This window comes from Periplaneta americana, chromosome 11 (genome assembly GCF_040183065.1).
Source record: "Periplaneta americana isolate PAMFEO1 chromosome 11, P.americana_PAMFEO1_priV1, whole genome shotgun sequence".
Classification (NCBI taxonomy): domain Eukaryota; kingdom Metazoa; phylum Arthropoda; class Insecta; order Blattodea; family Blattidae; genus Periplaneta; species Periplaneta americana.
The window spans coordinates 155,505,932-155,578,020 of NC_091127.1; the positions used below are offsets into that span (position 1 = coordinate 155,505,932).

The 72,089-nt window shown below is 35.5% G+C and overlaps 2 protein-coding genes and 1 pseudogene across 3 annotated transcripts; 2 read left to right on the forward strand and 1 right to left on the reverse strand.

Annotated features, from left to right (window-relative positions):
- Nucleotides 1-4,985: 4,985 nt before the first annotated feature.
- LOC138709466 (complex I assembly factor ACAD9, mitochondrial pseudogene) lies at nt 4,986-12,337 on the forward strand (annotated as a pseudogene).
- Nucleotides 12,338-17,497: 5,160 nt separating this feature from the next.
- On the forward strand, nt 17,498-35,651 carry EndoG (Endonuclease G). Of its 2 annotated transcripts, XM_069840250.1 has the most exons (6): nt 17,498-17,884; nt 22,378-22,571; nt 22,966-23,202; nt 29,438-29,618; nt 34,986-35,101; nt 35,409-35,651. In XM_069840250.1, the coding sequence occupies exons 1-5, from the start codon at nt 17,561-17,563 to the stop codon at nt 35,088-35,090; spliced, it is 1,041 nt and encodes a 346-aa protein (XP_069696351.1). In that variant the 5' UTR covers nt 17,498-17,560; the 3' UTR covers nt 35,091-35,101; nt 35,409-35,651. The 2 variants fall into 2 exon arrangements, with proteins under 2 accessions (XP_069696351.1, XP_069696350.1); XM_069840249.1 differs by lacking the exon at nt 35,409-35,651 and having other exon boundaries at nt 34,986-35,292.
- Nucleotides 35,652-40,610: 4,959 nt separating this feature from the next.
- On the reverse strand, nt 40,611-49,546 carry LOC138708560 (hemolymph lipopolysaccharide-binding protein-like). Its single transcript, XM_069838676.1, has 4 exons — nt 49,538-49,546; nt 48,893-48,998; nt 44,493-44,771; nt 40,611-40,867 (listed from the first exon to the last, which is right to left on the reverse strand). The coding sequence occupies exons 1-4, from the start codon at nt 49,544-49,546 to the stop codon at nt 40,698-40,700; spliced, it is 564 nt and encodes a 187-aa protein (XP_069694777.1). The 3' UTR covers nt 40,611-40,697.
- Nucleotides 49,547-72,089: the final 22,543 nt, after the last annotated feature.

Consider the following 72,089-nt stretch of genomic DNA (forward strand, 5'->3'; position numbering starts at 1 on the left):
TTCTTTCCTTCCTTCCTGCCTGTCTATCTACTTACCTAAGGCCTGATTCACACAGAGATAGTTTATAGGAGTCAAGCGCTTCAAGCCTCTAAACTTGATGCTATATTATTTTGTGATCACACTGAGGCACTAAACTTGAAACCATGTTCCACACGTAAAACAACGCGCACTGAATGTTGTATGCTTGGAAGTACATTGTTTGATTTTTTTTTTTTTTTTTAATCTCTTCTACATTAATGTTTTGGAAACCATGTTCTTATGTTTCGTTCTGCAATAATTCCCTCATGTTTTATTATTATTATTATTATTATTATTATTATTATTATTATTGAAGTATTTCTTTTACCATATATTCCACGAAAGCTCATACATATCATGCACTTCTAAAAATGTTACAATAAGGTTACAATATTTATTTTTATTGATGTTATAATAGAGTCTATATAGCCTATTTATTTTTATTTATTTATTTATTTATTGTGACTCATAGGAAAGCACACAGGCTAGATGTCCATCAAAGCACCTTCTTCACTTAAATATACATGAAAAATTTGTTATGATATATGGAAGAGACGTAGCACTGCCATCGTGATTGCCATCATGATCTAGATCACGATGGCAGTGGATGTAGCCTAAAGATTCAGTATTGGCAAAAAATCAGAAATTTAATAAATCGATAATAAATTGCAGGGCCAAAACAAGGCAAAAGTTATGATATTTTTCTCGATCTTGAGATATTAAATACCAAATTTCTTCTATATGCCTATTTATATTTGTAGGGATTTAAAATTGAGTTGGTCTGAGTATTTCAGCAGAATCAATATTATTTTTGTTCACAATTTTCTGAAAAATATCGAGTAAGTCATTCTTCTGTCATGGAGCATAATCAAACCAAAAATTAATCTCAATAATCTAGTTGGGAACTGGAATGGGCAAGATATTTTTCATATCTTATAATATATAAACCAAAGGAATTTATTCTGTAGCAACTCAAAGGAAATGAACAACTTGCTTCTAATCATAGCTGATCATAAATTAGGGCTAACCTAAAAACAGGTGGTTGCTTGAAAAATTTCGAATTACAAATCCCAAAGAACATTTCCCTAGTAATTCGTCTTGGACTTCTCGCGTGTTATGTTGGTAATTAGTAAAAGAGTGGGCTACAACAGAGCATTAAAATATAGCCTACAGTTAAGTACCAGACGATTTTTATTTTGAAGGTATATGTGGCTGCAAACTAAAACCACGTATTTTTATCACTATATACTTCTTACAGTCAATTCTACAAAAACTAAATTTTGTAGGAGAAGCATTTATTCAACTGAGATTATCTCTCTTTAAGTAAAGATGAGGCATTTATAAATGCTTACCATGTCCGATAGACACATACCACAAGACTGGGAGTTTATATAAAAGGTCTTAGATGGCAAGATCTGTCAGCTTATCGAAGAAACTAAAAATCAACAGGAATAGGGCATGGCCTCTTTTCCAGTGGACCACTCAATTTACTGAGGAAATTGATTTACTCGTACTTTTCAGTAAAGAAAATTTATTCAGAAGCCAAATTTATAAAAAAAAATTATTTATATAATTCATGTCATAGCATATTGTTTGATTTTTCCCTAGAATAACACCATTTTTTCCTTGTTTTGGTTCTGCAACTTGTTACAGATGTATTAAATTCCTGATTTTTTGTCAATACTGAATCATTATAGGCTACGTCTCTCTTTTATGTTTCCATTTCTTTTATTTCTATTGCTAATGAGTTGCATATACCTATTTTATAATTGCCGCTCATGTGAACCATTATCATCAATACATTATCATTCCTTATAATTATTTGTTTATTTGTCTATATTTATTTGTGCTAAGTTTATTTGTTTGTGCATGTGTGAGTGTATGTGTGAGTGTGTATATTATCAAACCTGACGATGTCATATCCAGGCCTTGTACACTGGTTTCTGACATAAATATTATTATTATTATTATTATTATTATTATTATTATTATTATTATTATTATTATTATTATTATACCGGTATTATATATATATCCTATTGTAACATTTTTAGAAGTGCATGAGAGGTACCAACATACGGCACAAGAAATATTTCAATAAAAACAACTTATTTAAAAACTGGACTTAAGGATCAAGGTAAAAAAAAAAATCTTAAAACAGTGTACCTCCAGGCATACAACATTCAGCGCGATTTTTTACGTGTGGAACAAGGTTTCAAGTTCAGGGACAATTATGGCGTCAAGTTTAGAGGCTTCCAAGTACTTGATTCCTGTGAACTGCAGAGGCGGCTCCTCAGGGCAGGCAGGGTAGGCTAAGCCTACCTCAACACATTTAGAAAAACCTAAAAGTGGATATTTATTAACTACCCCAACACATTTGGAAAACCTTATATAATTATATACTCTTGTCTAGGTGCTTAGAAATTCTTCAATTAACTATGAATGGGATTTTTTGAGGGTTAGTTGGACGTTGCTTACTACTGGCAGTTCGATTTATGCGGCAAGAATACACTGGACAGATCACGATGCGTCAGAAGGTAGGCAGAAGCGAAGTTAGCCGACCTTCCACGTAACTTCAAAGCTGGCCCTGGAGTAAGCATTAAAAGAGATCGCTATTCTAAATGCTTTCTTAGCGCATGCGTTCTATGCTTAAGCCAGCGCGCTAGAATTCTGCCTGCCCTAACGAGAACCCACGAGCATTATCGAACACCTACGATTTGCGAAATTTCTGTTTGAAAGTTTCACGAGTTGGAACGTAGATTGTTACGAGTAGTATAACAGTTTTTAAACAGTGTGTTTTAAAAGATGTTTTTTTTAACAGTGTATTTTAGAAAATGTGATTTTTGCAAGTACGTACTGTATATTAATGTTACGTATATTTGGTGATTTATAGTTAATGTAAGTGATAACAATAATATTATATTATGACTGATATAATAAGTAAACTGTTACGTTGTCCGTTTTCGCGTCGTAATGACATTGAAAAGAGAAGTATTTTGGAAATGGACGACCCACTCCTGCATTAAGCTCTATTGTTCATAAAGTCAGTGCTAAAGGTGCAAGAAAATTTAATCCTTCATGGTATGAAACACTATGAAATGGAAATATAAAAATTGGAGATTTATCTTTCGAAAAGATGGAAAAATTCAAATATCTTGGAGCAACAGTAACAAATATAAATGACACTCGGGAGGAAATTAAACACAGAATAAATATGGGAAATGCCTGTTATTATTCGATTGAGAAGCTTTTGTCATCCAGTTTGCTGTCAAAAAATCTGAAAGTTAGAATTTATAAAACAGCTATATTACCGGTTGTTCTGTATGGTTGTGAAACTTGGACTCTCACTTTGAGAGAGGAACATAGGTTAAGGGTGTTTGAGAATAAGGTTCTTAGGAAAATATTTGGGGCTAAGAAGGATGAAGTTACAGGAGAATGGAGAAAGTTACACAACACAGAACTGCATGCATTGTATTCTTCACCTGACATAATTAGGAACATTAAATCCAGACGTTTGAGATGGGCAAGGCATGTAGCACGTATGGGCGAATCCAGAAATGCATATAGAGTGTTAGTTGGGAGGCCGGAGGAAAAAAGACATTTGGGGAGGTAGAGACGTAGATGGGAGGATAATATTAAAATGGATTTGAGGGAGGTGGGATATGATGATAGAGACTGGATTAACCTTGCACAGTGTAGGGACCGATGGCGGGCTTATGTGAGGGCGGCAATGAACCTGCGGATTCTTTAAAAGCCATTTGTAAGTAAGTAAGTATGGTATGAAACACATAAATGGCTAACAGGAAGTGAAGTTAAAACTAAGCTGTAGGTGGTCACGTTTGTTATTGTAATCTAAAGAAGGTACTTGGAATCAGATCATATTTGTAACTCGGTAAGTCTAAAGAGACTTGAAAAGAATTTGAATCCAATTTCGGAAATGTCGTCTGAACAACAAGGGTTGCAAGACAACAGTATAACAATAAACTAGAAAAAACCGACAAATTATGAGACGGCTCATTGATGTAACAGTATTGTTATGTAAGCAAGAGTTAAGTTTTCGGGGGGCATGATGAAAGCGAGCTGTCATTGAATCGCGGGAATTACATAAAAATGTTCTGTAAATTTTGCCTACCCTGAACATTTGACTACGAGCCGCCACTGGTGAACTGTCCTCGTTTGAATCAGGCCTATCTATCTACATTCCTATCTACAACGCTCTGGCCAGTGGTTTATTCGTAGTACCTAGTCAATTCAATGAAGTCAATTTCTTGCATTTTTTTTTTTTTTTTTGCAGAACTATTCTCCTTCCAATATTAACGAGACAACAAGAGGATCTAATATGAGGAACAACGAGGCGTACTGTTACGAACAGGGTTGACAATGTAATTTACTTGTTAAGTTTTTTTTACACAATGTAGCCTACTATTAATTTATGTGATGTAAAAAACTGATTTTCTGTCATATTAATTGTCTAATATAAGAATTACTTTAGTTATATTTTGAACATTAATTTTATTATATATTTCATCAGGAAATCATTAATTCATTACCGTATTATTTAACATTGTGGAAGAATTAATGTACATATCTCTGTTAAACAATGAAAACATTGCTGGTTCATATTTTGTACTAATACATAATTTGGTATATTGTGGTGGAAGCTACAGTCTAGTGGTTAGGGATCGGAGACTTTGGGTTTTCTTTTGTCCATTCTTTATTAGCATTGCATCCGTTGTACCATGCTATTGGTTCGTCTTGTGAGCCAGCTAGATCTAGCGTTTTTCAGTGTTAGTTTAGCGGGTAAAGTTTATGAAATTTACATTGCTCATATAGGGATTTAGCTATCTTTTTTAACACCCACAGCGATAAAATAATCTTATTTTACATTGACAATATAGCAATTTAGCGGATTTTGTTCTGTATCTTAGCGAGTTTTTAAGAATCGAGTTGGCAACACTGCTTATGGCCGTTACTTGTGATGAAATGTGATGGAAGCAAGTGGAAGTGATGGTTGTGTTTGGTTATGTCTGAAGGATAAGACGGGAAAGATTGTGTTTAGTGATTAGTAGTATTATGTGATGAAATGAATTTTAACGCTACAATGGTTGTGCGTATAGCGTTAGGTATAACAATAAAACAAACTGTAAAGCCCCAATTTTCGTGGTTCGTAGTAAGAAATTGTAGTCACTCGACATTACACGAAACTTCTATAGCCGAAAGAACTAGTTCAGAACCTAGAAAAGCTATTAGTAAAGAGAAACGCAGCCCATTTGCGAAGAATTTGTTCCTCGGAAAGTTCGATCACGATGTGTTGACATATCCAGAAGTACTCGATGCAGAAAAAGTGGAACAGTTAGAAAGCAGAGTAGAACCTTTAATTAAATTCTTCAATGAAGATGTTAACTCTAAAGAAATTGATATGACTGGAGAAATATCGAAAGATATTTTGGATCAACTGAAAGGCTTTGGGCTCTTTGGACATTCGGTACCAGAAGAATATGGCGGTTTGGGTTTAAATGCCACAGAATGTGCGAGAATAGATGAAATCACTGGATTAGATATGTCTATTGCAGTTACATTAGCAGCTCATCAAGCAATAGGATCGAAGGGACTGGTCATTGCTGGTAATGAAGAACAGAAGCGTCGTTATTTGCCACGTCTTGCAAGAGGGGAATTCATTGCAGCTTTTTGCCTTACAGAATCAGAAAGTGGTTCTGATGCTTCCTCCATTCAATCAAGAGCATTCTTATCAGACGATAAAAAGACATGGATACTTAATGGTAAGAAAACGTGGATTACTAATGGTGGGATAGCTGACCTATTTACTGTTTTTGCCAAAACTGAGATAAGTGATCATATTGGTCAGAAACGAGATGTAGTAACTGCTTTCCTAGTTGAGCGAAACTTCATTGGTGTTACCAGTGGGAAAGCTGTAGATAAGTTAGGAGTTAAAGGAACTAATACATGCGAGGTAAGCTTTAATAATACTCCAGTTCCAGTTGAAAATGTCCTTGGCGAAATTGGTGAAGGATATAAAATTGCTATGGATATTCTCAACAGTGGACGCTTCAGTATGAGCAGCAGTTCTGTTGGTCTTCTGAAGAAACTGATCGGTCTGACTGCAGAACACGCTGTCAGTCGACAGCTGTATGGAAAAGAACTATCAGAATTCGACTTGGTTCAAGAAAAATTTGCAAAGGTGACGTGTGCAACATACGCAGTTGAGAGCATGATTTACCTTACCACTGGCATGCTAGATACTTACAAAGATCCTGATTGTGCTATGGAGTTTGCAATAGTGAAAGTATTCAGCTCGGAAAACTGTTGGAAAGGTATAAACGAATGTCTGCAGTTACTTGGTGTGACGGGATACATAACAGGACATCCATATGAACGCATGCTGAGAGATTCTCGAATGACAATGATTTTTGAAGGGACAAATGAATTACTTAGATTATTCATTTCTTTGTTGGGTATTCAGCATGCTGGATTAGAATTGAGAGACACTGTAAAAAAAATGCGAAATCCCCTAATGAATCCGGGTTTTATTTTGTATAAGGCTTGGCAGCAGAGACGGCAAGCCAATGACTCACTTAAGTTGAATCTAGGTCTAGATGGATACCTTCATCCTTCTTTACAGACTGCTGCAAAATTGTTGGAATACTGTGTGCTGCGATTACAGTATGGAGTAGAAATTGTATTGTCACGACATGGTGAAGAAATAGTAGAAAATCAGATGGCGCTCAAGAGACTTGCAGATGTGGTTATTGATATTTATGCCATAACAGCTGTTTTGGCAAGATCCTCCCGATCATATTGTATTGGGCTACCTCATGCTGATCAAGAGATAAATATGGCAGTTACATTTTGTCAAGATGCCCATCTCAGAATTAGAAACAATATTACTGCTATCGAAAAAGGTCCAATTATCAATAATGATAACAACTATAAAAGGATTGCAAAGCAGGTATTTAAAAGCCATGGGTACTTTGCAGCACATCCTCTGTCACGAAATTATTAGTCAACTGTAAAGAAAGAAAGGTATAGGCCTATGTATGTGGTGTGCTGTGTGGAATTTTAAAACTTCTGACATATACGTCATCATTACTACACACTGTTGATGGAAATAGAGCCAGCAATCCCAAAGAAGCAGGTTAGATTTAGGAACGGCAGCTCTACAATGCAGACTGTTAGAAACCTGACAAACTGCATTGAACATACTGCTCTGAGACCCTAAAGGCAAGTTTCATGCCATCTTAATCTATTATAGTAAAGTTCTTGACCTACTGAATAAGAAGAAACTCGTGGCTAAAATAGAAAACCACCAGATGAGGGAACGAAGTCATCAACTTTATCATCAACCTTCTCGCATACAACACAGTTGGAAATAAATGAGTAACAACCTCAAGAAAAATCACGCAGACCAATGGTATTCTACAAGGGGACCCAATGAGGCTACTTCTATTCACCTAGTTACAGTGAACATCGTCAAATATTGGAAAATCTAGTCTAAAGTCTCGTACATATATGCAGATGATATGGTCCTTGGATCTCAAGCAAGCAAGAAGCACCAGAAGCCCTAAAAGGGTTACAGAAAATGGATGAATGGAAATGATTTCAAAATTGTACACATGTTAGGTATTCTTGATCGCCTGAGAGAAAAAAATTAACTAGAAGAGAAAGACCTGAAAATTATGAATACGTACATATAAATACCACAGAATCACCCTGCAAACAACCTGTACATCTTTCAGAATCCACGTAAAAGAAAAATCAGGAGCTGCAATTAGAGGGATCTATGAAATAGAACACATCATATGGCTATCTCTTAAAACAGCAGATATGCTATTCCAGGTCAAGATAATGAGATTGAATTACCGGTAATCTGGGAAAGGCTCACTCTTTTAGCTAGGTTTAAACAGGACGTGATTTATAGGCGTGATCCATGCTTTTCAACAACACGACTCATGTAAAGGCAGAGTCTTGGACATTGACATGACATCATCAGCTGCACGATCGTGTCATGATGAGATCAAACCCAATATTTGATTTTGTTTTTATTTTTAGTTGTGTAGCTAGTTGTGAGATAAATTGTCACAGATAACGCTGAAGTTCAGTGACATTAATACCTTGTATTTCTTTTAAAATTGTATGAAATGGAGTCTGTTTTGTATCATCCAACTTTAGAACAATACCAAAATCAAGATCTGAGGGCAGCAGCCAAGAGAATAAATGATTCTTCATATGTACCTGGATTTGGACCTGAAGAAGTAATTGTAAAGTTAAAAAATTTTTGAAGTTCTTACTGCCAGGAACTGAGGAAAATAGTGTACCGTATTTGTTTCCAGAGAATTATGAAGTGAACTGTTTCGAAATATGCCTACATCCAATCCCCTTCCCTCGGTTCCAGCATCAAAATATTGAAAGCAGTAATCATGTCAACTAAAGCCAGTAATATGATATTGAAATTACAATAATCTGAGTCACTTTCATGGGGGAGCTCATATGACACTATGCTTGCCGTTGAGGACTTCAGTGCATCCTGAAAATTTCCAATGCATCCTAAATCCATATTCAAAGTTTTTCCAGTCCTCGTGTGTCGCTAGCGTTGTTAATGAAGCAAACCAATACTCCTGAAAGAAGTGTTCATCAAGAAGAGGGAAATGCAGAATTAGAAATGGGTGAAGTTTGTGAGGAGACACTCTCGTCAACACCCCAACATCCAACATTAACATCCATATCTTCTAGGAGAAGATGTAGGAAAAAGGAAGACAGTTCCCGAAACCCAGAAGGCGGAGCATGAGAGAGAAGAAAGACTGGGCAAATCGCAATATAGCGAACGTAGAAGCTCCGCCCACGACCCATTCCACTTTTCCCCTACTAGCTCACCAGGCATGCTACGTGATAGGCGAGTGTTGTGTCGAATGCACATTTCATGTGGGTGTGGATAACTTCCCCTACTGGCGTTCGCTATATTGCGATTTATCCGAAAGACTATGCAAGAGATCTGTGAAATAAACATTATGACAAGCATCAGTGAAACTGCAAGACGTTTCGACACAAGCCACAGCAACGAAGGACTGATATTATGATCATTTCAGGACATACATTGCCTTGATGTTGTGATAATTTGACCTCTACATGCTACATCACTGCAACAACAAATTACAAGAATAAACACAAACAGAATGTGCATACCAAATGTAAACCAACCCGGACTTTCAACACCATCAGTGAAGTATGTCAGTCCACTTCAACAGTAGCTGTCAGTGTAGAACGCTGACAAATCTACAACAACCTACAGTGAAGAAGATAAAAGTACATCACACAGTGTTTTTTCGTTCAGAGAAGATTACACTTGGCTAACCAATCCATTGAACTGATAATTTCACTAACTTCACTAAAGTCTGTAGAACTTAAGAACATGATTACTGGCTGAAGGTATTGTAAATTTGAGTATTTAATATATTCAGTGCCTTGTATTTCTAATTTAATATTATGAGTAGACTTCATGCAATTTCATGTTTTTATTGATTTGGTATGTTGAAAAAATAAAGGTGGATCTTTGTCGATAGTGGTTTTTACGTTCGAATGAAGCCAACTTTATTTTGCATAAATGCATAATTCGTGGGTTTTTCCTTTTAAATGCATATATATATATATATATATATATATATATATATATATATATATATATATATATATATATATATATTATTTTGCATATTTAAATGCATATATTAACATCCTTTCTTGTTTTGTCAGATTTATTATATAATTTCAAAATTTCTCTGCAATAAAAATAAGGATAATTTTCAAGAACTATCAAAATTATGTGAGAAATAAAATCAATAATCATTTAATTGCTGTTGAGGACATGAAATTGCTGCAACGACAATGGATACTTCTCCCTAGTGTATAAGCTGAATCGTTTTCCACTGTAACAAGATGTATAAATAGGCCTACTAGCCATGTAAGTGTAATGTTTCAGGAGCCAGGGCGAAAATATTCGTTGCCTACATGTCATTCAGACTTTTACACTGATTTCGTGGATCCAAAAACAAATGTAGACCTATTTAGGCACCTGCAACAACAAAGTCACATATTGTTGAGGTCATGAAATTGTGACGACAATGCTGCTAATGTGCTAAACATCTGCGACAAAGAAGTCACATGGAGTGTAAATTTTCATTCATTTCATTTTACTGCACAACCAAGCGAATCGATCTGCTTACAAGTCTAACCACTGACATACCAAAACAAAAAAGTAGCAGAAAAGACAATTTTATTGAAGAAATGGGTTTCTGAATGCATAATTACGGAAAAGGCAAAGAAAGTTAAAAAAATAGTTGGAAAGTTAGAGTTAAAAATGTACCAATTCAAATATGTATGGAAAATGAGTAATTGATACATTTATAGAAAAAATAGATTTAATAAAAGTGATGATGGCTTAATGACAATTATTACTTTAAAGTATTTTAATTTATATTATATCATTAAACAAATAAACCTCAAAAGTGTATTTTTTTACTGCATATATTTCAAGTTTTAGCACATATTTCATCAGTTTTTACTGCATAGCTACATGCATATTTTCAGGTTTTTTAGTGCATAAAGTTCTGCTGTCTAATTATGAGTAGTGCCCTCAAAGGATTGGTTTAGATATTGAGAAATCACTTGTATGGGAGTGATAATGGAAATTTCAAGTTATCTTAACCGATGGCTGTTGATTGGTTTAGATATCAATGCCAATAAATCTGTACTATTATTTTTCTCGTGGTATATGGCATTCAAATCATTCTAACCTATCTGATGATATTTTTTCCCCCCTTTCTTAACTGTAAATGAGCACAAATGCTACTTGGGTGTAAATTTTTCTGACATTTTGTATATTCGATTCCCTAACCGTTTCAAATGTATATCATTTTACCTTTTAGGTGTGTTTCCAAATTATATCTAATATGCTTTGTCAAATCTGGCTTCATAAGGGAAGCTAAATTTATATTTTATATATAACTTTTATTTAGTAATTTGTATTTCATTTATGACTTTCTCTATTTTTGTTTGGTCATTTATTTCTTTTGAGAACATATTATAATATTGATAATTTTTTCCATTTCACAACGAAAATATGGACATTCTTGTAATCTTAGTGCACATTTCCAGATGCATTTGAAATTTTGTTTTTTCATATGTAGAACATCCCTCCTTTTTACTAATGTTAGTACTCTTAATTTACCCAGAGTTTGAGAACATGTTTTTTGCATTTTACTTCTTTTATTAATGTGCAATTTTGACTCATTTATATAATTCATCAAATTAACTGCAAGTGAAATTAGATCATTAGTATTGCCTTCAAATGTGATAGATTAGAAATATATATTTTATAGACTTTATTTAATATAAAAGGTATGGTGACAGTCAATTTTTTTAATTTACGAATTGTGCACCATCAACTGAGCTTACATGTAGGATTGTTATACTGTGTCAGTAAATGTATAAAATAAAATTAAAAAAATATCATGAATATTAAAGCATACTAATAATAATGTGAATTTAACTGATTTATTAAAACAATGATTTTGCAAAAAAAAAAGGAAAAAAAAACCAACTCCCTTTCTTAGTCGTACAACATTCAGTACCAGAAATAGAAATTTAATTCTGTAACTTTAAAATAATATAAACATAACGTAGGCATTGACTGTTAAAGATTTATAATAGGCCTATATTATATAACAAAATTACTAAACCAAAAACAGTACAAAATTATATCACTCATAACTAGAGACAGAATTTTCATACACTATCAAAGCTTAAAATATGTTTGCATTCATGCACTATTAAATGATAAAATATGCACAATGAAGGAAGAAAACACTAAAAATATGCACTATCGAAATTGAAACTTAGGCCTTATTTTATTTTCAAATGGCACAATGTAAGTCTTACTACTTATAGTCTTTCCAAAGAATTGTAACAAGTTTATATAAAACATGCATTTGCATGGAAACTCTGTCTTTACTCATAATACAAAATTACATTAGTCTATTAATAAAATTCTTACTGGGCATTTTTTTTTCTGATGAATGAATTTCCATAAGATATTTCTTAATCTTCTTCAAGAAAATGTCTTCAAAGTATCAACCTTCAATTGTGTTTTCTCCAATGTCAATGTTTTGTTAATTTTGGCAAAAAGTTTATCTACAGGACCATTTGTCCCAGACTGGGATAAGTCAAACTACAAATTTTCAGACCAATAGTTTTTTTATTGTGGAAAGGAGAAAATATCTTGACCACCAATAAACCTTCTGTCTTAGCAGCTGTCGTTGTTGGTTATCTTGCAACTGAACACTCCTATTATCTTTGTGTTAAAACAATATTTCTTAATTGACATAAAGATTGTTAATTAAATTGTTACCATAATGGATGTATTTTGTAGGACCAAAAATTATAATCTTCATATAGATTCTTCGAGCAACAGTGCATATTACTGTACAAATTACTGTGGAATCCTGGCCCCAAGTCACTCAACTAAGTGCGCTCCTTATATAATGGCAGTTGACTTAATATAAAATGTCAACATACATGTTCAACTTGGAGTCAGGCCACAAAGGGAAAAACACTGGAGGAGAGGGGTTCGATCTGGTGCTGTGGAGCGAACTTCGGCGTAGCTCAATGGTGAGAGCACTTGGTACAAAGAACCAAGGACCTGGGTTTGATCCCCGGCACCAGAGCGAATTTTTCTCCTCTAATATTAATTAATATTTCATAAGATAGGCTATTACAATACAGGTCTAGAATTGCATTTTCTAACAAAACTGGACCAAAGGGCATCCCAACAAGAACTGATGGGACTCTGGGACAGAAGGTCCAAAAACAGGATGCGTGGTCACATTATGTGAAGGTCAGTCATGGCTACTTACTGATTTAGAAAATGAGAGTGGATCTAAGACCAGAGATCCTATTGAAAGTTGTTGTTGTTGTTGTTGTCTAGTGCCTTGTATTTGGCAATGAAGCCATTAGCAGTCGTGCTTTCCAATACTTTTGAACTGTAGTTTCTTCTGATCTTAATGCTTCACAGGTCTTCAAGTGGTCTTCATTCATTTCTGCTGGATCGTTACACAGGACACATATTGGTGAAGCTGAGATACCTATTCTGTAGAGATGACTTGCTAGACAATCATGATTTGTCAATAGCCTGAAGGCTGCAACTGCTGTTTTCCTTGGTCTCTGGGGGATTATATCTGGGTTGGAAAGTAGTGTAATCCATTTTTTGTCTTTAGCGTTTGATTCTATTTCTTGTAGGTATGAATGAGAAAATTTTATAGTGATCAAGCGTTTTATTGAGGAATATGAGAAATTAAATTTAGACTTTTGTTTTATTGTTGTGCCTTTCTTGGCAAATGTGTCTGCGGTTTCATTCCCCATGACTCCACAGTGTGCTGGAATCCATTGGAGACGGACAATCTTATTAACTTTTTGGAGTAATTGTTTAAATAAGTTGGTATAATGTGCTGTAAGCGAAATAATAAAAAAAAAAGACTGTGCAAGATTAGACTTAAACAGTTTGAGATAGGAAACCATACACTGGTAATGGGCAGTTACTATGATTTCCTATCTCAAACTGTTTGTTTAGGTCTGTTCTTGCACATCACACCATGTATTCAAGCTGTTTTGTGAAGTTGAGCGTGTAAAAAACATTTCAGACAATATGAGTCTCATCCTAAACTTGAACCGTACATTATAACAAAAACTTCAATCTTTGAATACAATTCTTTGTGAAATCTATTTAAAAAAATGTTGAATTAGTTCATAAGACTTCCAAAGCATTATACATTCAAATGAAGTTCGAGAATTGAAAAAGCAAACAAAAGCAGAACTGCTTCATCAAAAAGTGCAGTTTGTTTGTCTGTTTAACCATTATATAATACGCTTATCTGTATTTGAATATACGAGAATATGGAGCACAATCTTAACATGGCATAAATTACCGAACATTGAGGTTTACATACAGAGTGTTCAATTTAAGAGAGGACCCACCATAGACAGCTACAGCATGTCCCTCCATTTCAGTGCATTTGTTCACAACAATTGATCATTGCTTGGTTACCAATTATTATATAGGAATTATATCACTTACTACAAACAAAATAATAAATATACCGTTTCATACAAATGTTATGTACTCTTATATGTGTGGTCCTTTTTAAATTATTGAACACATTGTATGGTTTTTGATGTTACTTTTCAGAGCAAAAGGCACGAAACATTTGATTTATTTCAATTATTTGTTTTACAATGTAGTTTTCTGCTTGCATAGTTACTTTATTTGTGAATAGGCCTATATCTTTAATAAAAAGTAATGTTTGCATGACAGTATTTTGAAGAAATTTTATTTTTCATAAGTTTCCTGAAGACCTAATAATTCAGCAGCTAGCACATTCTGTGGGATAAATGAGTTTATTTTAATTTAAATACCGTAATTTAGGAATTTGTATGATAAGTCTTTCTTGTGTTAAATTTTAATGTACCTTGTTAACATGTTTCGACCTATTTTGGGTCATCTTCAGATCTGGTCGTTGTTGGTGTTGGCGCCTCTTGTTTCCTGTGTGGGTGCGTTCGTAGTGTAGAGAAACTCAACATACTAGAACAATATGAAATATACAGACACACGAAAACACACCCCAACGATATTCTCAACACACAATTCAATTTCAAAACACATACTCTTTGACCCAAAATAGGTCGAAACATGTTAACAAGGTACGTTAAAATTTAACACAAGAAAGACTTATCATACCAGTACATATTCCGAAGTGAAACAGAGTTAAAAGTTGTGTAATCAAGATGTGCTGTAATTTAATTTACTTTATATGATTTAACAACATTGCCAACCAATGCTATTAATACCTGCCTTAAAACAACTCAATCAATTACTAAAGTTAATCACTATATATCTAAACTCCTTGTGGGTCATTTAGAAATAATCTATGAATTTTATAGCGCCTATAAATATGTGCATTTCAGGGTTAATCATTTATTTTCTATTAAGGAAGATTTACAACGGCGTTTTTTCGATTTAACTTTTACACGGAGTTTAACCACTGAATTAAGTGCTTAAAAATATTACAAATTTAATAAAAATAGTCGCCCACAGTATTATTTTGTCTTCATTATTATTGATTACTATGAACAAATTACGAACTGCACATCAATTGTTGGTAACATGTTGGGTCATCCTGCCTCAGCCCGTGATAGAGGAAGGTTCAGTTTAGTGGATGAGTAGGGTTTTGCCATTCTGATTTACTAGGTACTTTATGAGCTAGCAGATGGGACCAGAAGTGTGCTGGAGGGGGGTCGCTTGAGCCCTTTGTTAAATAATTATATTTGTTCCAAGTCCTTCCTTAAAATAGCTCGCAATGATAATTCAATAAAATAAACACACTTTTCTAACTCAACCTTCTGCTATTCTGTATTCTGCTAAAGTGATCAATTAAGGGGACACTCAACTATATTTTGGAACTTTTTTCCCATTTGACCAATCTTTTTCAAATTTGGAGAAAAAGTTTAATATACACATGGAAAGTAACATGCAAAATCGCAGATCATTAGATCCAATACTTTTCAAAATAAAAAAATATTTCAATTTTTAATCAATCATTAATTGAAATATCACTTTTAATTATCATTTTTTATTTTTTGGCTTTGTACATTTGACTGTGACTTCTCAATGAATAGGGGAAGAATTCTGCGTATTGATTTAGTTCTGTCACGTAAATTAGTGTAGAAATTTAATTTTTCATTTCTATGACACTTTTTCTGTAATTTTTAAGTTGAGTGTCCCCTTAAAAGTGTAGGAAATTAGCAGCTTATGCACTGCTTGTTAGAGGCTTTTTATAATTACGTTTTCCGAGATGTCGTGGAGGATAACTGAATAGGATACCGGTAACTTTGCTATTAGCTATAGCTAAAGTAAAAAAAAATCGCGAATTCTGTCACAGTTATTAGTGTAGAAGCTGAAAGAGGCTTTAGTGTAATTACTGACTTCGCCACTTTGAAATAAGTAAGCTTATGGACTCCCACTTATCCAGTTTAATGGCTGTTACAATTATCAGCAAACCTATGAAAGAATGGGACATGGTCTGTTTGTGCTATCCTGACTGAGCAATCAATCCTTCACCAAGCAGCTGAGCTGAAACCATCGGTGAACGAAGTGGCAGTTTGGAACTGATTTTGAGGATAAAAATTTATTATTACTACTGTAGTCTATGATTGTGAAGCAACCATAGTTTCCCCCTTCCTCTGTGCAGTATCTCTCCCCTCTGGCCGGGCTCCATCTTTTTTTTTTGGGGGGGGGGAGGGCTTGCGAATCCTCTTAAATTATTGTCAGCACTCTCCTGGATGATGGGACCAAAAATCAAAAAGTGACTAAGCATGGCTTACTTATACCGTAGCATGATCTTTCTGTGGACCCTTCATATATTTAACTCAATTTTAAATAGGCCTATGTAAAAATTATAATAGAAGATGAAATGAAAGAAAAGATTTAGTTTTAAAGGAAAAAAATCAATAAATCCCTAGAAACAATGATTTCAGGGTAAAAATGATCTCTATATTCTCCGATGATACTCAAATTTCCTAAAGTACCGGTAGGGCGCTCCACCTTTTTTTTTTGGGGGGGGGGGTTGCGAATCCTCTGTTAAATTATTGTCAGCACTCTCCTGGATGATGGGACCAAAAATCAAAAAGTGACTAATCATGGCTTACTTATAGCATGATTTTTCTGTGGACCCTTCATATATTTAACTCAATTTTAAATAGACCTATGTAAAAATTATAATAGATATAATACAGAACTGAAAACTCAATATAAATCTCCAGATATTGTTGCTGAAATCAAAGCCCGTAGGTTGGAATGGTTAGGACATGTAATCAGGATGAATGATCAGAGAATACCAAAAAAGATTCTAAACACAAAACCAGAAGGCAGGCGCAATATTGGCAGACAGAAACTAAGATGGTTGGATGGAGTGGAGGAAGATTTAAGGACTCGAGCGTGAGAAGATGGAGGCAGAAGGCACTGGTTGGACAGGAATGGACCAAGATCCTAAGGGAGGCCAAGGCTAGACTACAAGGGCCGTAGTGCCGAAGAAGAAGAAGAAGAAGAAAAATTATAATAGAAGGTGAAATGAAAGAAAAGATTTAGTTTTAAAGGAAAAAATCAATAAATCCCTAGAAACAATGATTTCAGGATAAAAAATGATCTCTATATTCTCAGATGATACTCAAATTTCCTTGAAGTACCGGTAGGGACAAATTCCTGGTTAGCAGCTTAGTCAATACAGCGGTTTTACCGCTAGATATGGCGTTTTTCAGTGTTTATTTAGCGAACAAAAATTTATGAAATTTATAGCAATTTAGCGGCTTCCATAGCTGGTTTTTAAGAATCGAGTTGGCTATGCTGCTCGTTGGATGTTGGCAACAGTGTTGTTAACACGTGCGAAACGTGCGGCGAATGGTGTTTGTTAAATAGTGAAATCAAATGGCTTGGAATTGGAAATGCAGTGTACAAATTATTACATTGACCGGTGTTGGAGTTGGGGGCTGGTTTACTGGAGTTATAACGGAAAGATGGAAACGGAGCCATACCAAATGTGAATGTGAATGTGACAGTGATACGCAAGCTAATCGACGAGATGTAACACGCGGAATAAAACGAATGCCTGGTCTTCCCATTTTTGGAACAGTTTCGGCAGCTTCTCTTCCTCAAACCAAACTTTTAACATTAGACGATGAATTAGGGTCTGCTAAACCAGATCCTGGGAGCCCAGATCACGCTTCAAATAAAGCCAACAGAATATCTCAGGTTAAGTGTTATTTCGGTAAATCATATTTTTTTTTATTATTGATACTGTTTGCCTAGGCCCTAGTTCAGGTGAAACGAGCGTTGAGCGACTTGCGCCGATTTTGGAATAGACACCGACGCACTTGAACTGCCAACACAGAAAACAAAAAATCACACTCAATCGCTTTCACCTGCATCTTGACGGGATAATAAAAGCCTAAACTAAACTAACCTAACCTAACCGCGTCGGTGTCTATTCCAAAATCGGCGAAAGTCGCTCAACGCTCAATTAACCCTATTTTTCATTTAAAGGACGGGTTCTCACCAAATGGACTCAAATTTCATCAAAATATAAAAAAAAAAAGGTGAATGTAGAGTATCCAACGCCCACTGAACGAATATTTCACTTTTATCACTGCCAGTGTTGCGCTATAATCGTATATGCAAGGTAGGCTATAACAAAAACCTAAACTAACCAAACCTAACCTGTCAAAGAAGCAACAAGTTATACTAAATATGTGTAAAATTGGCCTGTGTCTCTATAGTGGGTGGGACATAAGTAACATTGACCAAAAAAAAAAAAAAAAAAAGACTCCTAGGGAAAATTTCAGTCTAAGGATTCCTCACTGATACTCCATCGGCAAATCAGTGCAATCAAGAAGGAGTGCAGTAAAAATTTATAATAGCCTCCCTATGGATATAAAAAATGAAACGCAAAACATAAGATTAGGCCTACTTAGGGCCAAATTAAAGAAGTACCTGTTTTCTCACGCCTTCTATTCTGTAGGTAAATTTATTACATTCAACAACACTGCAGTCGATCTGGTTGGCGAGTTGGTATAGCGCTGGCCTTCTATGCCCAAAGTTGCGGGTTCGATCCCGGGTCAGGTCGATGGCATTTAAGTGTGCTTAAATGCGACATGCTCATGTCAGTAGATTTACTGGCATGTAAAAGAACTCCAGTGGGACAAAATTCCAGCACATCCGGCGACGCTGATATAACCTCTGCAGTTGCGAGTGTCGTTAAATAAAACATAACACTTAACAACACTGCATTAATATTTTTTTCTTGTATTAAGTATCGATACTAACCCCTTATGTACCATTGCGGTGGCTGAATGGTCAGACCTTCAGACTCACAGGCGGCCCGGGTTCGATTCCTGGTTAGGTCTGGGATTTTTTTCTTTGAAAAAATCCATAGTGATACTTGTGGCTGACAAGGTCGCAGTTGAAGTTTTTCCCGGGATTCTCCCGTTTTCCCTCAAATTAGGCATTTACATCATTCCATCACCAATTTCTCCATTTCATTATCATTCCGTAGCATTCCCTGAATGCTAGCTGGTGACGCATGGAGGGGCTTGGCCTAGGGATGAGTGGGGTTGCCTGCTCGAAACCTGGACCAGAGAACCTTAGTGTGGTCAGCCGGTGTGGGTTTGGGAATGCGTCACCAGAAGGCTAGCGCAATAGATCTGAACAAGGTCGCATTGCTGGGCCATAGTGCCCCCTCCATTAAATTCAATTCAAATTCAAAACACCTTGTGTTGTACTAGTATTATTGTTAAACTCTTTTGTATATATTTCAACTAGAATGTGACTAGAGATGGCCGATATTTCACAAACCGATATTTTGTCACAGATAAACCTGTGACTGATGACGCGAAATATATGTGACAAAATATCGCTATCGAAATCTGCTCCATATTCAGTAACTTACTCTGTGACTGATATTTTCTCCTCTACGTCGTAGGTTTGCGCGTGCGCATGATACAATAACAGCAATCTGGCGGTAGTTTCTCCATCTTATTATAAATGATGTAGTTATTACACGATTTAAATAATAACACCATTGGTTACCAGTACTTAATCTTGTGTAAAATCCTGTCTGAACAACTGTTTTGTTTTGTAATTATTTTCCAATATTTTTCCGAATACTTATGTTTCATTAATTTTTATTCTATGGCTCAATATTATAATGTTAATGCACGACTTAAAATAATTTATCCATTATATTATATACAATAAAAAGAATCAATTTTTAAAACGATTAGGATAATAATCATATAGGCCTAACCTCAATTTCTCCATACCCAACTACATTTAAAAATGATCAACTGTTTCAATATCTATAATATAACCTCTTGGTACATGAGGTTAACTTTTGACATGTTACTGTTCAGTTAGGTAAGTATTTATTTGTTAATGGTACATGTACATAATTTCTTTGTTGGATTTTCCCATATAAATCACTGATGAGTGGTGTGTATAGAGAAATCGTATTCATATTTCACTGCTCTTCAATATTTCCTGCTAATTTTTATTGGTATGACAAAATATCGATGTAATTCATGCTACGTATCCATATAAAATATCGGTGTGACAAAATCACCGATAAAAGTCACAGATATTTAATTGTCACAGTCACAGTTGTCACAGATACTTGGAAATATCGTTTAAGCTCATCTCTAACTGTGACTATGAATTATGACTCTGTAAGATTAAATTTTCTTGACATGTTCTATATTCTAACTGTAACACGATGTACGAATACCGTGGAATGTAAATAAATACAATACAGTGCAATACAGCAATTGTTTGAAATTGGTTGGTTTGTCAGCTGACATTCCTAGCACTTTGCAGTGGGCTGAAATCAAGGATGTAATTATATAGCCTATAATTAATTATTCCTGGTTATTCAGATTTTATGAAAATAAGATAAAACCTTCTTACATTGTATATTAAAAGTATTTATTTCAGTCACTGACTTCACAACATATGTTTAAGGTGTTAAACCTTTACATTACATGTTTAAAAGATGTATAAACGTTTTCGTTGGTCAGCGCCAACATCATCAGATGCGAAGTACATTTCAGTAATATCAATAATCTTTACATAATTTCTACAAATACAATACATATTTAGTGACATGCAAACTGAACCTTATTAAAACCAACATGGTTATGATACATTTTGACATTCTTATATGACAGCCCTTATTGTCAATTATTTAAAATACACGTACAAGTTGCAAAGTATATATGTTTGCAAGTCTTCACACATGGAATAATGAAGTAACTTGATGTAAAAGAATAAAATAATAAAATATAAAACTAAGGTAGAAATGTTGTGAATGTGAAGAGTTGCAGATTACAGTATTTGAATACATTTATTGTGTTCATATTTCTGTTTCCCATTAATTCACATATTTTAACCATTCAAACGTACGTATGTATGTATGTATGTATGTATGTATGTATGTATGTATGTATGTATGTATGTATGTATGTATGTATGTTATTGTTTTCTAATGCCAGGCGTTTGACAATAAAGTCATTTGACCTCTTGCACTCCAATATTTTTCAAAGATATTATCATGACCAGCCACTGACGCACAGATTTTGAGGTGTTCCGAATCCATTTCTTGGTTTGAGTTGCACAATGGACAGTTAGGGGACTGATATATTCCAATTCTATGCAGGTGTTTGGCCAAACAATCATGGCCTGTTGCCAATCTAAATGCAGCTATAGACGATTTTCGTGGTAAATCGGGAATTAACTGTGGATTTTGATGCAGAGAGTTCCATTTTTTCCCTTGGGATTGTGTTATCAAATTTTGTTTGTTGAAGTCTAAGTATGTAGATTTAATAAATCTATGTATGTATGTATTCAAATACTGTAATTTGCAACTCTTCACATTCACAACATTTCTACCTTAGTTTTATATTTTATTATTTTATTTTTTTATTCTTTTACATCAAGTTACTTCATTATTCCATGTGTGAAGACTTGCAAACATATATACTTTGCAACTTACATGTGTATTTGAAATAATTGACAATAAGGGCTGTCATATAAGAATGTCACAATGTATCATAACCATGTTGACTTTAATAAGGTTCAGTTTGCATGTCACTAAATATGTATTGTATTTGTAGAAATTATGTAGAGATTATTGATATTATCGAAATGTACTTCGTATCTGATGATGTTGGCCCTGACCAACGAAAACGTTTATACATCTTTTAGGCATGTAATGTAAAGGTTTAATACCTTAAACATATGTTGTGAAGTCAGTGACTGAAATAAATACTTTTAATATACAATGGAGACTTCTCTGAAAACTAAAAAATGAATTGCAAAAAAAAAAAAAAAAAAAAAAAAAAATTCTTACATTTGTTTCTCACTTTATTCTTTTCAGGTAAAGCAATCAGTCATTGTAAATTCATTCTGCAAGCACATTCATTCACATATTTCAATCCGTTTAATTTAGTAAATATTATGTTTACAATTTCAAATCCTTTAAGATCTGAGCTACAAAATTATTTCGCTTCATCATTGTAAAAATGAATTATATACAGTAGTCTAGTATCAGTTTCTTTAGCTTTATAGTGCTTTATATTCTGTTTAATTCATCATGCTTCTCTATACAAACAGTATACATTGTTCAGATTCAGGGCGTTGGTTGTGCTGCGAGTAAGTCATATTAAAAGCAATAATTTGTGTTTATTTTTTTATAGATCATGAAGCATGGCTTCCCTGGACTTGACAATGTTAGATCCTATGATGACTATGTTTTGTCCTATGATAGAAGGACCAGAGTTCCACATTGGGTTTTTGAACACCTAACGAAAGAAAGACTAGTTCGTAATGAATCAGTAGATCGAGCAAAGTGTGACTTCAAAGAAGACACTTCACTGCATCCCTTCTTCAGGTATAATTGAAAAGTCATACCTTGCTATTATTGTTTATCATCATATTCTTTCTTTCTGGCATTATATATAGTGGTTTGTTTCTTGTCTCCTGCCATCTTTCAAAGGATTTCATTCTGCTGAGTATGTTGTATCAGAAGTTTTGTTTCGTATAGGGAATTCTGATTATTTTCTTCTTCCACAAATTTGTACCAGATTTCCTTTGGTTTTAATTTTTCTTGAGATAACCATATAATATACCGTGTCTGTCCCTTGAAGCTGTTTGATCATGGACACACTGAACTAATTCAATATTCCTTATGATTCAGAGGTAAGTAATGAGATTTAATGAATTTCAAGAATGTGGAGCAGTTTATATATATATAATTAATTAGGCTATGTTTCCTTTTCTCTTAGGTCAATGAACTCTGATTACCTAAGAAGTGGCTTTGACAGAGGTCATATGGCAGCCGCAGGTAACCATCGTGTATGCCAGGAACATGTTGATCAGACATTTTTTCTTTCAAATATTGCTCCTCAAGTTGGAGTTGGTTTCAACCGCGATTCTTGGAACAGACTAGAGAAATATGTTCGTAAATTGACCAAAGTATATACAAATGTATATGTGTGCACTGGACCACTTTATCTCCCTAGGTAAGACGTTTAATATAAAGTTTAGATTATATTTTAGTTACAATTATTGGTCAATGTAGAGTATCCACCGCGCACTGAACGAATATTGGTTAAACGAGCGTTGAGCGACTTCCGCCGATTTTGGAATAGACACCGACGCACTTAGGTTAGGTTAGGTTAGGCTTGGCTTTTATTATCCCGTCAAGATGAAGGTGAAAGGGATTGAGTGTGATTTTTTGTTTTCTATGTTGGCAGTTCAAGTGCGTCGGTGTCTATTCCAAAATCGGCAGAAGTTGCTCAACGCTCGTTTCACCCGAATATTTCACACTTTTATCACTGCCAATGTTGCGCTATAAACCAATTTTCGCAAATCTAATGTAAAAGACTGCCTACACAAGCAACAAGTTATACTATAGTAGAAAAGTTTTCCGGGCTATGAGGCCGTGGTCTGTTGGTTGTGAGACCAAACGTTTCGTTCACTGCTGCGGTGAACATCTTCAGTGGTGTCTATTGCTGGTGCGGCTGGTTCTACTGCATGTGCCGATTACAGTCTGCGCTGGCTGCATCGTTGTATATTTAGTGCGGGAGGGGGGGGGGGCTTGCTGTTGTCGCCTCGGTCCGCTCTCGAATGTGCTTCGCGGGCGGGTTTGCTGTTTTCCACGCGCTCCGCGTCCGGGGTTGTGTTGTTTAATTGTGCTACGCGGGCGGGTTTGATGTTGGTTTTCCTTAATGCCGGATACCAGGCCTTGTTAACCTTGAGGCCTTCTTCTTTTCGATTGAAATTGCTCTTATGTTTATATATTTCAATCGCCTCTCGGTGTAGCCTCGCGTAGAAATGTGGTGTGTCGCTGAGTGTATCGGTGTCTTCGAACCTAATTTTATGTTCGCCTTCCAGATAAGCATGTTCAGCTACAGCCGACTTATCTACTTAGCCAAGGCGGCAGTTTCTTCTATGTTCGGAGATCTGAACCAGCCGCACCAGCAATAGACACCACTGAAGATGTTCACCGCAGCAGTGAACGAAACGTTTGGTCTCACAACCAACAGACCACGGCCTCATAGCCCGGAAAACTTTTCTACTATTGATGCCGGCCGTGAAAGCCTACACTCCAATATAAATTATACTATGTTTAGGATAAGTGTAAAACTGGCCTTTGTCTCCTATAGTGGGCGGAACATAAGTAACATTCACCCAATTATTATTATTATTATTATTATTATTATTATTATTACTACTACTATTATTATCATCACTATTATCGTCGTCATTATCATACATTAAATTATACACTCCATGACTTAGTTCCTTATACCTTGTCTTCTGTTTGGCGAAATGGTTATGTTGCATCTTGATTTCCCCCACCCATTTCTGCTGGCCCCTCTGTAAAGGCTAGTGGCGGGCTGTTAGGCTCTTTTCTGAAAATATTTGCTGTTCGGAATTGGAAGTCTACGTAATATTATGCAACTGTTTAAAATAATTTAAAGAAAAGGAACCTGTAAAGTGAGTAACTGTCACGTGACTTCTTCTGTTTCACCGACCCTGTGTGACATAATCACTCTGTCGGACGGTAGTTAGTTTCATAGTCATTTAAAATGATTGATGAAATAGACTAATACAATATAAAAAAATATATACTAGCGGTCTTACTAATAAAAACTCTACATACAGACGTTTAACTCTCTTATACTTATACAATGAGTAACTCGTTTATAAGTCGTGTGTAAATTCCTTACTAATAATCACTACATACTGTACGTCGTGTATAACAGTATAACTGTTACACAGCTACGTCATAGTTTCGTCATTACTTCATTACGAAAGGTAATAGAATATCTGAGATTCTCTATTGCATCCGGTAGAGCGCTCTAGTGTGCCGTGTTAAGAATCGATAGTACAACTGGCTCTGATCGATTACCACACTATATTTTGGTCAAAGAGTACAAGCTACAGCAATAATAATCTACTTATTCTGTGCTCTTTGGTGTGTTCTTCTGTGGTTACAAGGCATCCACCATCATAAAATGACAGTCGATACGAACAGCTGTTAGAGGGGCAGCCATTTTTTCTCTATATACAACGCTTAAACAAGGGGTTACGTGTATATAACTACTGCAAAGCAATTCCCATTGTATAGTTACAGATTGTTTATATAGCCATCCCTTATTCACGGTTTATTAGTAACGTTTTCGGTCTCAACTCTGCATAAGTCTCGTATAAAAACTATACACGGTTTATTAGTAAGACGGTAGGACTGTTTCTTGCTTTATTAAATACCATGAAAGAAAACAATTCAGGATTTAAGGAGGATCGCTTTACAATTGTTTATTAATATATTTTCCGAGCCTAAGAATAATAGTGGTCAGGTCCACCACTATCGAGTAACGCTTAGCATGCCTCACTGTGAAATGAGCGGGCGCAGGTTAAAATCCTGATTGAGACAAGTTACCTGGTTGATGTTTTTTCCGAGATTTTCTTCAGCCCAATAAGAGGAAATGCTGGGTAACTTTCGGCATTGGTCCCTGGACTCATTTCACCAGCATTATCGCCTCCATCTCATTCAGATGCTATATAACCATAAAGTTGAAAAAGTGTCGTAAAATAACCAATTAAAAAATAATAATAGTCAGCCAGGGTGGGTATAGGATGATAACAGACTAGACTTAGCTCTTGTGTTCCTGCATAGTGCATAATGTATTAGTATTAGTATTTATTTATTTAACCTGGTAGAGATAAGGCCGTCAGGCCTTCTCTGCCCCTTTACCAGGGGATTACAACTATAACATGAACAATAACATTACAATTAATATTAAATTTACAATTACAATTACAATAAAAATTAAAGTACGATAAGAATACCTGATTAATGAAAGCTAGACATTTTATCATAGAAGTTAAGAACAAAGAATATTTTTGTATTTACTAAATTACAAATTAAACCTACAATAACAAAATTCTATAGTGATGAAATTACCGGATATTGAAATATTTTGTGATAGATTAAGAGAACTATTTACAAGAAACCATGTCTGAACGAGTCTCAATTACTGACCAAGTGCCTAGTAAGTTTGCGTTTGAATTCAATTTTATTTCGACAGTCCCTGATGCTAGCAGGTAACGAATTCCAGAGTCTTGGCAGGGCTATTGTGAAAGAGGATGAGTATGAGGAGGTGCGATGGGATGGTATTGTTAGTATTGTTTCATGGCGAGAGCGTGTGTTCAGATTGTGGTGGGAAGAAAGGTAATTGTCATGCTTTTACACCCACTAACTGTTAACGAGAGGCATGACAGAGGGGTAGACCATTTTACACTTTAAGACCTTAAGATTGACCTGAAATACGCTAATGTTCCCCTCAAGAGTTTCATAATAAATGATTTCATCTCCATTTTAATATGACTGGCAGATGATATGTAGACTATATCTATTACCAGGCAGTACATCTCACTTGACGATATGTGTCAGAGGAAGAAGAATTGTTTATATCCATCTGAAGTCTGATTAGTGGAATATGTAGCTAATCGGCGATGTATGCATTGGAGGAGAAAAGGAATTGACCACCCTACCCTATTATCTCCTGGCCTAGTTGCCTCATGAGTGATGTCTTATTGGTGTTACTTATAAAATTCAAACCTGTCTTCGGTCAGTTGACTAAACAATGCTTTAAAATTTTGTTTGACTGCTTTATTGTACGAGGTACGACCGAACTTTATGTCATACGCAATTGAGGAGTCCACTGCAAGAATGATGGATGTCATTTTGGAATACATTTTGCAGGAGAAGCAATTGAAAGTTTGAAATGCTTAGCGCTCAAAGCTGAACTGTGATTTTCCGATCATTACTGGACAATGACTATTAGTGTTAATGCCATATAACTCTGTATATACATTCTATATGGCTTAAGCTATGCATTGACAGTCTTGGTTCATTTTCGACAAGAAAGTGACATCCATCATTCTTGCAGTGGACTCTTCAATTTTATACAGCTATTTTACTGGAGGAACAAAATTATTTTGGAATTGATGTAGGTCTGTAATTAAAATAAAATTACCTGTTAATTCGTCTCTTTTCAACAATTTTCTTCGTTCAATATATCGTTGACTAATATGAAAGAAACACGATTTTTAAGAGGGAAAAGATGCTTTGAAAATCGATATGGTGGCTGCGTTAGTCATAGAAGTAAGTCATAATTTGTCACCTTTGCTTCAGCTCTGTATCAATGAAATAGCACATCATAAGCTTAAGAAGTCTAAACGCACCGTCTGAGTCGACTACGGTGGATTCATTTAATAGCCACCACACAGGCCAAGGATCAAATTTCTGCTGACTTTAAATGTAACAATAATGTTTCTTTTCAACATAAAATCAAATAAATTACCCATCGAAATTGAGTTATTCAAAATCGTGTCTGCTATGCAGGAAACATGATAATCGAATAATTAATATTTATTTATTTTTACCACAAAAGAGAGATGTCAGTATTTCTTAATTACTTAAACGAAATAAATTATCAATGGCAGTCCACACCTGTGGAGTAACGGTCAGCGCGTCTGGCCGTGAAACGAGGTGGCCTGGGTTCGAATCCCGGTTGGGACAAGTTACCTGGTTGAGGTTTTTTCCGGGGTTTTCCCTCAACCCAATATGAGCAAATGCTGGGTAAATTTCGGTGGTGGACTCCGGACTCATTTCACCGGCATTATCACCTTCATTTCATTCAGACGCTAAATAACCTAGATGTTGATACAGCGTCGTAAAATAACCCAATCAAATAAAAAAAATCTATCAATGGCAAGATCCTTAACTATTAAAAATTAAAGATAGTAGATCTTAAAATGAATGATATTAAAAAAAAAAAACATCCTCCTGATGAAAATGTGTTATGTGAAATGTGTTTGTATGCATTGTCTGTAAAAACAATAAGATGAGAAATGAATTGTACGATAATTTTATGCTGAAGTACGACAGTTTTCATAAGCTGGGAAGATGGTTACTTTTCCTGCGCCTGGCAACCCAGGCTTCTCTTGTCTTCCTTCCTAGTATCTCATAGTCTACTTATTCTAGTGTGGAATCTAGTTCTTCTTCTCTTTCTTCTGTTCTTAATGTTCATACATTAAGTGTAGCTATTGTGATTTCTTGTCCTCTTTTTGTTTTTGAAGCTCTTTCTGTCTTTGGCTTTGTCGGTGGAATCTCGGTTTGGTCTGTATGTTGTTTTGAGGAGACATGTCCTTCCAGTTTACCCAGTTATCGTTAATGAGCAGTTTTTTTTATCCTACTTCTACAATGTTCCCTTTATCCCTCTCCTCTCTAGCTTTTTTTTTTTTTTTTGGTCAGCTCAGAGTCGAAGCATTCTTCTCCTTTTAATTTGATTTTGTTTTTCAGGATGTCGATTTTGTCTTCTAATTTCTTGAGCTCGAAGCGTTGTTCAACCAATCTTTGCCAATGTAAGTTATTTTTGTTTATTCTTCTTTGAAGTCTAGTTTTTCTAGAATTGTTTTTACTTGTGTGTCTGTTTCCCTTGTCGCTTCTCCATTGAATTCTCTGCACTTTATAATTATATTGTTTTTTTTTTTTTCTTTTCCTACGTTGTTTTATTCTTTCGCTCTCTCCAGTGTCTTGATTTGGTCTTATATTCTTGTAATTATTTCCTTTGTGTCGTTTTCTTTGTTTGTTATTTGGTCTTCTAATATGTGGTATCTTTCATCTGTATTTTTCTCCATGTTGTGTGTTTATTTTCTCATATCTGAGTTATCGTCTTGTTTAATTTTCTCCCTGAATTTTTCGAACTGTCCTTTTAGCCCTTTAATTTCTTTTAAGATGTCCGAGAATATTGTTTTTACATCTGCGTCATATTTGTTTTCTTCGTCACTTGTACTTATGCTCCTTGTCATCTTATTCTTTCCTGCCATCTTTGTTTTTCAATAAATAGTGTTTTTAAACTCCCATTGTGGACAATGTTCATATCTGGCAGGTGAAAAGGTAATACATAATTATCTGTGTGTCTTTTTATATTGACATATCTTTCAACATGTAAAGTATATCATGGCAAAGGTCAGTGGAGTGGCAATGAGATGTTATTAATTAAATTGTGCATCTGCAATTATTTTTTTACTTATTTACTAATTTGTCACTAGTAAAATAGTAATTTTATGCAATAGGTTTCAGGTGTCTTCGAAATAAGTATTCATAGCACTCCCATGTAAGTTAAAATTGATTCTACACTTTTCTTTGCTTAAACTGTAATAAAATGTTCATTTTTATAGGAAAGATAATGATGGAAAAACATACGTAAAATATCAAGTTATAGGAGCAAATTTTGTTGCTGTGCCAACACATTTCTTCAAAGTAGTTGTTGGAGAGACTGATGATCAAAAATATGACATGGAAGCATATGTAATGCCAAATCAAGTAATAGATGACAACACACCCTTAACTGTATTCCAGGTAAAAACTCTCAGAATGCATTATTTTATTAAAAGTGCTTCTTAAACTAAATGGTTGGATGGTATGTAATATTGAGCAGTTGACGAAGTCATGTGGTCTCTTACATTCCAATATTTAGCAGAGAGAATAGAAAATTGGGTAATTTCCTAGAAGATGGGCAAAATCCAACATGGCTGACGAAAACTACCAAAAACAATCTGCCAACTATGAAGTTCAAATGCCATCAAACATCACAAAATTAAAGATGGAAAATCAAACATGTATTCATATTTTTAAAGAAGAACAGCCCTTCAAAAAAATGAAAATATGTTTTATTTTCCATCTTTGATTTTTTTGGTGTAGGTAGCATTCGAACTTCATAGTTGGCAGTACTTTTCTGGCAGTTTTGATCCACACTTTACCCCAAAAAATCACTAAAATACATAACAAACATAGTAATTTTTCACCTTATGAAACAAAATTCAATCCTCATTGACGTCTTCAGCGACAACCATTTCACTCCTATTATATGACACAGGCTTCAAGGCAATCTAAACTTAAACCATGCAGGCAACAAAGAACTAAACTAACAATTTGTCGTATAGTCAACTTCGCATAATTAAACCATGTGTTTACACAAAATGAAATTCTCTTCGAACACTTATTACACCCAGGGCTGGGCAAAATACTGACATCCAAGTATTTCAAATACAAATACAAATACTTCAAATAATTGTATTTGAAATACAAATACAAAATACTTTAAAAAAATTAACCAAAATACGTTTGTATTTCAAATACTCAAAATACATTTGTATTTGTATTTTGGCTGCAAAAGGGTATCTGTCGGATACAGGGGGGAGAGCCATTAATCCTTCCCATTGAAGGCTTTAAGGAACCAACCTGGACAAATACCCAATGTCCCATCCCTACCTTCCCGTGGTGCAGCTGTTAGTAAGCATATTTTTACGAGCTGAACTAAAGGGAGGGGTTACTCATCCATTAGCACTGGTCAGCTTGATGAGTTAATGACTGAATTTGGTATAATTTCCCTCTATCCAATACCTAATTCCCTCTTTACCCTTTCCTATCCAGTCCTCTGACTGAACTCTTACTTTCTTCGATCCCGACGACATTTGAGCATTCGAGGCCTTGGGGTTCATTTCCCTTTTCTTCCTCCTCTTTCTACTTTTCTGTTCCTAGTGCTGACCTGCTATGGCATTAAAATCGTCCTCCAGTGGCTTAAGGAGGGAAAGCTGGTGATCAACAAGATCTCCCAGCTAGGTCCAATGGACCCGTCGACCAACAGCAGGTGTGGTCCTCCAGACATTCTGGGGGTTGTGTGTGAATGAAGTAGCCACCAAAACGTTAAAATATGGTGTTCACTTAAATCGGCTACAACTTGCCATTTAACCTCAAACCAAGAAATGGATTCAGAACACCTCAAAATCTGTGCTTCATTGGCTGGCCATGATAATATTTTTGAAAAATATTGGAGTGCAAGAGGTCAGATGACTTTATTGTCAAACGCTTGGCATTAGAAAACAACAACAACATTTGTATTTCAAATACTCGATACAATATATAGGCCTAAAGAAATAAGAATATTACTGTACTGAAAATCTAAAATATTATATTAACATTAAAAGTATTTTTACCTCGAAGTTTTATATAAACACTGTAACTGAACATTCTTCCTTTTCCCAGTCATCAATGAAATTATGCTACATATGAATAATTACTGCTCACTTTCAAAATAACCAGTTCCTCAAATGTTCATAAGATAAGGACCCCCTTGCTTGTAAATGAATAAATCCTGCAAAACAAGGACAGTCTTTCTACAGGCGCAGAGAAACACAAACTTGTATTATATTTATAAAAGCTTGTTTTACTGTTGGTAATTCTCTAGATTTCTAGAGTGCACATTGCCATTGAAGAATTGTATGAGCTCATATTCCACAGCAGACAAGTTATTTTCTTTTTGCTTTTCAAAGTCTGTTTTACTTGAATTGAAAACATAAAAATTGTTTTCATCGTCTAAACTGACCAGAGATGTAGCAGACAACTGCTCAGCTGATTTCACACACATATTCTGTGTCCTCCTCTTATCATTTGGTGAGGCAGTGTCAGGTAGCCGTCTCATCTTCAATGATGGGTGGAGCAAGCTGCCAAAATAGTTCAATTTTTTTCTGGGATCATATAAAACATCACTTTAAATCTTGATGAAAGTGAACTTATTAGGATTGGAGTTACTTGGAATAGATGGCGTAGATTACTAGGTAACAGAATATGTAATCTGTTTTTAAGGGAAATTAATGTGGACAAAATTTGACCATAATAGCACATCTTCTCATTTTGCATTAAATTAAGGGCTATGGCAATGGGTTTCAGAACTGCACAATATTCTTCAAGGTACTGAAACTCAACATCTTTGAAGGTTTGCAATCCCAGTTTTTCACATATACTGTTTATATCATATTTGAATTGCAATATTTGAGAGATTGAGTCATAAAGAGAATTCCAGCGAGTTGGGCAAGGAAACTTTAGTGAATATTTCAAGACATCTGATATAATTTCTGAATATTTGAGTCTCCTAGACGCATTCCATAATGCTAAACATTTATCAAGTGTTGGGTGATGGATCCTTGATGCTGTTGGAGATTTCTTTATGGCATTAAGGAAATCAGTTGTGGTAAGAAAACTAAGTGTATGGCTACCACAACTGAAATGGGTAGGCAAATAAGACAAAAGTTCATTCTTCAAATCCAAATCCAAAACTTGAAGAACAAGAAGAAGAAAAAAGTATTTTGAGTATTTGAAATACAAACTACATCAATTTTATGTATTTAAATACAAAATACTTTCGAAAATCCTTACAAATTACAAAATACAAAATACAAATGTATTTCAAATACGTATTTCAAATACGTATTTCAAATACATGTATTTCAAATACTGCCCAGCCCTGATTACACCTTAACTTACACGGAATATTCAGTAAATAATTCCTTTAAAACTATAGTTTTCGACAAAATTTTTATTCACCAGTGAAAGAACTAAACCAAAATCGACACAGAATTTAATACTCTGTTCTATGTTCACACATCTTTCATAAATATCTTAAAATGACGAACTTTCAATAGCTTTAGCCATCAGACACAATATAACACCACCTCACGTCATACAACCAAGAACAACTGACAATGTTATTACCCACTCAAAATTAACGAAAATTCTAGAACAATTGATAACTCTAACCAATCAAATTGAAAGAAAATCACGGCGACACCTAGTATAAAAACCTAGAAATAACATATTATAAAAGTCACTAAAAATCACTAACATTTAACTCTAAAATAAAAAAAGTTGGTAATACTTACTACATTCAACCAGGTACCCGTCTTATATGAAATTACCGAAAATTGAGTAGAAGTTAGAGATCCATATTTTCATTAAGGTTACAGAAAGGGCATGTGGGAAGCATTTTTCGTGATTGGATGTAGGCAATGTCAATCCCAAGTTACAGCTTAAGCCCGGTTCAGACGGTGAGTGTTTCTGTGATGGATTCCAAGGTGGCTGCACTGATGGGTAGCCTGCGTGCTCACTTGCCGGAAGTAATGCGCTCTGGTGGCTCCATGGATGGCTAGCTTGCTGGATTTCGAGGGTAGGTTCCTTGCTATTTTTCGTGATGGTTTGCAGGCTGGATCCAAAGATGATCATACAGGGTGTTTAAAAACTACGGGGCATAATTTCAGGTATGTATTTCCCACATGTAGACAATCAAAATAGTTCATTACAACATGTGTCCGGAAATGCTTTATTTCCGAGTTATGGCCTTGACAACATTGAAATTCACCGGAACGTTTTTCTTTCCGCAGGTCGTTGCCGTCAAAGGAGACATTAAGAGGGCACTCTGACAGTTCATTCCGAGGCGAAGGTTACATTCAGTGTTGTGTAGACGTTCGATTGTGTGACATGTATTCAAATCAAGAGCTGGCAGAGATACACTTCATGTACGGTAAGGCGGACGGCAATGTTGCGCTGGCTCGTCGTTTGTACCAGGAGAGGTCCCCTCAGCGACAATGCCCAGATCGGAAGACATTTGTACGTCTCCATTACCGTCTGTGCGAGTATGGAAAATTTAACTCTCCTGGTTTGGGAAGGGGACGACCAAGTGGGAAGGGGACGACCAAGATCTACAACTCCAGAAGTACAGGAGGAGATTCTGGAGGCTGTGAACATGACTCCTTCTATCAGCACACGAAGGGTAGCATTGCAAGTCAATGTTCCTCATACGACTGTCTGGAGACTGTTGAAAGAGTATCAATTGTATCCTTATCATATCTGAGGACATACACAATACTCCTGGAGTTTGGGATCGTGTCCGCAGGTCAATGAGACATCGATGTGAGGTCTATTCAAGCAAGAGATGGACATTTTGAACATCTTCTGTAATGACAACGATCTGCGGAAAGAAAAACGTTCCGGTGAATTTCAATGTTGTGAAGGCCATAACTCGGAAATGAAGCATTTCCGGACACATGTTGTAATGAACTATTTTGTCTACATGTGGGAAATACACACCTGAAATTATGCCCCGTATTTTTGAAACACCCTGTATAATATCACCACTGAAAAAATGTCGCCATGTTCGTTGTTTTCCAATTAAACCTGTTTTTTTTTCTATATTCTTTAGTTTCTAAGAAACAACAATTAAATTTCGGACTTTAACTGTTTTTGCACTTATGGCTTAATTACATTATTACGACATTTACTACTGTTAATGTAGGACTTTAGTTGTTTTCCATTCATGGTTTAGTTTCTTTTTGACCATGAGTGTTGGCAACAGATGAAACAGCAGATGATTTTCCAATTTGAACTGTGAAAAGAGCCAGCTCCGTGTGAACAACTACCATCACCGTAGCCAAGACGGGAGCCAGCAAGTGAGCACGCAGGGCAGCCATCAGCGCAGCCACCTTAGAATCCATCACAGAAACTACAGTAGCACCGTCTGAACCAGTGTGTGTGCTGGTATACCTGGCACTGATACAATATTTACAATAAGAATATTATAGAATTTGTACATACTTAGCTCACATTCATTGCTCAAGATGTCCCACATTGTTCACATCTTTTTATGAAATTGTTACTCACTTTCACAAGTTCTTCACTACTGCCAACATATTACTCGCATCTGATTTGAAAACTGCAGTGTCATTCTTCGTGTTTGCATGCTCACACCTCGCACTAGTGCTTGCCTCCTCCTCGGATCTTGATAAGTGCTCCTCTCTGTAATATTTCAGATTTTGTGGCAGAAATTTTTAGGAACCTGAGAACAGTACCTTCTGAAATTCTGGATATAATGTAAAGTAATGCTGTTTTTTGTAGGTACCACCTGACAGTATAGAACGGGCTGCTGGCCTTCTGTTTTTTGATCGGTTGGCTAGAGACAAACTTAGAAAAATTAATGGAACGAAATGTACTGCAGTTTAAATGCATAACAGGTATTAGTACACTTTTATTATAATGACCAACAAATATACAATCTATTTTGTGAATAGTGTATATAATATTAGTTGAAAATGAAACTATGCATAATGTTTTGAATTCAAATATGTTACAAAGATTAAATCACTGCATGTTTTAATTTGCATGTGATGTAGATAACTTTTAATAAAACAAAACAAAAAGAAAAGTACAATCTCTCTTTAATCTATCCTTGCTTCCCTCCTCTTAATGAATATTTTACACTTTACATCAATTAACATTATTTGTAATGAGTTGTAAAGATTGTTTTTTTTTTTCTTTCAGAGATTGTCTTCATTTTAAAAATTGTGAATTTTGCATTTTTGATTTTGTAGCATATTTTTGTTTTCTTGTCTAATTCACACACTTTTTCTTTACTCTTTACTTTATTTATTTGTTCATTCATTACTTCTATTCTTTTGTTTCTACTTTTTCATGTGAAGTTTAGATAAAATGTTTGGTTGTAAAATATAAGCCTTGCTATATTGTTTTTAATTTCGTGAAATATAATGATTAAAATCATGGGTATCATCTTTGTTGCTGCCATTCTTTTCGGTTCTAATTTCATAATCATATTCTTCTTCAATTAAGTTGGCCGATGATCTTAGAAGATTAAAATACACCATCTACGAAGAAGTCTGCAGTACTCCTGAAATTGTCAGTAACAGGCGAATTAACATCACCATTAGTGAACCCATGTCTCAGGGTATGATCATTGACCCCACCATCAGGTTCGAAACATACAAAGAACAGTCCGAAGGCGTACACGAGAAGAAACGGGCAATCTACATTCCAACTCTCCATTATTATAAAGATCCCCTATTTATAGATTTCGAATCTGGTTGGCCCAAGGAATTCGAGCAAAGGACCCACCACTGGAGTTAGTCTCCGCACTTCCCTACATACCATTGTAGGAGTTAATATCACATCCCATAAGTAACAGCAGCCCCCTTTCTTCACGATGTCTCATCAGTCAGGTGATAATTCTTCAAGTTCATGTGGAAAGTAAGCAGAACAAACTAGTAGCTTCCTTTGGGATCCCTTATAATGGAGAAAATTGCAAACTGCCACTACATCTCTGCTACAAAAGTCAGCAAGTCAGTTTGCAAGAATGTATTGATTGTAGCATATTTTTGTTTTCTTGTCTAATTCACACACTTTTTCTTCATTCTTTATTTTATTTATTTGTTCATTCATTACTTCTATTCTTTTGTTTCTACTTTTTTCATGTGAAGTTTAGATAAAATGTTTGATTGTAAAATATAAGCCTTATTATATTGTTTTTAATTTCGTGAAATATAATGATTAAAATCTGATAAATAAGTTCAGATGTGCAGTATTATATCGCTCCACCCGAGCTTTCCATACCTTTAAGGTAGCCCTATTCATTTACCCTTAATTTTTAATTTTTCTTAAAAAAAATTGATTTTTTATTTTTATGTCGTCTAAAAGCTTGCTCTTTCTAGTTTTCAAAATTATATCAGTTTTGTCTTTATGATGTTTAGTTAATCAATTAGCTGAGTTTTTATTGACCGGAAACACCGTTCCTTTAAACCGGAAGTGCAGTTCTGCAAGTGCCAATCTGTCACATTGTCAATTTTATATATTTTTCGTGTAATAACAATTCGAATTTGGAGGTAGAGTTTGACTGTATTATTTTTTTTACAGTCAGGAAGCTGCATGTTTGATTTTACAATTTTTCTTACCCTCGGATGTAGATGATTGTTCATGTTCAGTTTCACAGAAATTTATAAAACTAATGTTAACACAAAGTTCACTTAGAATTGAGATCTTTTCTTCATTCTTGCACCAAAATGAAGCTGATTAACGTAGTTAAGTGCCAAACTACAAACAGTGTTCTACTGCTTAAGAAAGTAATTTAAAACTCCAAGATCTCAAATTTTTATTTTTATATTTGAAATGTTCAAAAAATGAACCCTTTGCAGCATAGTGGTTGTTCAGAAGAACCCCCATTTTCTTCCTTTCTAAATTTTATGGCACAGATATTCCACCAAAGAACCATCTCTTGAGTATACATAGAGGTGCCATCTATGTTTTGAAATTGTGTGCAGAGTTAAAATGTGGAAAAAAATTGATCAAAGGTTTGTTATGATCCCCATGAAATGAAGAACATAAATTAATTTGTGCTGCAAAGGATAAGAGGGAAAAACTGATTTCACAGTTTATTCTGTGTTCTTTTAGGAGTAAGTCAGTGAAAAAAATTTTGTTCTAACATAAAAACTGTGGGCCAAGGACTAAAACAGATTTCAGTTTTTGCTTTAAAAATTGCTCCCCTGCCCTCCCAAAAATATTAGAGAGGTTTATTATGTGTGAAAATCCTTAGTTTTGTGTCAAGTAATCGGAGAAAAAAAGTTTTTAAAATTTGATAAAAACTGCAAATTTTTCTCCCAAGGTTAGATAAGTCCCTTAATTTGTCTTTTATACATCCAGCATTCCTGTACAAGGCCATTTTAATATCTAACTCGTGAAGTTGTACACGCAGCAAACCTGTTGATGCAGATCCATGCTGAAGATTGGCCTACAAATATTTTATTGTCAACGACTTTGAGTCGTAGTCGTTGTAATTACAAAATCAGCAGATTTATGTACAGTTTCTGACAAAATGCACAACCTTGTCTTCTGTTTTTCTTTGAATGCGTTAGGTAGTAAGTCATGCTGACTCTTTTGTTTTGGGATCTCGATACATCAAAATATTAAGGCTGGTCCACAATAAACTGGGAACAGAAATGAGAACGAAAATATAAAAAAAAAAATACATATTTATATTTAAATGTGAACATTCACAATTGAGAAGCTTACCGGAACAGAAACTTGAAGATTGGAAAACCTTTAACTTTGTCGTTCTGTTCTTGTTTCTGATCACAGCCTACTAGATTCACTCTGTTGTTATCAAAAAGCTATTTGGTCGTCATATATTTTGACATACTGTGATTTCTTTTTCGTCTATTGCTTGTAACTAACCCAGAAATTCTGTAGAATCACTTTCGATATATGCTACGTTGAGATGGTTCCTCGTACAGGATGAGGAAATTTTCATTAGATTAGTATTTCGTGTTAATATTCTCATATGGATAGTAAGAAGTATGGACGTGTAAGGAAGGTCCAGAATGTGAGGCGGAAGTAACAGGTGGGCAGGAAGGCTGAAAACAAGCTACGCGGACAGGAAACATGTGTCCAGGCGTGGAATTGACTGATGAGGGAATGTATGGACTTTGCCTGCGGGTGGTCAGTAAGATGACGCCAAGCCAGGTTCCAAAAGAGATGATCTGGTATATGTCAGAGAATTGTCAGGACGCCGGAAGTAAGGGGATGTTCTAGTTAACGAACAATTTTTGAAGAACGCATCTTAAGTGACGTAAGTGTAATCGTGGCCAATCAGGATTCTTAATAGAGACACGTGATTTATAGATAGGAGGGCGAAATTGTAAGTTTGGTGGTTGAAAGTAGAGGGTAGTTTTGGCAGATACACAGAAGGCAGATAGACAGCGTTCGGAGAGGACGCACTCCACATATTCTCGGCAAACCTAACTCGGAAGTATAACAATTTACGGATTTAGAATTTTTTTAGTGGGTGTAGTAAGAAGTCGTGTGTTGCATCATTATTATAAGTCTGAATTCTTTTCTCATCATTATTACTACATTCGGAATAAATTGTCATCAAGTTATCAACTCTCCGTTGTATTACTGGTGTTTTATAGTACTAAATATATAATTACGTGAACTCAGAAATTAGTCTACCAACTTGTAGGAAGTGAGAACAGTAAATTATACACTTGGACGCGCATTTCTGCTAACCTGAAACGAACACTTTGTAATAATAATAATAATAATAATAAACGTTCTCATAGTTCTTACCAACAACTTCTGGTGTGCGCCTACATCATTTCAATCTACGAACACGTCTCCCAAACCCCATGTCCCGACCGTTTTTGCAGCTGACCTGGGACATTCTCATACTCTACCGGAGTAATCTCGAGGAGGCTGGCGCCCAAATTAATCAGTGTACATAGTTAATTATTGACATCAACGTGCCTCCTTGAGATACTTTCCGCATATTTCGGAGCTGGCAGCCGAGGGCAAGGAAAGGCGTCGTGGGCAACTACGACGACGACCGCCGACCGTCGCATATTTAGGCGCCACAACGACAACGAAGGCCAACCGCTTCATATTTTGGCGCCCAGCGTGGGGCGACCGCAGCATATTGTGGCGCCCCAACGAGGTCCGGCTACCGCTTCATATTTGGCGCCCAACGAAGGCCAACCGCTTCAACGTGTATCTGTGACCTGACTACCACGTGAATTGAATTCTTAAATATTCCATCCTATAAATTTTGAAGTTCGTTAACTTGTGTTCATGTTGGCTGGCTTGTACTCCTGAGAGAATGCCATTGGTCAATTATACACAAATAACATCAGAATCGGTTCCGGACAATTCGCCACAGAAAATTGGTAACTGGGACAATTGGCTACAGAAAATTGGTAATAGGGACAATTCGCCACAGATAGACAATTTGCCACAAGTAGACAATTCACCACAAATAGACAATTTATTTAAATGTGAATTAGTGCCAAATATGATAACTTTCACGTTGTCCTCCGGTTCAAAATACAACAACCACCTTTCTCCTTGTATGGTCTTAGTGTATCTGTTGGCTATAACGTTGAGTTCGTCAAAATTCATTGGCTCAGGTGGTAGGTGTAGATTCATATTGGCTTCGCTTGCAATACGCTGTAACTCATTCTGAATAATAACAGATGTTGGTTCTCGGGAAGTCCCCACCCTTGCCTCATGTTCTCTATACATTCCTTTACCTTAATCCTTCCCCGGTCTGCAGAATGATTCTTGTGTTCATACTGTTCTTTGACGACACTGCTTCCATCTTCTGATAATGGGACTGTTGAATTACACCCGCCACGCACGTCACAGCGCCAAACAACTCCATTCTTATTTCTTCTGAGTCTCCTGTACATGTTGCCAAGATATAATTTGTCAGAGCCTCTTTCTGATTTTGTGAAGCGAATTTCTTCCACCATAGTTCCGAATTAGTTTACAGCTTCTGGATTTGTCTTGTGTTACCATAGAAATATATTATAAAATTGTTGCGAATTTGAGTATTGCCTTGAATTTTAATGTGTGGCTAATTGTCTTTGATACGAATTTCAATTATGTGGCGAGTTGCCTCTGTGGCGAGTTGTCCCCAACCCCATCAGAATGTGCATAATATTGACTTTACATATCGTTAGTCATATACATATCGATATGCATAGCTATTTCTTTTCTCGGTAAACCCAAAATCTTCACGTTCACATAATCCACTTTCCATTTTCGATCTGCTTCTTGTCTCTGGTTTATTGTGGATCAGCCTTTACAGTTGGATCATAATTATCATAGTAGTAGACTTGGCTGAGATAGCTGTCCAATTGAATGATGGAAAGAAGAAATATTAATACTTGAATTATACTAAAGTAATCATATATTTGTAAATTTATATCTACAATAATGCATCCCTGCATAAATGTCAGTAAACATAATTCAACTCAGCATACTATAGTTTCACAAATCAATCTCGCAAATATATGCATGTTGAAAATTACACCAAGTGTCACCTAATGATCCATCCCTGTACATGACTCCACAGTCTTCACCACCTCCATATCTTCCTCCTCCATTATCTGGTTGTCCAGTTTCCCAGTTTATATATCCAGCATCTTTAAGGGGCTCACCTGGAGAATATAAGTGTAATTGAATTGTATAGTTTATTGAGTGGCATAACTTAATAATGCAAAACTATATTGGGCAAAAGAGCAGATCTGGAGGGATTGCATAACAATAAGAAATTGACGAGGTCATAAAAAGATTATTCATATTTCAAATATTGACTTTTAAGGATATGCTGTTTGCTGCTTGAACTGCCACACAAAAACACTGGTATTGAATTTAAATAAACATGATATACAGTAAAATCCCTCGTAACTGGCACCCAAATAACCGGCAATACCAAAACAATGGCACTTTTGGCTGGGACAAAAAAAATTTTAATCTGCCACATTGCCACATTCTGGGCCGTCAGTATTGCCACATTAGGAAGTTCGCACAAACTCTCGTTTTCAGTGAATATTCTAACCTAAAATTAGTGTATTATTTGTGTTCTGTGATGTGTTTTAATAAAGAATATTCACACATATTGGAACCTAAAATTAGTGTATTATTTGTGTTATGTGATGTCTTAATAAAGATAATCCACACAGCTTTTATATTTATTTAATTTTGTTCGGGTCATGAGTGTTGCCACATTAGGAAATACACACGAACTTTCGTTTTCAGTAATTATTGAAACCTAAAATTAGTGTATTATTTGTGTTATGCGATGTGTTTTAATAAAGATAATCCACACAGCTTTTATGTGTATTTAATTATGTTCGGGTCATCAGTGTTGCCACATTAGGAAGTTTGCACTAACTTCAGTTTTTAGTGAATATTCAAACCTAAAATTAGTGTATTATTTGTGTTGTGTGATGTGTTTCAATAAGGAAAATCCACACAGTTTTTATGTTTATTCAGTTATGAGCACGTGATAGAGAAATAAGCTTCATATTGCTGCAGTTTAAACAATAGGACCATGAAATACGAACTTTTTTTTTTTTTGTATATACCAGTATTTATTCAATTATTCAGCAAAATCTTGTATCCGGAACTAGTATTGTCCCTTTGGTGCCGGATAAGAGGGATTCTGCTGTACATATGTATTAGAACAAAATATAATTCTACAGACATCATCATATTTTGGCACAGATACGTAGTCAACATACTAATAATGTACAAAGGAAACAAAAGACAGATTGAAAACTTACACCAACACATAAACAAAATACACCTAAAGCTACATTACACATTATGTAATGATAACAACAAATCCATAACCTTACTAGACATCACATTACAAAAGTAGATAAACATACTTTCAAAATTTATAGAAAACCTACAATAACAGTCACATACATACACAACACATCCATAGGCGGATTCAGGGAAGAGTTAAGAGGTGCTTTAGTCCCTTCTCTTGGACCTATATCACAGCAGTTATATTAAGTTTACATACAGTAGAGCATTGATTATCCGAAACAACTGGGGACGGATAACTGATTTTTCGGATAACATCATTTACGGAAACAAATTGTACCGGTGTCATAGGAGCAGTATGAAACAGAGAAACACTGATATTAAACACAAAACTGTACATACAGTATACATTTTGTATCACACGTCTTACAAATAACACAGAGAACTGACAAGTTCAAAATTACCATTAAAGTAGACCTACAGTTTAGGAACCGCTAAATCTCGCAAACAGCACTAGCGAAACTTCTACATGGCATGTGCGCAAAGTTGAATTTGCTGACTGGAACGCTTTTGGTTAACCGATGTTTCGGATAATTGATGCTCTACTGTAGTTATTTTACTTTAATGAAATTAAACACAACAGTTTTATCTCTGCCTTACATAAATTTGTCAGCAAATCGTTCACTAGGGATGAGTGTGCTCCTTTAACAATAGCTAGTGGACTTGTCGTAGCAGTGACGGGACTGGTGACAATAATAGAAAAATAATTAGTTCCTCCCTTTAGAGAATCCTGGATCCGTCACTGTTAGGAACTGAATTCAATGCCACTGATTTTCCAGTTCTTAAGAAGCTGTTTGGCCTTCAAAGAGGAGTGTCCAAATGATGGATTAGTTAAAAGCATTGCTATGAATGTTGGTTGTTTCTTGTCTCAAAATTTCTTTAGTGACCTTTGAATACATTCTCCTTAAAAATCTCAATAGACATAGACTTGTATTATAATAATTTATTCTTTCAGCACAGATTCAGCTCATATCCTTCTGGATGTATTCCCAATTCAGTATTGATGTTGGATTCAGGCTAGATCCACAGATTTACAAAAAAAAATAATTGTTACAGTACTTCTGATTGAGGTTCTAGCTAATATGTACGTCTATTATCAGGCAGTACATCACAGAGGAAGAACAGTTATTGTTTGTATACATATGAAGTCTGTTTAGTATGGTTGAAAATGGCTGCTTTAGGGCATTACAAGAAGCCTGTGGGAAAGAAGTCCTACCATACTGAAAACCATTGCAAGTTGGGTGGAAGTGAGACATTTGCTTTCAATCAAGAGTTGACATCCGAAGAGCTTTAGATTGATCAGTGAGAGAGATATCTAGAAATGCTGCTGCAGATGGAGTTTGCTGTCTTACAAAAATTTGGCAATGTATTGTTGACATGGCAAGAGACTATATTTGGAGTATGTACAGACGTGGACAAATTATTAGCAAAATTGAAGACTTACAATATATTTTTACAAAATATGATTCTTCAATTTAGACTACAGTTGACATTTTTGCGTATTTCCAAATTATTAGAAAAATTGAAGATTTCTATTGTATATTTTTAGAAAATTTAAATCTTCAATTTGGACTACATTGGATATTTTTGCATATTTACAAATTATTAGCAAAACTGAAGATTTTTATTATATATTTTTACAAAATTCGATTCTTCAGTTAGGAATACAGTTGACATTTTGGATATTTTCAAATTATTAGCAAAACTGAAGATTTTTATTTTATAGTTTTACAAAATTTGACTTCAATTTAGACTGTAGTTGACATTTTTGCTAATTTAAAAATTATTAGCAAAATTGAAGATTTTTATTATATATTTTTACAAAATTTAACTCTTCAATTTAAACTAAAGTTGACATTTTTGCATATTTCTGTCTATTGTAATGATAGAAATATGCAAAATTATCAACCGTAATCTAAATTAAAAAGTCAAATTTTGTGAACAGAATTATCACAAAAATCGTCAATTTTGTTAATAATTTGTCCACGTCTGTAATGTGAAAAGTACTTACTGGCTTTTAAGGAACCCGGAAGTTCATTGCCGCCCTCACATAAGCCTGCCATTGGTCCCTTTCCTGAGCAAGATCAATCCAGTCTCTACCATCATATCCCACCTCCCTCAAATCCATTTTAATATTATCTTCCCATCTACGTCTCATCCTCCCCAAAGATCTTTTTCCCTCCGGCCTCCCAAATAACACTCTATATGCATTTCTGGATTCGCCCATATACGTGCTACATGCCCTGCCCATCTCAAACGTCTGGATTTAATGTCAAAAATAACCTAAATAAATTTAGTGTGAAACAGTAACTATGTTGCCATTACTTTTCAAATGCCTTAGTATATATAAAATTATGATCAAAATTTCAAGGAAATTGGTTGAAACTTACTATTAACATATGAGTTACAATATTCATTAATTGAAAGTTACGTTAATTTAATACATACTAAAGATGGTCATGAAATATCCTTCTTCATATAGATCATGAAATCCAATAAATACAGAATTAACGTCTTGGGCTCCATAGAGATTATTGTAACGCGAAAATAGGTCCTTCAGAAGCGAATCTTCTAGCGCAGAGTTGATCACAGCGAGGTGTGCACCTTCACTGTGGCAAGTGAGCAAGGCATCAAACCACGTTTTCGAGTCTGTGTGGAATTTGTAGTACCCGATGCCACCCAGATGTTCATAGCCATATGGAATTTTTGGAGCAGTATGAGGTTGTGCTGTAAATAGTAATACAAGCATAGATTAATTTTCAATTTCATTCGAATTGGCAGTTTGTTGGCAATCGTACCTCCAGGGACCTATTACATAAAAGAGACAAGTGACAATTTACCAATATATGGATGACAAATGACAAGTCTTAATAATTTCTGTTGCATAATATAATTTCACAAATTTTTCATGACTAGCATATTTTACAAGTGAAAGACAGTCGTATTGACAAATTCTGTTTCAGAATATTTCGAAAAAAATGGTGTTAATATACTAAAATCAGATAGGCTGTATTATTCAATTTTGCATTTATTTAATTAAGAAAAAAGAAAGACAATCGTATTCTGTGATGCACACAAAATGTTCAACCTTTATGTGTTTTATTGTTGTAAAAATTTCGCGAAACTATCTTTGCGTCATGTTTCTTAATAAAGCAAGAGAAGAAAACGATATATTACTATTAGACAGATTTCTTCCAATTTAACAAAGGAAGTAAAATGAAAATAAATGGAAACAACTTCACACATGTGCTCAATCAATTGGTCTGGTAGTACTGGTACCAATTTGAAAATATACATGAGCATCAATTTTGACGAACTTTAGGGAGAGAGTTGTAATATGTATTTACGTATTGTCTTTCAAATGAATATTATTACTAATTTTTAAATTATTATTATTTTTAAATACAGAGTTTGATTACTATTAAAATAGCCTTCTCTCACTTAGGGGCCTATAGGTAAAATCGTGTTAAAGATCTAAATAAGGCTTTGCAGTAGCGAGAAATATCTCAAATTTAATTTTTGATATGCAAAATCTTTCTTTAAACTGGAAGTCTTTAAAATCAGTATTTATTTTTAGCCTGACTGTTTTTCTCTGCCTATATATGAATTTTCTTCACAGTTACAGCTTGAAGATGAAGTCATATTACATTAAATTTGTTATTTCTACACTTTTAAGAAAGCTTACCAAGAACAAGGATTGGTAGAAAATGTGCTCGCGATTCTATTTTACAAATGACAAATTTTTATGCAACAATTCGTTGGTAAAATAAATGAAACTCTATCAGTAACTACTAGTGCTCGTCACTTGTGATGGATTTATCACTACAGATTTCTGCAACGGAAATTATTTATTTATTTATTTTTTTTTTTTACTAATTTGTTGCAAGTAAAGTAGTAATAGAAATCTTTCTAGATTGCTTTTATTCTATTTCTGCACATGAAAGGTATATTACCCACCTTGATAGGATAGTGTAAAGTTAAATTTGACATGGAGGAAAGTGGCTAGTTAATTTTTTCTGGAACTTTCCAAGTGAGTGCTTGATGTGCAGTACTTTATGACTGTCTGCACTCTTAAATGTAAAGTGTGCCGAATGTGACGTTAGAAGTATATTTATATGACTTATTTATCTATGTTACAGTTATGGTTCGTTAGAATAAGACATACTTTATCCTACAACTTACTTACTTTCTTACTTACTTACTTACAAATGGCTTTTAAGGAACCCGATGGTTCATTGCCGCCCTCACATAAGCCCGCCAGCGGTCCCTATCCTGTGCAAGATTAATCCAGTCTCTATCATCATACCCCACCTCCCTCAAATCCATTTTAATATTATCCTTCCATCTACGTCTCGGCCTCCCTAAAGGTCTTTTTCCCTCCGGTCTCCCAACTAACACTCTATATGCATTTCTGGATTCGCCCATACGTGCTACATGCTCTGCCCATCTCAAACGTCTGGATTTAATGTTCCTATTTATGTCAGGTGAAGAATACAATGCGTGCAGTTCTGTGTTGTGTAACTTTGTCCATTCTCCTGTAACTTCATCCCGCTTAGCCCCAAATATTTTCCTTAGCACCTTATTCTCAAACACCCTGAACCTATGTTCCTCTCTCAGAGTGAGAGTCCAAGTTTCACAACCATACCGAAGAACCGGTAATATAACTGTTTTATAAATTCTAACTTTCAGATTTTTCGACAGCAGACTGGATGATAAGAGCTTCTCAACCGAATAATAACACGCATTTCCCATATTTATTCTGCGTTTAATTTCCTCCCGAGTGTCATTTATATTTGTTACTGTTGCTCCAAGATATTTGAATTTTTCCACCTCTTCGTAGGATAAATCTCCAATTTTTATATTTCCATTTCGTACAATATTCTGGTCACGAGACATAATCATATACTTTGTCTTTTCGGGATTTACTTCCAAACCGATCACTCTACTTGCTTCAAGTAAAATTTCCGTGTTTTCCCTAATCGTTTGTGTATTTTCTCCTAACATATTCACGTCATCCGCATAGACAAGAAGCTGATGTAACCCGTTCAATTCCAAACCCTGCCTGTTATCCTGAACTTTCCTAATGGCATATTCTAGAGCGAAGTTAAAAAGTAAAGGTGATAGTGCATCTCCTTGCTTTAGCCCGCAGTGAATTGGAAAAGCATCAGATAGAAACTGACCTATACGGACTCTGCTGTATGTTTCACTGAGACACATTTTAATTAATCGAACTAGTACTTTATCCTACAACAGTAGAGAAAATAGTAAATTGGTTGGAATTATATCTATTTCATTGTAATTATATTAACTGTAACTTAATTTTTATGGTATGTGTTGTGAATTTTGTACTACCGTAGAATTCCTTGTATCCGGCAACTGTCAGACAAAGCCAGTGCTGGATAATTTATTTTTGCCGGATAATTGGAAAATACTCTTATAGGTTATGTAAAGATGTACTCTACTGCACTAACTTTTTTTCCGTGTTTAAATTTAGTTATTTTCATATATGTAGAGTCCCACGCCATGGCATTGTGGTCTAAGGCATCCTGCATACGACTCGCGTTACAGAATGCACGCTGGTTCGAGTCCTCATGGGGCTAGAAATTTTCTCATGAAATTTCGGCCAGTATATGGGACCGGTGCCCACCCAGCATCGTGATGCACTTGGGGAGCTACGATAGGCAGCGAAATCTGGCTGTGGGGGGATCATCATGCTAACCACACGATACCTCCATTCTGGTTGGATGATCGTCCACTTCTGCTTCGGCATGTGGGCGTGAGGCCAGCAGCTGGCTGGTCGGTCTAGGCCCTTCATGGACAGTAGTGCCACGGATTATTTATTATTTACATATATGTAGAAATTTAAGAATAAAGTTTTTAAATACCTACAATGTTTACTTCTAGTATTGAATATGGTAATGCAAAAAAATACTAAACGTTTTTGTAACCCTATGACAATTTTAAAAAGCAGCCATGTGACGTGAAGAGCAGTGTAGCCAACGTCGCAACTGTGAAGCTGAAGTAGCGCTCGATGATTTGAACCTCTTCAACCTATCTCTGATGTCTTCTTGTTTATATATACTACTAGACTGTGTTATATACTATATATCACTCAAATGAAACTTTCACATGCTGTGGGAACAGAGAACTTTCCTATTTAGACTCGTCCAACACCCCTTCGAATGGGCGAGTTCAAGTGGTAAATTTAAAGATATCATCTCTGCAAATTGTTTGCAAGGCCCAAGTGACAGATTACCGATCTCCAGGGACATAACGGGGTTTTCTGTCTATGTTTTCACACGTGAACAATGTAAAGAGTAAACAATATGCGGCATGTGTGATCCACAAAACCACTTACATCTTCAACTCTTCCCTTTTGCATGAATGACTTTTTTTTTTGGCTAGCCAAAAGTGCCGTTGTTTTAGTATAGTCAGTTATTTGGGTGCCGGATACGAGGAATTTTACTGTAATTTGTAGCTGTTGAGTCATTGAAACTATCGATTTACATCCTACGACACCATCTTTATTCCACATCCTGAGCTACTTTTCTAGTACCACTTCCTTTACTCTATTACCACGTTAAATTTTATATTGATCATTATATTACAAAATTTCTGATTTATTATAATGTTTTATTCGATTTTAATTTTATTTCCATTATTATTTGTCATATGGTAACCTCACAAGTTGAGGAAGACAATAATTAAAAAGAAAATATTTAAGCATTTGTGTCTAGGCTCTGACTCTTCTAAATCCAGTCATAACTTACTTTTAACACTACATTTCAAAGAACCAAATCTGGTGGGAAAATAGTAATTAACTACAAACAACTAGAAGTTATACTTACCAGAAACCGAGACGTTGATTAGTAAGTAGGGCTGGTCTGGACAGTAACGAACACAAGCTTGAGAATCAACATTCACTAGTAGACTCTGGCCAAATGGTTGCTCTGGCTAACAATGCATCAAAATTGACAGTTTGAACATTTCTATAAAACACTAAATTATGTATAAAATTAATTTGTTTTTCTTGATTTGCTTTTACTGTGTATATAGATTGAACCGTAATGTCATTAATTTCAAGGGGCTATTTTTCGAGATATTTCAAACAAAGTTTCTTTTTCTTTCCCTTTTGCCGTCAAGTATTGGGTTAACTTCTTCCTACCCATTTCTGCCACTCCAGCCTATCCTCACACAATCATTTCATTTCCCCAATTGTCTTTCCACGTCTTTGTCTTCTGATTGACTTTATAAGTTATTGTAAAAGGTATCCCCGTAACATGCCATGAAGGCACTTGGTGGCATGGAGGTAGAGCCCCATGCTTTCCATGACCTCGGCACTAGAATGAGGTGGTGTGGTTGGAACCACACTTTGACCGCCTTTTACCACCGGGACAGACCCGGTACTCAATTTTATAGGAGGCTGAGTGAACCTCAGGGCCGTTCTGAAAGTTGGCAACGAGAAAAAATCCTGTCACCACCTGGGATCAGACCTGAGACATTCCAGTCTGTAGCCAGCTGCTCTACCAACTGAGCTACCCGGCTGCCTTATAAGTTAGTGTATCGAAGGCAATTAGTCTCAATAGGTGAAAATTGGTCAGGTCTCTCCAGTATACATTATGGTGTTCCACAAGGCTCAATAATTGGTCCACTGCTATTCTTAGTAGCAATAAATGACCTTCCTAAATTCATTAAAGCTATAACAATTATGTATGCTGATGACACTACATTCTTATGTTCTAGCTCTACTCTGAATGAATTACATGCTCTAATCAGTGATATTCTATCACAGATGGCTTTATGGTTTGAATCTAATGGTTTTTTGCTTAATCAAGAAAACACTATCAACATAACTTTTACCCTAAATCATGTAATAAAAAAGGATAACATACAAAACTATACCAAATTTCTAGGACTTTCTATAGACTCCAGTTTAACATGGGAAAAACATATCGAATATATATTCACAAAATTATCAAGAGTTATATATTTATTAAAAAAATTAGTGACTTATGTTTCTCAAAATTATTTAAGATGTGCCTACTTTTCGTTCTTTCAGTCGATAATTAGGTATGCCTTAATTTTCTGGGGAAATGGTAGCAAAATTGGGAGCGTCTTGATTTTGCAAAAGAAAGCCATTAGAATTCTATGTCAATCAAACTATCTTGAACATTGTCGACCTCTTTTTAAACAATCACAGATATTAACTGTCATAAATTTATATATATACGACCTAGTCCTTTACACTTGACAAAATATAGACAGTTACTCATTAATAGCCAATATACATGATCATGAAATTAGAAATAGTGAACAAATTAATATTCCATACTGTAGATTACATAAAACTAGTACAAATTTTTCTGTCATGGGGATGAAATTATATAATAAGCTTCCCAGTCAATATTATAAGTTACCAACCAATAGTTTCAAAGCTAGATTTTATAATTGGCTTTTAATTAATCCTTTCTACTCTGTAGATGAGTTTCTTAACATAAATTCGCACGAAATTTATATATGTTTTTTCAGTGTATTCTGACGAAGCCTAAAACTGTATGTCTAATGGCCAAATAAATTGAATTGAATTGAATTGATACTGGTAGACCATGTTGTAAAACTCTTCTGAATATATTTCAACTAAACTGTGACTATAATTAAGACTTTATAGTACTATGAATTTTTTTTTTTTTTTGACATGTTCCATATTCTAGCTGTGTAGTGATGTACGAATACCTTGGAATGTAAATAAATACAATGCAATATTGTCTTGACTCCTAAGAAATAACAAAATATTATTTGGCATTGAACAACTTAGTGATACTTACTTTGAACTTCCAATTGTCACCATAAGTTGGTTGACCTGCAAGCAAGAATTGTCCTGATAGTGGACACGTCTGTGCTGTCACAAGGGACAGAAATGTCACCAATACTAGTGATTGAAAAAGTGACATCATCTTTTCCATTAATCCTGAAATAGGCAATTACATTATCAAAAGCTGTAATAATAAGTTTTGGCTAACAATCTTAGAGACATTTGCAGCTAGTCTTTTAAGAATAACAGATATTGGTAGGCATTTGACATTCAAATTATTTCAATTTATAAGTATGTTTATGCTCGATCATGCCGAAATGTAGTAATTATACACCTGGTAGCAGTCCTTTAATGCATGTAATTAAAGTACACCTACTCATTAAAGTTCAGGTGTTTTCAGCCAATGACAACTCAGCTTACAAGTGTTCAGCCAATAACGAGTCAGCTTTGTACCATTATAAAACCGCAAGTATCGATTATTCTCGGATATACAATCGAAAGAGAATTAGCGAAAAGTCACGGAGGCTGGAAATCCAATACTGTCGCAGAAGGTTATGTTCTGTTACTATAATAATTAGTGTTAATTGTAAATAATATTCGAATAAATTCAATTTGCCATCTCGTTTTTCAATGTCGAATTCAATAATCAAAGTTATACCAAGTTTAACGGATTACACAAGGTCAATGACATTATTGTTCCTCAGAAAAAATCAATATTTTCGCGTCTGCGCACATCTCACAATTCACGACCTAGAACAAGGTCACTTCCGATCTTGTCAGATACAAATAAAATGTATACATCTGAATACTGTAATTTCAAGTTAGAAATATGGTCGAGCATAAAAAGTTATATGAAACTCGCCTATAATGGTAATTAAGAAGCTCGTATGAAAATTATGAAACTCGCTTGCGCTCGTTTCATAAACATCCATACTCGCTTCTTAATTACTATCATTATAGGCTCGTTGCATAATGTACTATTATTAGTAGTGATGAAAATTTATATGCATTATTCTTTCCCACTATGAACCCATTCAGTGTTGCTGCATTTGACCTTCTCCAGCTTTGTAGCCATAGTTATTTTCAAGAAGGTTACATTTCAGTCTATTCCATATCAAGCTTCTTTCCTTTAAAATGTAACTTTTGTTATTGCTTCATATACACTATCTACCAAAAAGTAATTGGGCACCCAGGATTTTAGGTGCTAGGTGTCATGTTTCGGCGGCTACTATGCAGTGGTATGCAGACAATAATGTTCACCGGTTGGACTGGCCTGCACAGAGACCTGATCTCAATCCCATTGAGCACCTTTGGGCGAATTGGACCAGTGATTGAGGTCTCTGGAAATGCGGCCAACTTCCATTGTCCAACTGAGTGCCATGTTGCAAGAGGAATGGCGACGCATTCCAGTGAATATCCAACACAAACTAGTGGAGAACATGCCTGACAGGGTGGCCGCTGTTATAGCAACAAGAGGTGGTACCACGAGGTTCTAAAGGGGAAAAAACAGTGCCCAATTACTTTTTGGTAGATAGTGTAGTTTCAAATGAAGTCTGTAGCATGCATACCATTTGGAGATTTTATGCCATAACATGGAAAATTGAATCCATAGATCTGGGTTCCATATCTTAAGTTGTTTGTCTGTGAGCCATCTATACTTACTTACTTACTGGCTTTTAAGGAACCCGGAGGTTCAATGCCACCCTCACATAAGCCCGCCATCGGTCCCTATCCTGAGCAAGATTAATCCATTCTCTATCATCATATCCCACCTCCCTCAAATCCTTTTTAATATTATCCTCCCATCTATGTCTCGGAATCCCTAAAGGTCTTTTTCCCTCCGGACTCCCAACTAACGCTCTATATACATTTCTGGATTCTTCCATACGTGCTACATGCCCTGTCCATCTCAAACGTCTGGATTTAATGTTCCTAATTATGTCAGGTGAAGAATACAATGCTTGCAGTTCTGTGTTGTGTAACTTTCTCCATTCTCCTGTAACTTCATCCCTCTTAGCCCCAAAATTTTCCTAAGCACCTTATTCTCAAACACCCTTAACCTATGTTCCTCTCTCAAATTGAGAGTCCAAGTTTCACAACCGTAAAGAACAACCGGTAATATAACTGTTCTATAAATTCTAACTTCCAGATACCCATCCATACCCAGTAAAATATTTCGGTGTTGTTTATTAATCTGTATAATAGTATCTGTTTACAACAGACTGCTGTCTTTCAACTCCATCTGCCTGAATCCCTCCAATTTTTTAAACTCCTTTCGAGGCTTTTTAATTTTTTTTTTTTTTTTTTCACTTTAACTTCTTTTCTGAGGAATTGGGTATTAGCCCAATGTCTCAACCCTCAACCTGGAGGACTAGGTAATTTATTTAAGAGTTTCTTTCTCTAGATTGATAATCTTCACTGTACTAGAAAGATAAATCCTCGTTTTGTTTTCCTTTTAACCCCCCAAGGATGGAGGTGCCTCATCTCTCAACTTTGCTGTTCCTAAGATCTCCTGTATGGTATATGTGTATGTAGCTGATGTGTTGTTGATGGAGTGTAGAAATCAGTGTAATGCATACGTAATAGGTACCACCAAGTTATAGCTCAAGTTATACTGCGAGATGTGTGGCTTTTCATTACAATCAGGGAGCCTTCTACGTCATTTAAATTACTTATTTAAATATTTTTAGACTAGGGATCTTAGGAATCGGGAGAAATATATCAAGTGATTTTTATATAATTTAAGCCCCCCTTTCATTGCTGTATTTTTCTGACGGCTATTGTTACGTTATATTTTAATTAATTCATTTAAATATACTTATGCCACAAAGTTTTTGTCTGAAAAAGTTTTCAATTAAAGATATAATTCTGTGGATAATTAGTTCATACAGGAATCCTTGTTCTGTACCCGTAATGGATAGAATTAGATCTATATTAGTTTTGCATAACATTTCGAATAGCTATTAAGGCCCAAATTTTTTATCCGAAGAATTTTTAGATCCGAGATTTTATTATGCGAGTAATAATTAATTTATTAGACCATTAATTGATTACATGTCAACTAAATATAATTTGTCGCTTCATTTTATGTAAGAGGCAAATTTAAAAAGAAACTAGTTAAATTCTTAATTAATATTAAAGAGAAAAATTTGCTCCGGTGCCGGGGATCGAACCCGGGTCCTTGGTTCTACGTACCAAGCGCTCTCATCATTGAGCTACGCCGAAGTTCAATCCACAGCACCGGATCGAACCCCCCCCCCCCAATGTTTTTCCCTTTGTGGCCTGACTCCAAGTTGGGCATGTATGTTGACATTTTATATTAAGTCAACTGTCATTATACAAGGTGCGCACCCAATTGAGTGACTTGGTGGCCGGGATTCCACAGTGATATGCACAATAATCTGTACAGTAATATGCACTGCTGCTCGAATCTACATAAAGATTATTATTTTTTTTGATCCTACAGAATCTGTTATGGTAACAATATTAATGGGAAAATAGTAATATGGTAATAGTAATTAACCACAAACAACTAGAAGTTATACTTACCAAACTAACGAAGCGAGAATTATAAAACAATTAACAAAAATGAAGGATAATACTTTGAAACTAGGCAACCAGATAATTTCCTAAAAAGTTAACAGAGTAAAGAAATTGTAAAGTTAATCAGTAAATGTTATTGTACGGAAATACGTTTACTAATATTCATTTTATGGCACAAGTTACATTTTAGTTAGCATGGTAATATTTCATGGCACTGGTACAATAATGTGACATACCGTATTGTGCACGATTTTGACTAAAAATAACTGTTTGTAATACCGGTGTAGAAAAAAATATATAACAGCTCATTAGTTTTTAGTTACTCTTAGAATGTGTGAAATTTTTTAGTGACCTTTCATCACGCTGACCACATGACCAGGAGCTCTTATACTTGTGAATGTCTGGTATTGGTTAAAGATCGTCACAAAAGTAAAGAAGGAGTGAGTGACCAGTCCTTGAATGGTGATGAATTGATGATGATGATTATTATTATTTTATTAAACACGAATACTTACTTAATATGTACAGGTATGTAGGCCTATGTAGTGAATTCACACTAGAGCTTGCTTTCTGTTCACCACTTGAATCAATCTGTAAAGAAAGAGGCATCCTTCTCCTCTCCAAGAAGTTATAAACCAACATTTACGGACTTAAGACCATTATCAGCTGTACGCTCTTCTCGTATACGCTTATCTTAATGCGGATAGTAATAAACGTAATGCCATAGATATTAATTGACGAGAAAAATAGTTTGAATTTTCTTAACATTCACATTTACTACTGTAATCACAGTCGATCCTAGTTGTTCTCTTCCACATGTTACCGTTTTAAACATGGGGATGGCCAATCTGTTATATGTATACGTGATCAGGGCTAATACTGTGTTAATCATCTTGTTATTCCCTTCTCTTTCACTTTTCATATTAGCACTGTTACGTAATTTTATTCATCGTATCAATACAAAGCTCAAATTAAGATAAAACCACCATAAACACGTTTCAGCAAATGAAACAATTATTACAGTGAATCACTAAATTATTCGGACAATGCCCATATATTACTAAATAATATGGCCACATGTGTAAAAAGTATTAATAAAGAATTTTAAGTGAACTGTTGGAAAGTTTACTTTTTGAAGATAATACATAGTGGGTTTAATGTATATTTTTACTTTGATTAGGAAGCAGTAATGGGATTCGAACCCATATACGCCATAATGTGACATCAACATAATTTTTCGGACACTAATCAAAGACCACAGGTAAGTTATCTGCAATCTATAGAATAATGTAGTCAGATACACGAATAGTCAGTAACAGTGTGTGCCTTCAGTAGCTCAGTATTGTGTAGTGGACAGAAACAAATGGGGCGTAGAGGAAAAGACAGTATGTTCGAGCAGCGTCAGTCAGTGGTCTTCCACCATGCAAGGGGAAAATCTTATCGCTACATAGCTGATATACTACAGATGAAGAAAAGCACAGTGGCGGATATTGTTTAGCTATATTCAGAGATGAAGACAGACGTGAATCGGATCCTCGCTCAGGACGTCCAAGGACATTTTCCATGCGAGAAGAAGCAATAATAGTAAGGAAGGTAAAAAAAATCCTAGATTAAGTGCTCCAAGAATTGCTTCTGAGGTCAATGAAGAATTGGGAAACAAGTCCATCCCGAGACTATTAGAAAAGTCCTCAGGAGAAATAATTTTCATGGCCGGGTGGCAAGAAACCAGCCCTACATCAACAAAAGAAACAAGAGTAAAAGACTACTGTTCGCAAAAGAGTACCTAGAAAAGGATCAGGATTGGTGGAATCGAATTATCCTTTCAGACGAGAGTAATTTTAATATCAGCGAATCAGATGGCCAGATTACAGTATGGCGATGACCCAATGAAGAGCTTAGAGAGCAAAATATGCAAGTAACAGTTAAGCATGATGTCGGCAGTGCAATGGTATGGGGGTGTATGTCCGCAAGCGGAGTTGGAAATCTAGTGTTCATTGACGGAAAAATGGACAAGTATTCATACTTTCTACTCCCGAAGGATAATCTACAACAAAGTGCGGAAAAAATGGGGATTCATGACCGGTTCGCATTCTACCAAGGTAGTGACTACAAGCATACGTCCTGTATTGTACAACTCTGGTCGCTGTACCACTGCCCCGAGGTACTCCATCCTCCTCCTCAGTCTCCAGACATGAATGTGATTGAACATTTATGGGACAGGTTGGAAAAACACGTGAGGAAACCTCCAATAAAATGAAAACAACATCTTAAGGAGAGGCTTCAGAAAGAATGGCGAAACCTGTGCAAGGTTTACACAAGAAAATTGGTGCAGAGTATGTCTGAATGATTAGCAGAAGTTATAAAAATGAAAGGGAAGCCAGCCAGGTATTGAATATTTTTTATACAGATACAGAACTAATTTTATTTAGAAAGATGTCCTGTGTCCGAATAATTTTGTTAACCAAAGAATGACTTAAGTTTCAATTGATTGTGAATTTTGTTTCTGTTTATAACTATTAACGTATATGTTTCATTAAGATATGATTGTATATATGTGAGAAGAGTAAAGAATTATATTTTTCCTTTCAAAGGTTATGTGTAAGGAGACAAATGTCCTTAGTGCACTTATGCCATTCATGTCCGAATAATTCAGTGACTCACTGTATATGATAAAAATGATGGTGATAATGAAGGAATTGGTATTGCTATAGTTTCTAAAACTAAAAGAAAAATGAATGTACAAGTATCTATCTATGTTCAAAAAGTTTCCGGAATATACTTTTTTTCGCCGAAATTAATTATGTTATGTGGTTTATTTCTGTTTTGGTGTAGGCATCATTCATGACGTCACTTCCGTAGAAGTTTCATGATCATAGTCATTGTTGTTGTGTGGCGACTGTCTGTTGTTGTTTGTGTGATATTCATTCGTCACATTTTAGAATGTGGGATACAGAGCAACGCGCATATATCAAACGTTGTGTTTTTTTTTTTTTTTTTTTTTTTTTCGCACAAATCTCCTTCAGAGACATTAAGAATGTTTGAAGAAGCTTATGGTGAAGTAGCAATGAAGAAAACTCAGATCTATGTCCGGCATAAATGTTTTCATGAAGGTCGACTGGATCGCTGGTTGTCTTTGATAATGTGACAAACGAATATCACACAAAGAATAGCCAGTTGCCACACAACAACAACAATGACTATGATAATGAAACTTTTACAGAATGACGTTCATGAATTATGCCAATACAAGAAACAAATATACCACATAACATTATTCATTTCGGGAACTTATCGAACCGAGCAGTATGTATGTATGTTAAAATGTGGTCTTTTTTGCTGCAGTTATTTTTTTATCTGCCGGTAGAATTAACCTTTATAAATCCATTGAAGGGAATACAGTGAGATACACTTTATTACTATTTTAAGTATTTTATCTATTATTTTCCCTTATACATCCAAGTTTATCACCTTCCTTGGATTCGCTTATTGGCATTTACGTTAATTGTTTGTAGCATGTTCAGTAATTGGGCCGTAATTGTACGATTTAGCTATTCTCCTTGTGCCAACCTTGAGCTGGTGCATAAATAACGATAAAAAAAATATGACGTACAGCTTCTAATTGTGTCCATAAAGTATTGTTCCATTTAGACCTATGAATTTTATCGCACCAAGTTTCCGCTGCTCGCTTATTTTAATAGGCTTCTCTGTGAAGCATTGATCTTTATATTGTTGCGTGATATTTCTGTTTCCCTCCTTTCTCTTTGTCTTATTACTAGAGGGCGGATTCATGTAAAAAAAAACGACAAAATATGCATGCACGTATACTCTTAAAAATAAGGATATCATTCATTCATTTTGTATTCTGTCCAAGGGTAGGTCTTTCACTGCAAATCGTCCACACCTGTGGAGTAACGGTCAGCACGTCTGGCTGCGAAACCAGGTGGCCCGGGTTCGAATCCCGGTCGGGGCAAGTTACCCGGTTGAGGTTTTTTCCGGGATTTTCCCTCAACCCAATACGAGCAAATGCTGGGTAACTTTCGGTGCTGGACCCCGGACTCATTTCACCGGCATTATCACCTTCATATCATTCAGACGCTAAATAACCGAGATGTTGATATAGCGTCGTAAAATAACCCAATAAAATAAAATAAAATAAATTCACTGCAAATCCAGCTTTCTCCAATCTTTCCTATTTTCTGCCTTCCTCTTTGTCTCCTCATATGAACCATATATCTTAATGTCGTCTATCATCTGATATCTCCTTCTGCCCCGAACTCTTCTCCCGTTCACCATTCCTTCAGTAGGCAGTTTCTTCTCAGCCAATTCCACACGCGCACCACACGTTCACTTTTGGGTCATTCCTCTGCTGTTCAATAACGACATATGCGTACATTGTATATGGAATGTTGTCTCATCTGAGAAACACACAGAAGAGAAACTTCATTAGTTCATCTACATTTTGGTATAAACTGTGTCCTGTTAGCATTATCAGATTTTGTGTAAATGGATGTTGTAATGAGGGAAAGACTTTGTGAACACGTATATTTTAAATTACATGCTACATTATAGTAATATGCGTTACAAGAGCGGTATGTTGAAGTTTTCATGTTCGAGGAAAAGTTTGAAAAAGCTCAACTACGTTTCGCTTTTTTAATTTCCGAGAATTGAAAGAAAACATACCGCTCGTGTATCGTACATTATTTTGTGCAAAGATCGTTTATTACATACCTGAAAGAGGAATTTCTAATTAGTTGCAATGAAATCTCCATCTTGGTTTCTGTTCAATGACGGCAAATTTGCAAAACAAAAATATCTATCTTCAACATTGTTGCTTTAAAATGTTTTCTGTGTATACTATACTCCAGCAGGCCGTGATATACGTCTGTCTTTTTTTTTTCCCCCAGTCTATAAATTCGAACTTAAAACAAACGGCTTCCTTAATGTTACATGCATCACGAATGCAGTAACTTTAGTGGAGTTGTAGAGTTTACTTAATTTTTGCAAATATTTGAAAACAATAATTAACAGTACAATTTAGGTGAAATTGCAGTGGTAAGTTTCCAATTTATAAATATTACTATATTGAACGTCTCTAAAAATAATATGTTAAAAGCTTAAAGCAGTAAAATGAATATGTCTCTTAAGCGGTAAGAAGAGGGAAATTGTTATGTGTGTTCGGTTGGGAATACTGAATATGGAATTTTAGACTTACCGCGGATTGGTTTTGTGCGGAAACCAAGCAAATACGCACGATCTCGCACAAAATATATTTAGAATCTGCATTAAATTTTCGTGTAAGTTATGAAGACATAAACATTTCTTTCATGCCACTCAATATTCTTTTAAATGTTAATGATTTTTTTTTCAACAGACTTAAAACCTCAAACAAAATAAGCAAGTGTATTCATTAATGGAGGAAGTAGAACAGAAAAATCCGTAACAAATCAACTTTTAGAAATTTTTATGGAAACCGAATGCCAAACATTACTTCATTATAATACGAAAACTGTCCACTACCTAATAGTCACAGAACTGCTCCATTGTATGCGTGACGTAAGTCTGTGACATCCAGGCGGCTCAGGTTCGATCTCCAGTTAGATCGTGATGGAATTAGTGATGACGTTGCAGAGGCTTCTTTCTTTTCCATTCCACCAAGACTCCATTTTCCCATTACTTACTTATGGCTTCTAAGGAACCCGGAGGTTCACTGCCGCCCTCACATAAACCCGCCAGCTGTCCCTATCATGATCAAGATCAATCCAGTCTCTACCATCATATCCCACCTCCCTCAAATCCATTTTAATATTATCCTCCCATCTACGTCTAGGTCTCCCCGAAGCTCTTTTTCCCTCCGGCCTCCCAACTAACACTATATGCATTTCTGGATTCGCCCATACGTGCTACATGCCCTGTCCATCTCAAACGTCTGGATTTAATGTTCCTAATTATGTCAGGTGAAGAATACAATGCGTGCAGTTCTGCATTGTATAACTTCCTCAATTCTCCTGTAATTTCATTCCTCTTAGCCCCAAATTTTTTCCTAAGCACCGTATTCTCAAACACTCTTAACCTGTATTTCTCTCTTAAAGTGGGAATCCAAGTTTCACAACCATACAGAACAACCGGTAATATAACTATTTTATAAATTCTAACTTTCAGATTTTTTGACAGCAGACTAGATGACAAAAGCTTCTCAACCGAATAATAACACGCAGTTACCATATTATTTATTCTGCGTTTAATTACCTCTCGAGTGTCATTTATATTTTTTACTGTTGCTCCAAGATATTTTAATGTTTCCACCTCTTCAAAGGATAAATTTGCAATTTTTATTTCCATTTCGTATAATATTCTGTTCACAAGATATAATCATATACGTACTTTGTCTTTTCGGGATTTACTTCCAAACCTATCTCTTTAATTGCTTCAAGTAAAATACCCGTGTTTTCCCTAATAGTTTGTGGATTTTCTCCTAACATATTCACATCATCCGCATAGACATGATACTCATTCAATTCCAAACCCTCTGTTATCCTTACTATTCTAATGGCATACTCTAGAGCAAAGTTAAAAAGTACAGGTGATAGTGCATCTTCTTGCTTTAGCCCGCAGTGAATTGAAAAAGCATCCGGCAGAAACTGGCCTATACGGGATCTGCTGTACTTTTCATTGAGACACATTTTAATTAATCGAACTAGTTTCTTGGGAATACTAAATTCAATAACAATATCATATAGGTCTAAAACCTCCATTTTACCATTAATTCATCTATCATATTATGAAATAGTTAAATTACTCCGAGGTGAAATTTTAGGGGATAATACGGGTCTCCAATGCTGATATAGAATTTAAAGCCCCTGGACCCTGGGGTTTATCAGATACTCGTCTGGGGTTGGGCCCTGGCTCTGCCAGAGCTGAGGCTGGATGGCTCATCTGTCAGTATCGCACTGGAGCAATTGTCTCGTATCTATGCGCACAATAAGTCAATGTAAGTCTAAGTATATGATTCATCCCGGGTTCTGCCTTCGTAGATTCGTTGCCTTTCATCAACTCTTTCCTAATTCAAAGTATCTGTCCTCAGAGATAGAACCTCTTTTTTATATAAATCCCCACACATGTTAAGCAACGGATTATATGATTCCATAATAGGATGTAATAAAGCTTTGCCTTCAAATACACGTTTTACTGTCGAAACATTGGAAAGTTTAAGTGCTGTATTTGATAATTAAGTCGTATTTCTAGCAACAGTATTTTATTTCTATGGGTTCTACTAAGGAACAAGTGTTCTGAGTTGTATGTAGTATTCGAATTTGATTTTACTTAAGATAATACCCGTATTCGACGTTGTTGAAACCGAATCTTAATTCAGGTAACAGTCCTCACTAATTTTCACATTACATTTTACGCTCATAATGAACTCTTACGTCACTACTGTTTGTGTGTGTTGTAGATATAAGAATTTAGACACTCTAACTTAAATATGTTTTAATACTTTTGTTATAATTAATTTCTTCGGTATTCAAATTGATAAATTATGTGATATGCGCACAAGGTTTACTAATCAACAGGCCAACGGTGTAGTCATGATGTGTTCCTCAAGATTAATGTTAAGACACCTCGTGTAATTTTTGTCGTTAATGTGGGTCATAGAACGTTGTGTTTTGCTTAATATTTGTATTCATTTATTGTAATACAGTAAAGTCTCGTTAATCCGAACTACTCTAATCCGAAAATCTGGTTAATCCGAACAAAATTATTTTAATAAAAAAAAAACAAATTTATTGTAATAGTACAAAATACCTAAAAAAAAAAAGTATAAATTCACTCAATTTCTTTTACTTTAAAAAATTATGAAAATAACATATTCAAGGGGTTTACACAATATGTTTTCTGTACATAATTTACACATCTGTCATGCTCATAAAATCAGTGATTTTCTGTTGTAATGAAGTGAACCTGTTAGTTGTGGTTCTAAAAATAGCGCTCGTGAATAGCATGCATTGCATTACAGGAAATATTTCGGTTGATCCGAAAATCTTTTAACCCGAATAGATCTTGGTCCCAATTAGTTCGGATTAACGAGACTCTACTGTATAACAAGTGTTCATTGCTGTGGAAGGCCGGATTTAAGTATAGTGCCGCCCCTAGGCAGTGCTAAAATTTGCCGCCACCCAGCTCCCACAAACAGTTTATGAGCAGCTATTATACAGATCCTGTTTAATTTAAATTAGTTTTAAATGAAATGTTACAATTGAGGCGTGTAGTTGCAAAATTATTTTTATTTTTTTTTTCGAAAATGAGTTAATGTTATATTTCATATCTTCGTATGATTCTACACTGCTATAGCACTGTTATACTCCAAAGCTAGATACATCACATGGATTTGTATGATGAAAGAATACTGGGTGTTCAGTTCAAAGTGTGTCATGGCTCGCTGTATGCCGTCATGTGGCTAGCCGATGAGCCTAGAGAATTCAATCTTCCTACACTTCCGCAGAGGCGTATTATCTATGAGCCAGAGAACTTGCCTAGCAAGTACGGCGTTCATTCTGAAGAGTACGTACCGATACGTACGGTAACGCCGGTAGTGGCAGGAATGTGAACTGTTTGGAAACACGTACTGTCGGGATGTGGGGAGAGGGTTAAGACGATTACTTACGTATTTGTTGACATTAACTTCGGCGGTCAACATGGACACGGAGCATTTGATTTGTGTTGTGGAATGTTGCCGCACGTAACCGATGATAACAAATACCCTGCGTACGACCTGCCCGCGCAAAACACAGTTCGAAAGAGGTTATGGTAGCACACAGACCATACAGGCCGCCATCTGATGCTACGACGTTCAAGTTATACCGTACACGTTCTCAAGTTCAGATTGAAGAACGCCTTAAATAATAGGCAACTTCTCTGAAACTCGCTTCAAATCGGTGACCCAACAACAGTGCCGTCATGACACACTTTGAAATGAACACCCAGTAGTATTGGTTGCAAATCCTTGGTTCCTTGCAAATGTTTTTCCTTCATACTGAAAAATTATGTTTTAGTGATGTATCTGCTTTTGCAACTAAACGCTTCAATTCAGAAAAGAGTAAACTATTGGAATCAAAATACATGCATCTTGCTTGTGAATTATAAAGATTTCATTCGCACTTTCTTCACAGAGAAAGCATTTATGATGTCATTAGCCGATCTGACGAAGCACATCAGACTCGATGCAAAGAAACATATTCAAACTTATTCATTGTTGAAACAAAATTGATGGCTGTGGTTTATTTTTAAGTATTGATTTTGTTGGTGTATAATTATTAGTAGACTATTTATTACTTCGATAGGAAGTACTATATAAAGTAAATTGAAAAATAAACTCCAACTCTTTGCGTAATAAACTTTTCATATCGAATTATATAGCGCACATGCTGAAAAATGATTAAATAGTATTGTTGACGATATTGAAAAAGTAACTGAAAGTTATGGCTACTATTCATAGCGATAAATAACAAACACACATCCAATTTGATTTTCAACAATGCATTCTTGTTTATACAAGCAGTTAAATGTAAGCAGTTTCATAGTATAACCACAGTCTAGTATATACAGTCACGAAGCTTGAGTTGTGAGGGTGCTAGGAACAATAGACTGTGCCGGTACTATTTCCCATTGTCTCTAATGAGGCGATATTAGCGATCCTAGTAGTTAGCAACTAGCTATGGATGCATATTTACTACGTATTGAGCTTCGTGACTGTGTATATACTAGACTGTGGTATAACAACGTGATACGGTATTACAATATAATTATACAGCTGCACACTTTCCTTTTACTCTCGCCGCGATTGCGACAATGCGATAACAAAACAATATCCGACTTCCACAAGGTGTTCAAGAACAAACTTCAGAAAATATTTACCGGTACCAGCAAGTGTTTTGAAAACAAATTTCACTGTAAAAAAAAAAACAGAGAGAGAAAATGCCGCCCCCTGGAATTTGCCATCCTAGGCAACTACCTAGGTTGTCTAGGCCTAAATTCGGCACTGCTGCTGTGGAGTAACGTCTGACCATGAAACGAATTGGCCCGGGTTCAAATCCTGGTTGAGACAAGTTACGTGGTTGGGGTTATTTTCGGGGGTTTCCCTCAACCAATTGAAGCAGAATTGCTGGGTAACTTTCGTCGTTGGACCTCGGACTCTTTTCGCCATCATTAATTCATATATCATCATCATCATCATCATCATCATCATCATCATCATCATCATAGCCCGGGTTACAGTAAGTTCACGGTGCGGCGTGTTGTACTTGTACAGACCCAGAAACTGACCATGCACAGTATGTTATATAATAATAATAATAATAATAATAATACCATGCACAGTATGTTATATAATAATAATAATAATAATAATAATAATAATAATAATAATAATAATACTTACTGGCTTTTAAGGAATCCGGAGGTTCATTGCCTCCCTCACATAAGCCCGCCATTGGTCCCTATCCTGAGCAAGATTAATCCAGCCTCTACCATCATATCCCACCTCCCTCAAATCCATTTTAATATTATCCTCCCATCTACGTCTCGGCCTCCCCAAAGGTCTTTTTCCCTCCGGTCTCCCAACTAACCTCTATATGCATTTCTGGATTCGCCCATACATGCTACATGTCCTGCCCATCTCAAACGTCTGGATTTTATGTTCCTAATTATGTCAGGTGAAGTATACAATGCGTGCAGCTCTGCGTTGTGTAACTTTCTCCATTCTCCTGTAACTTCATCCCTCTTAGCCCCAAATATTTTACTAAGAAACTTATTCTCAAACACCCTTAATCTCTGTTCCTCTCTCAAAGTGAGAGTCCAAGTTTCACAACCATACAGAACAACTGGTAATATAACTGTTTTATAAATTCTAACTTTCAGATTTTGTGACAGCAGACTGGATGATAAGAGTTTCTCAACCGAATAATAACAGGCATTTCCCATATTTATTCTGCGTTTAATTTCCTCCCGAGTGGCATTTATATTTGTTACTGTTGCTCCAAGATATTTGAATTTTTCCACCTCTTCGAAGGATAAATCTCCAATTTTTATAGTTCCATTTCGTACAATATTTTGGTCACGAGACATAATCATATACTTTGTCTTTTCGGGATTTACTTCCAACCCTACCGCTTTACTTGCTTCAACTAGAATTTCCGCGTTTTCCCTAATGGTTTGTGGATTTTCTCCTAACATATTCACGTCATCCGCATAGACAAGAAGCTGATGTAACCCGTTCAATTCCAAACCCGCTGTGTTATCCTGAACTTTCCTAATGACATATTATAGAGCGAAGTTAAAAAGTAAAGGTGATAGTGCATCTCCCTGCTTTAGCCCGCAGTGAATTGGAAAAGCATTAGATAGAAACTGGCCTATACGGACTCTGCTGTAAGTTTCACTAAGACACATTTTAACTAATCGAACTAGTTTCTTGGAAATACCAAATTAAATAAGAATATTATATAAAACTAATAATAATAATAATAATAATAATAATAATAATAATAATGATAATAATAATAGATTCTTGGATATGAAAGTATAATCCACATTGTCGTTTCAGTTGTAATGGTGCCACATTCATTCCTATGCATGATGCTACTCTTCACGGGTGTCAAAATGGACGATGATTATTTAATCCTTTATGGTCGTCCTTTATGTAAATACAAATGGAAAATCGAAGTAAGTATCTACTCTGTATCCGTCTGTCAGTTTGTTCACGCAGTAAGGAAATCCCTTGATGTGAAATTAATACATCGGGTCTCTAACTTAACAGCATAGGGTACCTATCACATTAACGACAGAGAAACATTGCTTCATACTGGTCTTAAACCCACGACCATCGTGTGAAGACTGTCAAAACTGAGTGCTGCAGCCCTTGCGTGAACTGCGACCTGTTACTGTTATCTATTCCAAACCTAAGCGAGCAGTTCCATGAGAAAGAAGGAAATGTTTGTCAACTTTGAATTTTAGTACGTCTCTGTTACCTAACCTTATTAATTCAGTTCCGAACGATTTAACTGTCGTGTAGAAGTCTTTCAGAATCGTAACTTCATGTTTAGGCCTACTATGTAGCTACGTTCCCTAGGGCATGGGTTCGAGGCAACAGTATCATTAGAAACATTGACAACAAATTATTGGAACTCTGCCGCTGTATAAGAAATTCGTTCACGTGTAAATCTAAGCTCTCAAGAAATCAACCGAAAGTCTTTCGAAGAGAACTTAGCATACGGCAGCCAGTCATTTTTTAGCTAAAGATGATACTTCTTGTGAGTCATGAAATGGTCGAGTATGACCATTAATTAACCTTTCTGACGGAGTCCATTATTCGTTCTGGCTTTATATTTCATGCTATTCAAAAGAACATCAAATCAGACCTATTAAAATATAAATAGTTTGAATGACGTTTTAATGAGGAATCAAAACAATAGATTGTACAGTGTCATTCAGTTAATAGGTGCACTACATAAGCGAAATAAGATTTCAAAAGCCCATCTCGGAACATGGTAATTATCTGAACATGCTGCGGAAAATAAAAAATAAATTTATGTTGGTATGCCTGCTTCCGAATTAGACTCCGGTTCTTGACAACGTGACCAGTAGGGCTACACCACTTGAAGCTGGATGTGAAGTAGGCTGAGTTTATGCAGTAGTTACCTTTTTTTTCGCTATTTCGAGGATATATGCTCTTTTTAATCCCGAATATACAGGATGAACCGTAAGTAATGTCATTAATTTCAAGGGGTTATTCTTTGAGATATTTCAAATAAAGAAATGTAATACAATTTTGCTCGTTTTTTGCTTCCTTTTCGAGAAAAAAAATATTTTATACGAAACAATTCATAGCGTGTTTTGGGAAAGCTGTATGCACAAATGTACATGCACGAAGGACTTCTGTTTCCTGGACAAATATGAAGGTGCAAAAGACTTTTGTTTCCTGCACAAATGCGGGAAGAACTTTACGTATTTGGACGGAAATCGATCTATGAACTTAACTTGTTTTGCATGAAATCGTCATATTTACTCGTGGAGTTTCGAGGGAAAACATACAGCAGATCTCTAACGGTTGCAAAGAATACTAGGCATACAGCAAAACGTCTTTTTTCATTTCTGTGGACTTCACTCGTTTTGAGAGAAAATTCTTCAATTATATTTTTTTCTATAACAATCTTTACTTTTCTGTAATCGAAGTTGTAAACGTACTTCCAGAAGTGGCTTCTCACCACAGATAATTTAAAAGCCACATATACTACAGAACGAACAGCTCCTTGTAAGTTATATTCTAAATATATGTGTCTGTATTTCTACAAAAATATGAAAAATTTCTTTAGAAGTTCCCTTATGTTCACAGTTATGTTGGTTAATTAACAATAGTAAGTGAGACATTTAAAGTATCACATAAATCAATAACAAATTCTAATGACCTTAACGATGGAATATCAAATAAAGAAATTGAAATAAAATGTGTATAAAACGTTTGCGTAAATTTAATTACTGAATTTTTTAAATAATTTGTATAACTCTATGAACGAAGGACAAAATATAATTCATTACAATTTTGGTTAGTAATGTATGGGCTATTTCATACGAAATCGATCAGTAAAAAACCTCGCATTTTTTTAATACTCTAATTTTTTCCCTATGTATACAAGGTGCTGAGGACATGCATTTTCAAAAATATGCTATCGAAAGTCAAACGGTTTTCGTACTATTGAGCGACAAATTTAGCGTATTTTATAAAAACAAGCCTCTTTCAGCGCTCAGAACTGTGGAACCATTTACTGCAGAATATTGAACGGGAGCTCATTTTGAAGCTGACATTTGGTAGGTTATGTTAAGAAATAATCCTTATTTTTTTGTGCACAGAGAGACAGATAATCTGATTTTACTTACTTTTAGGCTTTTTGCCAATTTGTAAAAATGTAAAAAATATTGAGAAAAAACCTTGCATTATTAAGAGGGATTCGGTATTGTTTGCTTAGTGGCACGCACTGGCCGAGAGCTGAAGATAAGCGAGCGTTGGGCGTCATTTTACTCTTGTATTTATGAAAACTTGTGATAAAGCTAGCCCAGCTATGCGCTACTAGACGAAACAGCACGCGTTTGTCTCCTAGCCTTGCTTGTCTCGGCTAGCTCCCGCCCCACAGTCAGCTGGTTACTACACGCGCGTACTATTTATTTTCTTTATTTGATATTTTCAATACTTTCTTATCAACGGTGCACCAGTAAAAAATATGTGTTTATTTGTACTTTCAATGCGGAATCTAACCATATATTTTAAAAATATTTTTTCGTGGTCAAAGGCGTCTTAATGAAGAAAAATCTAAGTTTCTCATTTCCATAAAAAGTAAGAAAAACTGTTTACATGTCAATATAAACTTTAATTTCTCAGCATCAAAATAAACCGTAATTTTGATCATTGGGTGAAAGGGTTTCGGAGCTACAACAGTTTAATTAAAGTTGCTAATTTTATGAAAATACGATAAATTTAAATATTTTTAATTTAAACACTATGAAGTTCTAATGCTTCAAACTTTGCACAAAGCATTGTATCACAGTTGTCAACGGACAGAAAAGTTTCATTGTATTTAAAAATTGCAAGGCCACTTTTCTCTATATTTCGGTCGATTTGAGATGGAATAGCCCGTACAGTATGTTAAGTTAAAAGTAGTATTGTCATTTCAAAGTATAACTTATTGTCTTTATTTGATTATAGCCCTATTATCATTAAGTACTTATATTTTATTGGTCCATAGCGATGGAAGTTTACATATTATTAATGATTTTGTTTTGTGTGGCACAGTTAGATGAGTTACACTATACACTAAAATGCAGAATGACGTCTAAAAATTAATATTTGAAATATATTTCTGTGAATTCATGCCTGGGTTTCTTGTTTAACAGGCGTGCTCTCCAGAAACTGGTATGAAATACTTTGTGAACTACACGTGTTGCATTGATGCTTGCCCGGACGAACCCTTTTTAAGTGCCTCTGTCTTGATTCCAGGTAAGCAGGATCTCTGTTACCGTTACTGAACATAACCGACAAGAAGCAGACAAATTAACTACATTTAAATGCGTGCGATACACATTATCTTTCATTTTTAATGTGGATTAAATTGAGAACAATGAACTAAATTGATTATGTAAATGTTGTAAGGCTTTTTTATTAAGTAAAATTAGAAAGTAGTTCACCGCTGTGGAGTGACGGTTAGCTTGCCTGACCGTGAAACGAGCATTGGATTGGGACAAGTTACCTGGTTGGGGTTTTTCCGAGGTTTTCCTTCTTGAAGCAGAATAACTGGGTAACTTTTGTCATAGGACCTGGAGACTCATTTCACCTTCATTGAATTCAACTTCATGTATCACCTTTAATAGCTTCGGGTCGACCAGGAGATCGTGACAGGCGTGGTTCTGGGTTTTGACTAGAGGTGCCATCTGTCTGGGGGAGCTGCACAAATTGAGGGAGCCATAGGGGCTTCTATAGTAGACTACGGCAGACCGGGGAGTGTAGCTCCCTCGGATAGATGGCGCCTTGGTGAATCGCGGAATCTGTGGTGCCCCGATCTGTCAAAGGATCTAGAAGAGCGTAAGCACGTGAACTGCGAACGGATGCCATCGATCTGATGATGCGGCATGTTAATAGGGAGACGGAGGGGCGTTTGTACGTGAACGCGGACTTCTGTCAGATCACTCTATAGGCGGTCTTCCGAAGCTACTGGCTCTCTCGACCGGCCTCCGTGGAATATATTTAAGCGTTGTTGGATGGCTTCTGCAGCGAGCACCCGAGGCGGACCTACTCGGGGAGGAGTTTCGCCTCGGACCGACAGGGGGGCCATGGGGGAAGTTGCCGAAGCAGGAATGGTATATGGATTTCTGTCGGCTGTAGGGACCGGTCGTTAAGGGAGTCATGTGGTCAGATCGGTGCGCGTAGGGGATCTGTGGCACGCGACTCATTCCATATCGAGGCTTAGCGCAATAGATCTCAACAGGTCGCAGTGCTGGGCCATCCGTGCCCCCCTCAGTTAAGGGGAGAGGACGATATTTTTGGTGAAAAATGAGTAAATTAAAAAAAAATCGTTTCTTAGAATACTCTGTGATATGTATGGAATACTTTGCATAACATTTTGTGGGTATTTGTGCCTTTAGCGGATGTTGAGACGCCATTTTTAAACTTCCTGCACTATGGATTTTTAAATCACACGCCCCCTTTTGTCGTTATTTCCGGTAAATTAAATTAAAATTTTTTTTTTTCCTTTAAAATACACTTTGATACATGTGGAATGCATTGCATAACATTTTGTGGGTATTTGTGCCCTTAGCGGATGTTGAGACGTCATTTGTAAACTTCCTGCACTATGGATTTTTAAATCACACGCCCCCTTTTGTCGTTATTTCCGGTAAATTAAATTAATTTTTTTTTTTTCCTTTAAAATACACTTTGATACATGTGGAATGCATTGCATAACATTTTGTGGGTATTTGTGCCCTTAGCGGATGTTGAGACGCCATTTTTAAACTTCCTGCACTATGGATTTTTAAATCACACGCCCCCTTTTGTCGTTATTTCCGGTAAATTGAATTAATTTTTTTTTTCTCCTTTAAAATACACTTTGATACATGTGAAATGCATTGCATAACATTTTGTTGGTATTTGTGCCCTTGGCGGATGTTGAGACGCCACTTTTAAACTTCCTGCGCTATGGATTTTTAAATCACACGCCCCCTTTTATCATTGTTTCCTGTAACTTCATTTTTTGCTACATTGCCAGACAAAAATGGATATAATTTCTGAACTATTAAAGATACATGTATGAAATTTAGAACACACATTCTTTAGACTATTAGAAAGCTTTTGTCTGTAACAGAATTTTTTAAGTTGATTTCATTTTAAAAATATGTCCGTTTGTTTGCAAAAAAGGAAATAAAAAAAGTGTTATTAAATTTTAATTGTTTAATTTACAAACTTAGAGACTAATATCAAAATTCTGTTACAGACAGTTTGTAGAGCATGCTTTTGCAAGTACATTGCAGAAAACTGTTTGAATCTATCTTTAAAATTGGATACATATTTTTTTAAATCTGGGCCCCCAAAAAAAAAATATATATATATTTTTTTCCAAAATTTATATTTGGTTGAGTTGCTACAGCAATGAGCTCTCTACATACAAAAAATTAATATTTTACACTAAATAGGAAAAAAGTTTGAGAAAATACCATCCTCGCCCCTTAAATTTCATTTCATTCCATTCGTCAGAAATGGTCGCCATAGCCGAATCGATAAGAAGGCAACAAACAGTGGAACACGTGCTTGAAGAGCGGTTCTGACTTCAGTGATCATCCCAATACAAGGAGGTTGCACAATAAGCCTAAAGCTTTGGTTCTTGCCGACTGGCCTTCTTCCGGGAGAAAAAAAAATCTAGAAAATAATATTGTTTTAATACTGTATAAAATAAGGAGCGAAATACTCGTATGGACAACAATGGGATAAAATAGACTAAAAATTAAATGGCGTTTTAACGAATTGTAACAGGAGATACAAAATAGTTAATTAAACTCCAAACTTTGAGAAAGCGCTACAGAATGTTTAATATAATATTAATATGTTTATTATGTCATGTTCTTGGAGGTAATGTTGGTATAATGAAGAAATAATATAA

Coding starts and splice junctions, on each gene's coding strand:
- EndoG (XM_069840250.1), top strand. CDS start 17,561: ATGGCTTGGAATTGGAAATGCAGTGTACAAATTATTACATTGACCGGT. Junction 22,572..22,965: donor TCACTGCATCCCTTCTTCAG/GTATAATTGAAA, acceptor CTTTTCTCTTAG/GTCAATGAACTCTGATTACC. Junction 29,619..34,985: donor CACCCTTAACTGTATTCCAG/GTAAAAACTCTC, acceptor TGTTTTTTGTAG/GTACCACCTGACAGTATAGA.
- LOC138708560 (XM_069838676.1), bottom strand. Junction 44,772..48,892: donor AATCAACGTCTCGGTTTCTG/GTAAGTATAACT, acceptor TACTATTTACAG/CACAACCTCATACTGCTCCA. Junction 40,868..44,492: donor ATATTTCATGACCATCTTTA/GTATGTATTAAA, acceptor TATATTCTCCAG/GTGAGCCCCTTAAAGATGCT.